The 71,601-nt window shown below is 32.7% G+C and overlaps 5 protein-coding genes across 8 annotated transcripts; 1 reads left to right on the forward strand and 4 right to left on the reverse strand.

Annotated features, from left to right (window-relative positions):
• Positions 1-6,838: 6,838 nt before the first annotated feature.
• Positions 6,839-12,226, reverse strand: LOC137835024 (kinesin-like protein KIN-14Q). 2 transcript variants are annotated; one of them, XM_068643316.1, is made up of 18 exons: positions 12,122-12,226; positions 11,809-11,930; positions 11,550-11,627; positions 11,353-11,430; positions 10,873-11,205; positions 10,678-10,739; positions 10,377-10,587; positions 10,220-10,296; positions 10,031-10,130; positions 9,834-9,932; positions 9,573-9,749; positions 9,193-9,478; positions 8,893-9,054; positions 8,576-8,791; positions 8,448-8,485; positions 8,184-8,347; positions 7,959-8,084; positions 6,839-7,850 (listed from the first exon to the last, which is right to left on the reverse strand). In XM_068643316.1, exons 2-18 carry the CDS (start codon positions 11,912-11,914, stop codon positions 7,029-7,031), a joined length of 3,135 nt encoding a protein of 1,044 aa, XP_068499417.1. In that variant the 5' UTR covers positions 11,915-11,930; positions 12,122-12,226; the 3' UTR covers positions 6,839-7,028. The 2 variants fall into 2 exon arrangements, with proteins under 2 accessions (XP_068499417.1, XP_068499416.1); XM_068643315.1 differs by lacking the exon at positions 12,122-12,226 and having other exon boundaries at positions 11,809-12,098.
• Positions 12,227-14,983: 2,757 nt separating this feature from the next.
• Positions 14,984-23,654, reverse strand: LOC137835025 (translation initiation factor IF-2, chloroplastic). The gene is made up of 12 exons (XM_068643317.1): positions 21,725-23,654; positions 21,599-21,631; positions 20,928-21,041; positions 20,600-20,749; positions 20,397-20,495; positions 20,240-20,302; positions 19,610-19,765; positions 19,429-19,494; positions 17,628-17,864; positions 16,785-17,060; positions 16,371-16,559; positions 14,984-15,650 (listed from the first exon to the last, which is right to left on the reverse strand). The coding sequence occupies exons 1-12, from the start codon at positions 23,237-23,239 to the stop codon at positions 15,489-15,491; spliced, it is 3,060 nt and encodes a 1,019-aa protein (XP_068499418.1). The 5' UTR covers positions 23,240-23,654; the 3' UTR covers positions 14,984-15,488.
• A 17,165-nt stretch (positions 23,655-40,819) lies between these two features.
• LOC137835026 (uncharacterized) lies at positions 40,820-50,768 on the forward strand. Its single transcript, XM_068643318.1, has 7 exons — positions 40,820-41,035; positions 41,182-41,374; positions 41,480-41,600; positions 42,569-42,915; positions 43,034-44,792; positions 46,605-46,855; positions 50,483-50,768. The coding sequence occupies exons 1-7, from the start codon at positions 40,953-40,955 to the stop codon at positions 50,552-50,554; spliced, it is 2,826 nt and encodes a 941-aa protein (XP_068499419.1). The 5' UTR covers positions 40,820-40,952; the 3' UTR covers positions 50,555-50,768.
• Positions 50,769-54,099: 3,331 nt separating this feature from the next.
• Positions 54,100-58,057, reverse strand: LOC137835027 (uncharacterized). The gene is made up of 7 exons (XM_068643319.1): positions 57,892-58,057; positions 56,305-56,418; positions 56,094-56,156; positions 55,916-55,963; positions 55,778-55,831; positions 54,438-54,492; positions 54,100-54,309 (listed from the first exon to the last, which is right to left on the reverse strand). The coding sequence occupies exons 2-7, from the start codon at positions 56,395-56,397 to the stop codon at positions 54,266-54,268; spliced, it is 357 nt and encodes a 118-aa protein (XP_068499420.1). The 5' UTR covers positions 56,398-56,418; positions 57,892-58,057; the 3' UTR covers positions 54,100-54,265.
• A 5,173-nt stretch (positions 58,058-63,230) lies between these two features.
• LOC137835028 (uncharacterized) lies at positions 63,231-69,435 on the reverse strand. 3 transcript variants are annotated; one of them, XR_011084995.1, is made up of 10 exons: positions 68,173-69,435; positions 66,933-67,062; positions 66,074-66,570; positions 65,607-65,687; positions 65,361-65,465; positions 64,604-64,717; positions 64,421-64,504; positions 64,261-64,332; positions 63,510-63,911; positions 63,231-63,360 (listed from the first exon to the last, which is right to left on the reverse strand). XR_011084995.1 is itself a non-coding variant. In XM_068643321.1 (10 exons), exons 2-10 carry the CDS (start codon positions 68,491-68,493, stop codon positions 63,642-63,644), a joined length of 1,674 nt encoding a protein of 557 aa, XP_068499422.1. In that variant the 5' UTR covers positions 68,494-68,696; positions 69,312-69,413; the 3' UTR covers positions 63,231-63,641. The 3 variants fall into 3 exon arrangements, 2 of the variants coding, with proteins under 2 accessions (XP_068499422.1, XP_068499421.1); XM_068643321.1 differs by having other exon boundaries at positions 63,231-63,911; positions 68,173-68,696; positions 69,312-69,413; XM_068643320.1 differs by having other exon boundaries at positions 63,231-63,911; positions 68,173-68,696; positions 68,828-69,381.
• Between the last annotated feature and the right edge of the window lie 2,166 nt (positions 69,436-71,601).

Consider the following 71,601-nt stretch of genomic DNA (forward strand, 5'->3'; position numbering starts at 1 on the left):
TATCTAAGATCCTACGTCTGAACACTGGTTTGTTATGTTACATGGAAAAAAGCAATATAATGACCCAGAAGATACAAACAATGACATTTGTGAGATTGAATCACTTACAAGAACAACGATCAATAAAGAGTACAAGGATGTTGTTGATGTTGTACATGCAACTCAAAATGATCATGACAAAGGAATATATATATCTATGTGCATGTGTTTCACGTGTAGGTTTACAATATATAATTTTTATTATATTTCATATTCTTGATGCATATCATATTTGTTTGATAACAGGTGTTAAAATTATAGGCCTTAAGCAAAAGGGGGTGAATTGTTTATAAAAGATTTTCGCAAATATTGAAGGTAGATTAAAAGACAATGAAGAAGAAATCAATTAGAAATCAGTTCAGCCAATTAGAAAACTCTTTTTAATTTGATTGTAGAAAATCAACCGCCTTTTTTTGCGAAACAATCGGTTGTTTATACCAACAGTGTTGAAAAACAAAGCAAAAGCAGTTTTAAAGGGAGTAAGGACAGAGAGATTAACACAAAATGTTTATACTGGTTCACTCTTTACCAAGAGCTACATCCAGTCCTCAACAACCATTGAGAATTCACTAAGTAATCAAACCTTGATTACAAACAACACACCAAAGTGATGATCTTGAACCCTTCAAGAGCACACACCACCTTTGACAAACAACACACAGTTTTCAGAACAACCTCTGAAACTGCGCAACATCAATTCACACAGAATTACAGTGATCAAGAAAGAAAGGAATAGAATACACCTGGGTGCAAACAAAGATTAAAGCACAGTAAATACAGGACAATCCTATTCCACACTTGAGAATGATCCAAAGCTCTTTGAAATCTTGAAAAACTAATTTTTTGGAATGATTTCTCTTAGTTCGTTTTTTTCAACCAGGAGTGTAAAACAACTTATTTAAACTCCAATCAGATGGTCAAAGCATTTAACTCAAGAACCCAAATCAGTTTTAATCATTTAAAACAGATTAAAGCCACTTAACAGAATTCTGTTAAGGTTTTCATAAAATCAATCTATTGAAAACACAAATCAATCAATTGAATTGGTTTGACAACAAAGTCAAACAAAGTCAAGCTTTTTCAAATCCTTTTCAAAATACACTAAGTGTAAAACAACCGGTTGAATCGACATTTCAACAGGTTGAATTTTCACCTTCTTTAGAAAACATATCTTTTTCAAAAGGATTAAGATTCATTAAACCTTGGATCATCACAAGAAGTGGATTAACAAATTTAACTACTCTAGACATACACACACAACTAGCAGCAAGGATCTTCATGCATTCCACTTGGATTTGGAGACATCAAAGCACCTTTTTCAACAACAGGAAACATGGCATATGATAAAGTTCCTCGTTCAAGAACTGATAGAGGACCTACAAGATTAAAGAGTGTGTAAGAAGATAAATGAAGGTAAAAAAATATCATTGTCTACTGATGTCAACACTGGTGTGGCCATTGGGCCATATGCAAAGAATTATAGTAGTTATCTTGGAGTAGTTGCTCGTGAAAGGATCTCTATCTTAACTGATTCCAAGGATCATGTGACCGAGCATGAGAGAAACATGATTTGGCAATATATTCTAGTATGTAGTTGTTTTTACTTTGTTCAATATGAAATTCTTTTATACTTTGTTCAATATGAAGCTTGTTTATGAGCTAATTATCCCAAATAATGTAGACGCATTACGAGATCCCGAATGTGGAAACCTTGAGAGCGAAGGTTCTTTCTAATGTGAGTGTCAAGTTTTGTCAGTTTTAATCAAAATTGACAACAAATTATATATATGGTGAAAGGAAAGGAGAAAATCCTTATACAAAATATGCATCCCTTGATGAAGAAACTTGGTAGCAGTTTGTGAAGATTCAAGAAACTGAGAAATGGCAGGTTAATATCACTTGTTATATTTGGATGTAGTTTATATTAACATATTATTAACTTTTGAATGTTAATGATAGGATGTTCGGAAGAAAGCAAAAGCCAATCAGACACATAATGAGACCTCACACTTATTATCTCGTGGTGGTTATAAGATGTTAGAGCACAAGATGCTTGAGAAAAGATTAAAGCACGTTCTACTTCTATTGAGGAAGGGAATAGCGTAGATTCTTTGAGGCCTCCATCTCCACCAGCCTGACATGAGATGTGGAAGGGTGCTCGTATAAAGTCATCAGAGACATGGAGTTCTAAGGAATCACAACAAACAGTTGAACAAATTGTAAGAAATATGTTCTTTATGTGTTATTTTAAATTCAATGTGTTGAAGCTTGACAATTTCTTTTCATTTGTTGTAGGATTCTCTTGTTGAGCAATCAACACAGGGGACTTTTAATCCATATGGTCGCGAAAGATATCCTTAATGTTGCTATCAGACGACCTGAGCACCCTGGACTTGTTCGTGTAGTTGGATATGGGATTGGGATTTGGTCATACTTTGGACCCTCGTCACGTAGCAAGGAACAATCGTCCAATCAACCTAGCCAGGAGTATTTGCTACAGTTAGAACAACAGATAAAGGTTGAGGTTACTCAAAATATTAGAGAAAACTTAATGGAGGAGTCAAATAAGCGGATGGATATGGAGTTTGAAAAGCAGAGGTAGGGTTTAAGACTCTTGCAACAACCACCTACTATGGTACAAGATGACCCGCCTCCTATTAAGACAGTCAACACTAAAGGGAGTTGTTCGGCAGTTGATCTGTCGGGGGATGACTTTGGCTTAACTAGCCAATGCGAGTTATATGTTGAGTATAGTTCTTTTAACCAATTCGTTGCCCTAGGTAAGTTTTATGAAGAGGTCACAATGTTACACAATGTGCCTCTTCCTTCTAATTTGATAAAGGTCACAGTGGAGAAGGTCCTTTATGGTGATGTTGCAGTTCTTGTGCCGACATCAGAGGTGACAATTGTCACAGAGGCATTACATACTTTTGTTGTCTGGCCTAGACATCTCGTCAGACCTACATACTCTACAGTATATATTTGCACTAATAGGATTATATATTAAATATATTACATTCTAAATAATTTAATTATTTGTTTGTTTCTTCATAAGTAGCAGGAACCTAAGACAAAATTGTCACTGCAAAAGAAGAAAAATTCTCCATTGATGATCCTATGGCATCATTCGTGGAAGTTGTTATAGCTTTAGATACAACCTTCATAGAGATTCCACGGGATGTCATTGTTTTTGGAAGGCATAGTGTTGTACTTTCACATGTTTGATTTGTTTGACCTTGCATCCGGAAATCAAGAGGTTAACATAACAGTTCTACAATTATGGATGATGTAAGTTCAATTATTAAAATCTTTATACTTTTGATTTATTATATATATTAATACTAAATTATTGAAATTTAGGTATATTTGTGGATTTTGCATGAGGGGAAACAAGATATATATGGGTTTTTAGACCCTCAACTCATTCAATCACTTGGAAACACAAACATACATCACCACTGCCTTAAAGAATGGAGAAAAACAAATTTATTTTTCTCCATACATCCATGAATAAGTCCATATTTATTAAATAAGTTATACTAAATTATTGAAGTAAGAGAAACTAACTGATTTGTTATATAGGCGTTATTGGCAATTATAGATCATATTTGTTCAAGATCATATCGTTGCATGGTTTTGCTCCTTGCATAAGAAACCCCCTAACTATTTTAAACACATTATAGATAGGTACGACAATTTCATTTAACATTTATTATTACTCATACATTATATAATGTTATGTATTCTAACGTGAAATCTTATTATTTCAGTGTTTACTCTGTATATAACAGGTTGAGTGAGAGGGAAAGTGCAAATGTAAAAAGACTCACTTGGATGCACGTTAAGGTATTCAAAATATTTTTTTCACTCACTTTAATGTGTCTCATTCATTCATTTGATACATTTATTTTCACATGTAATGCAATAGGCAATCTAGAAGTTATGAGTGCAGTTATTATGTTATGCAGTGGATGTCGACTATTATGCGAGTTGGAATTGCTAGAAGTTGGGATTAGGTAATACCTCAATACAAAAAACATTTTAAAATTTGGGGTTTATTATTCATGCACAAATTCACAGTTTTTCAATGACCTACCGCCGCTAGATTCGGAAGCATTGGAGTATGTGACGACAAAATGGCCAAAATATTTTGTAACAATGTATAACACCTTAGGATAGATAAATTATTAGAATGACAGAACTTTTTCATATATTAGCAAAAAAATTTGTAGAATGTTATATATACTTAATTTGTAGTATGCATTTTTCATATTTAAATTATGATATTAAATGCTTTTATTTTCAAGAAATTGAATATTTTATACAGATTTAAAGTGTATATATATAAAAAAATAAAACATTTTTTAAAAAAAAACAACATTTAATGATGGTTCCATTTGGAACTGTCTTTATAAATCCATTTCCTTTTAAAAAAATTAACACTCCACACACTTATAACGACGGTTGGATACATGTGTCGTTACAATTCATTTATAACGACGGTTGGGGAACCATTGTTATAAATGACTTACTTATAACGACACACAGAATAACGACGGTTCGAAGACCGTCTTTATATGCTCCTTTTTAACCATTGTTAATGTACCTTTTATCTACTAGTGTGGAATGCATTTCTTATATGTCTTTCGTATCTATATAGTTTCAAAGTTCTCAATGTAGTGAAATAAAGTTGAAAAACACGAAAATATTGGTTTCCTCATATGTGGGTGAATACTGTCCGTAAGAACTTATCTGCAGTGTTAAGAGTCCTTTTTCCAAATGAACCTATAATCAATATACTCAGACAATGTCACTTATTCCAAGGAGTTCTTAGCTTGGTAAAGAATAACCTTTTCTTTAAAAAACATTTGACGCAAGTAGAATTTTTCTTAAGTCATTAATCACCAAAAAAAAATTATTGATACATTGTCATATACGTTAGTAAATTTTTAATTACTGACAAATTTTACTCATATGAAATTATCGACGGATGTTATTGACATATATGAAAAAATAAAAAATTAATAATATTTTTCATATTCGTGAGTAAAATTTGTCAATAATTGAGCTCAAATCAATATTCGTCGATAATATTTGTCAATAGCTAGACGCTAATATTTGATGACTATTTTACGGCAAGTGTACCGAGTTGGAAGTAATAATGTGTCCCTAATGATGAATATTGAACCTACAAGGAACAATTATTTAAAATTCTAATAGTAACATTCACTAAGTATAAGAATATGTGCAATAATTTGATTTGATATTGACAATAGTTTGCATGAAAATTAAATAGAAGCAAAGTAAATGAGTAAAGGATACTCGATAGGTTAGTCAGGAGTGTGTATGTTCCAAAACAATACTAGGGTATTTAGTCAGAAGTGACTAAGTGTTTAAAGAACACTTGACGGTTTAGTTAGGATTGACTATATCACTACTCTCTTATGGTGATTCTAAGATGTTCTTATTCAAATAGATGTAGATAACAATTCCTTAAGTTAAAAGAGATGGTATATTTGTAAAAGGTACTCTAATGTTAAGTTAGTCTATGTGTATTTATGAATAATAAATATTATTAAATGTAATTCATATTTATAAAACGTTAACCTATTACTATCATCCATGTTTTCTAATGAATGATTATTCATTAATTTATTGATTAAGAATATAATCCTATGTAAACTTGTTTGATATTCTAAATTTTCAAAATGTATCTGTCTTTTGGACCATTTAAGGAACTTTTCAAGTCATGTAAAGTCCGAAATTGGAGTTCTCATGCTTTAGTTTGAGATTTTTAAATATCTTATAACGTGCGCAATTAATTAGATTAGAGAATTAGTTTAACTCAACTTATTAAAAGTTATTTATACTTCAAAATATTATGTTAAATAAATGATGTCATAAATACATATAACATAATTAATTTAGTGTTTGGATAACTCCTAAGAAATAATTCTACTCCACAAAATTATGATGGTAGGGTGAAAAATAAATAAATATACATTGTTTTGTTTTTACTGTAAAAATAATTAATTGATTATTTCACCATCAAACTAATTCAAGCGTACTATTTGTAGTTGTAAAAACCATTATTAATACTTAAATGCGGTTGGAATTAAAATAAAAGTATACTCCATTCGTCCTTAAGTATAACAAGTAGTTTTTATTGTTTTTAATATAAGATTTGCAATTTTAGTTTACATTAATTGTTTTTTCATCAAAATGTTTTTAATTATTTTATTTCATAAATAATAAATGTTATGAATTATTTCTTTCTCTCTTTTTGAAGATTGAAAATTTTAGTTTCAAATATTAAAACTCTACTACTATGATTCTTTATATACTATTCATTTAAAATAATTTTAAAAAACAATATAATTATAATTAAATTAATGTTACTATTTAAATTAACCTAATTTGAATGAATATAAATTAGTTGTCAATCTCTTACTTTTAAGGAGTAAGAAAAATTAACTAAATAGGAATAGAAAACCCATCCAAAAATAATACTTAATAGAAATTCCACAACAACCATACACTACATGTTGATTGCATTAAGCCCGAAAGTTTAACATGCAAAAAAAATTATTAAAATTAAAATAAATTTCTTCTAAAGTTAAGACTAGATTTTACAAGTTAAAAAAAAATGTAGAGAAACTAATATAAAATAATTTTAATTTATAAAAAAACTCATATTTTCTTCCAAAACTCTTTGGAAGGAAATTACTGTTTAATATTATAATTATTGTGTTGTTAAACCTCCAAGGTCAAATGTTATTTATAAATGAAGATAAGTATGTGAAGACTCAACTAGTATATTTGTAGATTGGTGCTTCCATCAAGTAAGTCATGGATGAGATAACTTTTTCACAAAGATGGACATTAACTTTCCATATTCCTTGAAAGGTACACACAAGAAATCAACTTCATCTATCCACACATCACAAAAGAATAAAATTAAATTAAAAAAATCTAAATCAACACATCTTTCAGATCCATCCTCTTTCCTTTTCCTTTTGACTGTTCTTTTGTTGAATATCTTTAGCTCCTCCTTTTTTCCCTGCTTGCCCCCTTGGAGCCAATCTCCCCCTACTTCCAATAGAAACTCTAACTTTCTCCATCCCTACATTTACACCAACCTTCCTCATGTGCTGCTGAAGTGGAGACTTCACTTGGATTTTCTTATGAAGGCTTCTTCTTAGTATGCTACCTATTCTCTTAGCACCACTTCTAACTTCTTTTGGACTCTCACAATGAGTCTGTGCAGGCACATAGTTGGTTTCTACTTCCCCAATGACATCTTTCTGGTCAGCTTGGTTTGTCAGATTTGGTAATAGTGGTGATTGGAACTGTGTTAAGCTAGGAATACTTGGGAGTGGAATCAGGGAGTTTCTCCTTGAAGCAATGGCTGAAGGAACACGTGGTGCCATCATGCAGATGGAAGAAGCCCTTGCAAGCCTCTTTGGCAGTAGGGCTTTGTCAGCCATGTCAGGATTGTTTTCTTTCTCAGCATGGTCAATGCACTTCATGGAGCTCTCCATTGTAGCAAAGGGTATAAAAGGTTTAAAGAGGTTGTTGTTCTCTGTGAGTGGTTTAGCTGAATTCATTTGTTGGTCCTTGCACCATCCACCACTCACTGGATCATTGAAATTCTTGATGCTTCCTAGTGGTCGATTTGCAAGTGCTGATCTCATAAGTGCATTATTTTGCTCTTCTTGATGTTTCATTTGGTGCTGCTCGGCTATCTTTGAGTCTACATGTTGACGCGCCAGCTTTCTCTCAATCAGAAGCTGTGATTCCAGTTCCTTGACCTTTCCATGTGAAAACAGACAATGATGAGATTCCCACAAGTGAAGTGCCAAACAAAGGAAGACTATTTTATAAGCATAATTTTTCAAATTTGTGCTTTGATGTGATACCTTCTCTTGCAGATTTTTGTTTTTGCTGTCTCTTTCCTTCATCTTGGACTCTAATCCATGGATTGTTTCCTCCATCTTCTTGATTTGCAAATCCTTCAGCTTTACCTCTTGTTTGACTTTATCAGCCTAAAAAGGAGAGTAAACTTGTTGAAAAAGAAAGACTATCACAGTTAAGCACTGAAATACTAATACTTTATAAATGCAACAGCATTTCATCAACCATACCATTTGTTTGTGTCGCAAAAGCTCAACAGTGTCCAACTGTCTCCTTGCGGGCCCCAATTCTATTCCTCTTACTCTACTGGCAAAGTTAAGAGAACAAATTGTCTCACTCAAATCGTTTTCATTAGGACTGATCTGTACAAACATGAGTGCCTTTGAATCTCCTCCTACAAAAACAAAAAAAAATCATCAAATTTTATAATATTTGCATACATGCCGAGGATAGAAACTAGGCATGGAGATTCTTTAAGATGTATTGATAAGTACCTAATGAGTCTTGCAACAAGTGTGTAAGCTTGGAGTTCCTGCATCATGAAGATAAACACTTCAATACCAACCAATAGAAAAAAGTTCAAAGCTGCAAGATGGGCCAATATTTATATTTCCATAATAACCTGAAAGGGATGTGTGAACTTTTCGTTGCAAGAGCTGATATGACATCACCAAGTGCAGACAGAGACCTGTTAATATTCTGTGTCTCCTTCAATCTATCACCATGAACTTCTGTCTTTGCCACTCGCTCACTGCCTGCTAGATCCACCAACCATAGCTTGCTTCTCGTGCATTCTCCATTCAACAAATTCTCTCCCTTAACCATAACACAGTGAATGCTGTATAGATAGAGAAAGAACATCTCACCATAATTAGTGTTTCTCCAACCATTATATTCAAATATGGATTAGGAATCTAATGAAAAAGAGCTGAAGCTGACCAGTGTGATCGACTGCTATGCTCATTGGAATTGGTTGAGCTTACTGCCCTTGCATTGCTTCCAGTTTGTAGAACTTCCCAGACTTCAGTCATATTGTTCACATGTGCCTCAACCAATCCTGGAATGTGATGTATTCCTTCACCAGCTTGCCTTATTTCAAGTCTACAATTAACCATATTTTAGTGAACTAAGTCAATCACTATTCTAAAAAACTTATAGAATAAGCTAAACTAAGTTTTTGAAAGTGCTATTAGGTTGAAAATAGCAGGAAAATCAGCCAATTGGTTTGTAGTCGTCTACCTTTTTGCAGCTGCTCCTTGATGATTTCCTGCAACCAGCAAATCTCTTATTTGCTCATTGTACACTTCTAAGACACTTACAGAAACATCATAACAATAAAACTTCTGTCTCTCCTTGATTATGTCGAACATTTTTTCGAGAGTCCTAAAGTTTACACCTCGAGCCTCTTCACTGCCCTCCATTGTGAAAGTTTTTCCTGTCCCAGTCTGTCCATATGCAAAAATGCATACGTTGAATCCATCTAGAACTGACGTTGCAAACGGTGCTGTGTCTTCAAAAATATCAGCTGTAAAAGAAAACAATACAAATCTGTCAAAATGAGCACTTTTATTAAACTCGGAACCATCGCAAACAAATTCACGGTACTAACTTAGAGTTACCTTGTTCAGCTTGGGGATCAAAGACAGTATCGAACTTGAAAGTCTTTTTAGGAGCTCCATTTGACATTACAGTTAGCTCACCATCTTTCGCAGCTTCAAAATCTAAGGCCATGGTTGCTCCTGCGGCTATCTCTTCAGTGTTGAGAGGCCTACAACGGCAAAAGACCCTTATGTTTCCTGTGAAGAAGAATAGTGAGTGAATCATCCTGCATATTATTTTTATCCATCAAACTCTAACAAAACTACATCTGCACAGCTTACCTCTCAACTCCAAAACCTTGTTGTAAAGCTCTTTCCTTTCCTTAACCCCTTCGGCATATTTGGACTTGAGATCTCCAAGGGACTCCAGTTGTTCATTTACTATAACATAAATTTAGGAATTAGATTACGCACAAATGCAAACCACAAACTGTAACGTGTATAAGATTGAAAGCTGTATTGCAGCAACATCTACTTACTTTTGGAGTTGATAATAAGCCCCATTTCTTGCATATCTGCTTGATATTTTTTGCTCTCCTCAGCTTCTTCTAATAGCTTGATGTGTTCCATTTTCATAATCTATCCAATCAAATTGTTTAACGCATTTTAAATATATCCTTGCCCTTTACAATTTGTTCGGTCACTCAATTTAGTTAGCATATCAGTACCTTCAATTTCCTTGTTAAATCTCTCAGTGACGAAAACCACCTGCTTTTCTCTTTCACTTGCCCCTCAATGGCAAATGCTGCATAGCCAAAATATTGGTTCAATAAAACCAAGTTATATAATATATAACTACAGAAAGGGAGAAAGGGATATCCATACCTAAAGATCCTACGTGCATGGACTTGCGCATTAGCTCATTCTGAAGCTCTTTCAAGGAGTTACAAGCTTCTTGACATTCTCTACTCTTCTGTTGATTCTCCCTCTTGATCTCCCTTAACTCCCTCCTTGCTTCTACCAGCTCCTTTTTCTGACCCTCAAAGTCTCTTTTCAACCTTTTAAATTTCTCTTCTACCCCAGTATCATCGGCATCCTACAAAAACATCGTTGATTAAGGCACATTATCACTCGCTTTTTTCCTGCTCAAAACAACAAATCTACCACTATTCACAAAGAAGCATACTTCTGAGGACTCCAATTCTGCCTCCCCAGACACTCCATCATCTTCTAGCATCTCAATATCTCCTGAATTTATGGCAAAATTTAGTTAAACCACAACCAGGAGTTTGAACTACAACCAGCAGCAGCGCATAATGCACAACCATGTTCAAATTTCAAAACATTTATTCACAATTAGAGATAACAAGTTTGAACTTACTTGGAGGGGAATCATGGGGTGACTCATCCTTGGTTAGAAGGGGTGGAAGAAGCTCAAAGGAGGCTTCAGGGCTCAGAAGCTCTTCCTCTTGCTCAAACGTTTGACAGAAGTTGGAGAATTTAACAGTTGGCATCTTATGGCCATTGTCAACTTCAACTTCAGACCCCTTGATTCCATACTCTAGAGAAAGCTCCATGGATGACTCCACATTCTTGCAATATTGGTTCTTCAAAAACTCAGGGGAATCACAACAGCTAATTCCAGCAATATCTGGTGATCCAGCACAAATGACCAAATCTGGGGATGCCAGAGAATACCCCAAAATAGATCTTCCTGAAACAATATTAGCACATCATATTCTATCAAATTATCACATCCTGAAAGACACTCACTCAACAACAAAAAACTTAAAATTAAAAAAAAAATAAACAAAACAAAGAGAGACACTTGAATTGTGCTAGAAAATCCTAAGCCCATTACCATCAAACACATCTTTCACAATTGGGTCATCGAACTTCACGCTGTTCCCTTCAAAACCTCCATTTTCCCGAGAAAACCCTGCAGCAGCAATTCACAACCCTCATCAAAAATCACAAAATGGGGTTCATCCAAGACGAGTAAATATTCATCATTAGAACGAAAAAATTCATATTTTGTTCTGAGTTCAGTGCCCTAACCGATACTAGGGCCGTCACCACACACGGGCTCATCCTCCATAGCTAAACTCCGAGAGCTCAGTGATGTTTGCGAAAGAGCTATCACGTAAAAAAGAAGACAAAAAGTGACAAACAAACCAAAAGGGTGGACGAGGAGATCATCAAATTCAAAATTTGGCAGTTGAAATTGCAATCACTTTTTTTTTTTTTTGGCTGTTTCCACAAGAGAGAGAAAGGAAGAAAGAAAATGAATGAGAAAAGTTGAAGGGTTCTTTCTTACAATTGGAGCCGCGAGTATAAGAAAAGGATTCTTGTTGCAAAGAAACGTCAGTAAGAAGAAGTGGGTCATGGTCATAGCGACTCCATTGATTAGTAGTATCCTCCATTGATAGAAAGACCAAACTGTTTGAACTTTGAATTCAGCAAGAATGATATATTAAAGATAAAAACAAATCGCAGAATATATTAAAAAAGGGGGTTATGTAATGGTGATGATGACGATGATTGATGGTAAAAAGAGAGGAATTTTTTTTTTCTGAAATGGAAATTTGATTTGGTTACAAGGAAAGTATGTGTATGAAGATTGAACTTGCCTAAATCAAAAATTCGACCGTTGGGGTTTAAATTTGAAATGGTGCAAGCGGGGCAGAATTTACAGAAATCAGTTTCAAAACGTGGATTTGGATTCTGCTTTCTACTTTAGATTATGATTTTGGATTCTTTGAAATACACCAATGTTATTGGAACATAGGACACGTAGTACCTTTTTTTACTTTGGATTGAAAAGTGAGAAACTATGATGATGATTCTTAACTAAATATTATAACAATATTTAATGTGTCTTTTCGTTGACAAGAGTTGGAATGACTTTTAGTTAATTCTTTTTGCATTTTCATCTCTATTAAAAAAAATTATTTTGAGTTTAAAATTAAATTTCGAGTTGAAATAATGTGTTTAAATCAAATACTTATATTGATTTTTATGTTTTTTTTTCTTATGTATCTATGATAACTTATCAAAATAATCAGAATGTAAAAAAATAGAATTGTGATTATAATTAGCCGTTTAAAATAGGTTTTCATAAAATCAATTACTTCTTTTAAAAAAAATCTTAAACAAATATGAATTTTGACACTTACTTATTTTAATCTTAAAAATAGTCAGTAAATTGTTTGTACCAAGATTTTTTATTTATTTTAAAGACAATAGTTCTTATTCTTTTGCTTTTTATAAAAAAAAAAGAAGGGGAGTTTTTTTTTTTTCCTTTTCTTTAGAGATATCCAATTGTCTAGTAGGAAATGTTTAGTTTAAATACAGTTATATTTATTTAATTAAAAGAAATATATCTTAAATAAGAATAAAAGTTTAGATTAGTGATTTTGGATGTAAAAATTAAGTTTTTATCAAAAAAAAGTTGGTGAGTAAAGTAAACTTGGTTAATTTTTATATGCAAAGTTATTTTATTAACCACTATCATGATAATTACATTACCAACTCATCTATTGGTTATAATAACACTCTCATAAAAAAGGAAATAAAAATCATCTAAAATGAATGTGTAGATTCTTGAGATATTTTCCTAATAACTATAGATATATTAGGATATTTGTATTTCAATAATTCCCAATTTACAACAATTACCAAAGTAAAAATGGAGACTACCAAAGAGGGAGTGTTTATGGAAAAAAAGGAATTGGAATCAAAATATAAGGTTAGAGAAACGTTAAGGAAATGAAAAGATCTAAACATGAATCTTTGTGGTTTGTGGAGGGAGTTACAACTAAGGTCATGATGAGAGGACAAAAATATTTGGAAAAAAAAAAGTAGTCACCATCATAGGTTATTATAAAAAAAAACTATAGCAAAAGCTTCTAAAAATATAATAGTCTTTCAAACCAAATTTGGGTTCAAGAGTTTATTACATGTAATGTAATGAAGGTATCAGCATTTGTCCTAAAAGGGTTAAATTTAATTAAATTGGTACTTGTAAGGCATAGGTGCTAGGGTGGTTGGGATAGTGTTAATGGAAGGGTAGAAATTTCAAGCACTGAAAGATCTAGTGTCAAAAAAGGTAAAGCTCAAAATTGGAATATTAGGAGAACTCAAATTACACCCAAAAACTTGTAAAAATTGCATATGTGCAACTCAGTTGTGTACCAAAATACAGTGAGGCTGATTGCTGAATTACTATCCTACTGGCTAGCAATATCTTGCCATTGGTAGTCCAGTTACAGGTAGCATCAAATGGTAAGGAAGAATTAACAAGTAAGATTGTGGCAGAGAGGTTTTTGAGAGATTTATAAATACACAATAGAGCATAGAACCTAAAATTTTGATATCTTCGTAATACAGAGTTCCATGGTCTAACAATTTAGGTAGGTGTCACATTTGTTAGACCATAGAACCTGTATTTTGAATATATCAAAATTCATTCAAAATGCAACTAGTAATTGGTCAAAGAAGATGAGGGGATATTAGACTTGAGGAACAATGATACTCAAGGAACACTTTCTTACATAAAACAACATGCTGAAGTTGTATTTCTAGATTTGAGAAATCAGGAAAATATAAAAAGAGTAATCACAAACATTTTATTTATTGTTGTGAAAATATATCACTATAATCAAATCATTAAATAGAAAATAATTAATCATTAAATTCATTATTAGAAATTAAAAAAATTATTGATATATAAAGTAATTCCTGTTATTAATAAATAATTTTTAAATTAGAAATAATTTTTAAATTAGTATCTAATTAGCTATCAAAATTTTAGTTATCAATAAAAATAAATTAGTATCTACGTTGATAACTAAAACATTGATAATTAATTAAATACCAATTTAAAAATTATTTATTAATAGTAATAAAAAATTAGTTTTAAAAATAATATTTAGTTTAATTAATTTAGTGATTAATTATTTTTTACCTCTAAATTTAATTTTTATTTAATAATTTTATTGTAGTATATAAGTAAAATATTAACATTTCCTTTTTCAAATGCGTATTTCAGAATTTCAAAAAAAATCTATACTTGAAAGTTTATTGAAACTATATTTCATTTCCATCTCCCACTCTGGTTACCATTCCATACTCCTCCTCCTTTTTCTTATTCTTTTACTTTTACAACATACAAGAGTTCCATCTTTTTTTTTTTTTTATTACCTTATCTCCCTCTTTTCTTTTCAAATTACTTTTACCAAACAAAATATATCAAAACTAATCTACTTTCTCATCAATAACATTTTTTCTGATTTAAAATTTAAATTTAAGATTGGACTACAAATAAGAATGAAATATATGAAGACTTACACATACACTTCAGATCCAAAAAATTTAAAATGAATAATCTATGTGTAGATAAGGTCAACATTAACCAATATGTTTTTTTCGTAATTTTATGTAATCCAGTCATTAGGGAATAAAACAAAAGCAGAAAAGAATTAACCAAAGTATTTACATTGTTGCACAACGTTGGATCATCTAAATATATTTCATGTAAGAGCGAAACACAGTAGAAATACAAATTTTCAGACCTCAGTGTCACATGATGCATCTATTTTTTTTTTCTCCTTTTATCAAAAAATAAGATGATGCATCCATTATATAGCATCATACAAAAAATGAAGAAAAAAACTGCAATTCTTCCGTTATCTTATGTGGTATTTTTGGGTCAAGGCATTGAAACTTTTTCCATCTACAAGGAGCTGAAACTGATATGCTTTGTTATATACACTTTTACATCCAACAATGCAACAAATCATTTTGAACTCAGATCTTCAGCAGGGCCAACCTCAATATCAATATAATGAATGATGAGGGAATTGTTACCTCTCTCCAATGTCACAACATCAATTGGAGAGAAATACAACGTATTTTCAACTGGAACCTGGAATGCATTTGGACTGTGTCAAACACAAGATAGGAAACCAATCCATAGTGGCACACACAGTCTTCATTCTACATTGCAACTCCTACTCCCTCCACAGCAGCTGCCATTGATGCTGAGGCCTCTTCAAGGGTCCTCTTCTTCTCAATTGTGTTGAAGGCCTCAATTATGTCACCCTCTTCCCAATCATCAAAGTCTTCCAACCCAAGTCCACACTCAAGACCAGCATTTACCTGTTTACAAGGGAGAATGTGTATTCAGTCAGTAGCTACAGTGACATGGAGACAACACAGATATTCAACACAAAGAAACCATAGTTGAATTATACAATACACTGGCAAAATGTTGTTCAACCATTCTAAAAAGGAAGCATGAGAAAGCTATTACACAGTCGAAAAAGGCAGCATCTGAATAAGCTTTACATGAAACATGTCATGCAACAGAAATAGAGGTGGCAAAACAGGTTACCCAACCCAATGCAGGTTGTAGGCTATAGGGAATCAGACAAAAAAATATCCAAGTTCAATTTGTGCCCATAAAAGGAACTCCAAGCCTATCTTTTGGACAACTGCGGAGACAATGAAGAAGACAGAGTGGAATCGTACCCGCTCTAATACCAACTTGAACAAATGAGAGGACTGAAAACACAGTGTATTCAACCTACAATGTTGGACATATTGATGTATATATAGGACACACAGAAGAGGCAAGACACTTGCCTAAAACTCTAACCCTAAAGAAGGCTACACACAAGAAAAATAATCAAAAGTAACATTACACTTCAACAATAGCTGATGCCTATTTGTCATAGCCAAATCGGGTTCACAATTGATAAGTTTCTATTAAGGAACATTTGTCCAACCGTCTTCATACTTGTAGCATGCAAATGTTGCAGTGTTATTCTTGTGTGTGAATTCTAAAAATGGGAATTAACACTGGAAGCAGAGTCATACCTCTTTAACAATTTCCTTCACTCGTCTCAAAGAATCAATAATACCAACATGAACTATTTTTCCCTTCCGCTTGACTCGAATACCACAATCTTTTAGCACCTTTCCCTCTGTAACCATGCATCCAGCAACACGACCACTACCACTGCTGAATACAGCTCGTACTACTGCTGAACCAATTGTTAATTGTTCCTACCAAAAGATAGCAATAAGTCTCAGCTAAACAGAAACTATAATATAAACCTCTAAGTACCCTTTAGAAACAGTATAAAACAAATTTATAAGTCCGTGAGATATTTTTACAAGTTTGATTGGATTTAAATGTCATGTAATAATCAATTTTCTGTGTACTCAAACAAAAGTGTGCATATGCATAATCTACACTAAGGTTACAAATCTGAAGATATGTTGATTTACCTCAACTGGTTCTAGGAGCCCTTCCATTGCCTTTCGTACGTCATCAATTAATTCATAAATAACTCTGTATAATCTAATCTCAACCGCTTTGTTATCAGCATAGCTTTTCACAGAGCCTGGTGCTTTCGCATTAAAGCCCACAATGATGGCCTTGCTTGCAACTGCAAGGTCCACATCACTAGTGTTTACATCACCTGTTGCTTCCAACAAAAACTTTAGTGTGACATTTTCTTGTGGTAGCACCTGCAGAGCTTTTCTTACAGCTTCAATAGATCCCTAGCCATGAGCAAGAACAATGACATTAATTACATGTGAAGCAATAACCACAGTAATGACTAATGATAAACGAAACATATTGCAGTTTTAGCTATTTAATACAATACAGAAAATGCCACCTTCATTGTATGTTACCTATTGTGGACATTTGACAAGGCATACAACAGATTTCCGTACAGGCTAGGTTATTGATAGCAAATAGGATAAGGTTGGTATTGACACTTCCATACAGGCAACACTAAAAATTACATAATACACTCGTGTTTAACACTTAAACAGGCAATGTTGTTTCCTGACAGATATATAAGCATGTCTTGGTAATTCTATTGAAGGCGAGAAAAAGCACCCAAAGCCCTCTTAGGATAGTTCGTAAAGGAAAATTGGTAAGATACATGCTACGTAAGTTATGCTCTCATTTCAATGTTTCGATACAATATATAATCTGCATGAAAAATTATATCTCTGATAAAGTCATTAATAGGTTCAATCAGCCAAGCAGTTCCAAATTAAAAGTCAACCAGAAACTGTACAGATTCAAGCAACACTAGCAAAAAGAAGTGATCATACCTGAAGATCAACCTTCAAAATAATATTTAGTTGATGCAAGTCGAGTCCAGACAGCTTTCCTGAGGAAACTGCCGAAGCTAAGGAAGAAAGGGTGATCTTGCCATCTCCTGCCTTAGCTGAAATACGCTCATTTCGCAATGACTCAGCACGAGTCTCTGCCCTTTCGCGTGCAGCATCAAGGGATTCAACAACCTCAAATACATCACCGGCAATAGGAACATTATTCAATCCAATAACCTGTATAAATCAGAAAATTTTGAATTAGGTGAAATTTTAGCATCTATAAAGAGCCTCACAATTCTTCTTGTGGCTCTTAAAAAGTACCTGAAGAAGGTAACTACGAAATTCAAAATCTATGGGTGATATATTCTTTATTCTCCACCTTATGCTACTAAGAGCAACATTGATGCCACCAACATATTTTTGTCTTTTGATTCTTTATGAGGATTGGAAATAATGACACTTAATGAAGTCATGAAATACTATGTTCATGTATCTCAATTTGTATGCATTCAGTGCTCATGGATATTAATTTGTAGGAAGTTGCATCAGTTATTATAACCCAGGGGAATAGTCTCCACAAAGTCTATAAGGGTCTACATAAGGAGCAGAATCTATGCACTACAACTGAATAAGAAGCTGTTTCATTCTCTAAGCTGCTCTCTCTTAATTCTACCCCTACCACTGAATTCGACTGAAAACATTTCCTCTAATCAATACGTTTGTAATATGAAACATCAATTAGTTGGAGGAATGAAATCTACCTGATAGAATGAGACCAATGACTTTTTGTAGTAATTAATAATGCAACAGCTATGAAGTTCTACTTATTCTTCCCAGGCAAATCCCCCCAAAGCCCCAAAGGAGGAGTGCAGGATCAATACAGAAAAAGACAGATGAAAGAAGCATTTGTTGTAAAAAAACACATTGCAAAATCTTCTAACCACAATCTTTTATAGGATTGCTTCACCCCACACCTTAACCAGACACAAAAGTGTAGCTCATCCATTCACATCGAAGAGACAAAACCATTCTTGAATACAAAGAAAGAACCTCAAATTTGTGTTCTCCATATTAATTGGTTTGTTCTTGGTTGGTTATAGAAATATTTGTTTTGTTCAGCAATCATATATGGATGTAAATGCACATACAATAAATATAACAGACAATAATTATGTAATTTAAATGGAAATTACAGAAATTTCATGTCAACAATGAATTCTCACCAATAAATAAAAGATGATAGAATCTGGATTAGAAACTACAAATAAAATTAATTTTATAAAATATTCAGGGTATTTGAGAGATCATGTTCTCTTCCCTCCCTTGAGTAAAATTCTTTTTATTAAATGATAAAGTGTAGCTCTGTCTCTAATCTCCTTGTTTATTTATAGGCAACATGCCTCATTCAAACTATTTCATTCCACTAACCTAGCTACCTAACTCACTAACGTAACCATCTAGCGGGTACCAAACAGAAGATGAGTGAACTTAATGAGCATCCAGTATTTATATTGATTAGCAAACTCATATTTGATACATGCAGATATAGTGATCCAGTCCATGTACATGTCAAAGGAAACCACATTATTAATGTGAATCATGTAATCAAATGACTCACAAACCTGATATAGAACACTAGTTGTCCAATTTAGCTTAAGATGCTTAATGGGAAATGGTGTGTTAACTACATCACAATCCCCCCTAGTTCTTTTGTACTGTGTTATCCAATTTTTTAAGCAAATTCTCAAAGAAAAGTAGTGTTAATTATATGCCTCTTCTTTACTACGACTTTACAAACCTGTACAGGTATAGAAGGTGTAGCTTCATCAACACGCTTTCCACCATCATCAAATAATGCCCGCACCTGAGAGAAAGAAATTAAATATATTTACAGAGGGAAACAAAGTAGGAAAGCAGAATTCAATAACCAGGTGTTAAGGTCATATAGTATTGAATTTTAAGTTTACGCATCTACCAACCTTTCCAAAAGCTTCTCCACAAACTACTATGTCACCCCGTCTAAGGGAGCCATTCTGCACAATAAATGTAGCCAATGGTCCCTTTGATTTATCTAGCCCAGCCTCGATGACTGTTCCCTTTGCACTTCTATCAGGATTAGCTTTCAGCTCTTGCAACTAAACCATTAATGCTTAGATCAGAATGAACGCCAGAAAGATAAAAGAAAGCCCAAACAAGTGTATGTTTTAACTGAACAATGATGCAATGTCAATTAGTCAATAGTCTTCAGTCCCATAAAAGCATCAAAAAAATAATCAAGGTATCTCCAATATGGAGGAAACTTAAGAATGCTAGGACACAAAAACATAATAGTATTTTCTCATACCATATGCATATGATTAAATAAAAAATGGAAAGTGAGTATTAAACTCCATGTATTTTTGAGAAAAATATAGATGTGCTGAATGTGTAAACTTACTCTCATAGTGGAATTATTTCCATCTATTGATCACAACTCACAAGTATATGCCAAAAACAAGATTTTCAACCAATACACATTTATAACATTAAAATTTATAAATTAATCAGATAAAGAGATAGAATAGTTATAAAGTGGCTTAAGCTAGTCATGACACCAACAGTAAAAATACCTCAGCAACAAGCATAACAGTTTCTAAGAGATCATCCACATTCTTCCCTTTAAGAGCACTTATCTGTTCACATAAAAAACAGGAGAAAAATATAACTTCTTTAAAAGTCAAAGAAACAAAAACATGGTATGAAAAGCGTCAAATAAGAAACACAAACCGGAACCATTGGGGTGTTGCCACCCCAATCTTCTGGCATTAAACCAATTGAAGAAAGCTCCTGCATGACTCGTTCTGGATTTGCTCCATCTTTATCTATCTGTTTAAGAGAAGTAAATAATAACTTGACAACAATTTCTCAAGCCATCATCAGGTAAAGCATAAGAATTTATAAATAAGGTTGCACCCATCATGTTGACATGCCTTGTTTATAGCAATGACTATGGGTACTCCCGCTGCTTTGGCATGAGCAATAGCTTCATTTGTTTGAGGACGAATTCCATCATCGGCAGCCACAACAATAACAGCAATGTCTGTTACACTTGCTCCACGAGCTCTCATCGCTCCAAATGCCTACAGGGGCACATATATGTATTTCTTATTGAAGGGAAAGAAAGTGAAAAATTGAGTTATAGTTAAAAACTACATGTCAGCATAAGAATTAAAGGATTTGACAATGATCCAGCAGAAGGAATTGCATACTTATAAGGAAAAACTTAGAAGTGGATAATTTTATTAAAACTGTGTATACCTCATGTCCAGGAGTGTCAAGGAAAACACAGGGCAACGTTTTGCCATCAAAAGGTACTTGCACTTTATAGGCCCCAATTCCTTGTGTGATCCCACCAGCTTCAGAAGCAGCTACCTGTTAACAATTTGTGCATCAGGCTAAAACTGAATGAGTGTAATATGAGATTTGGCAGGAGAAGCTCCAGAAATAACATAATTCCTGTAAATTCTTATGCTATGAAAAGAACAAGATGCAGTCAGCAAAGAAGCACCCAGAAAAGGGAGCAGACTACGGCATAGCATTTCACTGACACAAACAACAATTATTACTAATTTCTAAGCAACTATCTCTTATTGTATATAACAACTCACAATCCAGCAATCCTTTTAATTTTCTCAGCTCAGTATCTCTTTCCATAAGGGCCATCGAAATGCTTGTGTTTTGAAAGTTATATTAACCCCTAATCCTTTACATTGAAATCCATGGATTGCATATTTAGGACCATATCCTTCCTGGAAACCATAGTACAACCAGCATTGGGAACAATTGTATGCATATGTAAACTACTGTACCTAATCATAATACATAAAAGTCGAATGGTCGTAATCATTGACATAACATAACCTTTATATGTTCATGATTCCTAAAAGAAGCTGAAAGAATCATAATGATTTGATTAATTTTCACCATACCTTGCTCTTCCGTATATAATCCAAAAGAGTTGTCTGCCAATTGAAAACACCAAAATGTGTCAGCAAATGTAGGAATTCAGGGTAAATAAAACAGAGAAAAATGAAAGATACAGTGGTATCACTAACCTTGCCATGATCTACATGGCCCATAATAGTAATAACAGGAGGCCTATCTTTGAGTTTATCAAGGTCATCTTCGTCAAGAATTTCTCTTTTCTTCACTAAACCTTCCACTTTGACTGGGTCTGCATCTATGACTTCAACATCATACTCTTTACAAATCATCTTTACCATATCTTTGTCTATAGTTTGTACCCCATCTGGTTTAATCCCCTTGGAGTACAGATAACCAAGGATTTCACCTTCACTGGTGGCCAAACAGTATGCCAATTCCTCCACCAGCATACCACTGTCACCAACCTCCAAAATTTCTACTTTGACAGGAGCTGCATCCCTAGCAGCCTGAAGCCGTGCTGCCTTTCGACTTGCTTTACTCCATTTCCTTCCTTTTCTTGCTGTTGCAGCACCAGGAATAGAGACATTAAGTTCTGATGCGTCCTGAATCACATCTTCATCATCCAAAATTCGTCTTCTTCGTCCTCCCCCAGCCAGAGCACCTTTCTTCCGGAAATCATCTTTAAATTTTCCCGGGGAAGGTGCCTTCCCTGGTTTTGGAGGGGCTAGAACTGCTTGAGCAATTAGAGGATCAACAACTGGTTTCTTGGAAGCAAACTTGTCAATCAAGATGGGTGACTTCTTTTCTTTTGATTTAACCGATGTTTCAGCTGCTCCTTTGTCCCTCAAGACAACGGGTTTTTTGACAGGCGGGGGAGCTATAGAAGGTTTCGATAGTAACGCAGGTTGTGGTTTTGAAGGTTGTTGAGGTTTCAAAGGCTGAGGTTTCGAAGGTGGTTGGGGAGCACGAGTTTGAGAAACCACCTTCTCCCCTCCTCTAGTTTGAGACTTCTCCTCTTCATTCTTGTTATAACTAGGCTTTGGTACTTCCTTCACAACCTTCTGCACTGATGCAACAGAGTCCCCTTTACGCCATACACTCTTCAAGGTTTTAGACTTCAGAGATGCTGCTGAATTCACCGGTCTCTCAGTCCTAGGACTAGCACCAGCATTATTCCTTACTGGTTTATTCACTGAACCATTATTCTTATCACCATTCACCTTAGAACTCCCCAGCTTTTCCGCCTTCTCCAACACCTCCCCAAGTGATTCAATCACTTTATTCCTCTCTTCCACATCCCCAGTAGTCCTTGAGGGCCCCAAGATGGGGTCATCCCTATTGTCCGGTGCCTTCAACACAGGCTTTGGAGGAGGCTTAAGCACAAAACCAGTACCATCATCTCCACCACCCTTACTACTACTACTACTACTATTACTGTTAGAATCAAGGGACACTGAATTTCCTTGGTCAGCAATAAAATCAGTTGTGGTCACTGAATATCTACACACAGACAATGATAAACAATGCCATCTCTTTCTCCCCTTACAATTCCCTCTGGAAAAAGAGACCCTCCTCACCCCAGAATGAGACCTTCCAGAGGAACTCACACCCATAAGGCTCCCCAAACTCACTGGAGAAGCAAGAGAACTCATTGTTCCCTGCTTGCTCCCCACTAAAATTAACATGCTGAGTCCCACCCCACAACACTAACACACAAAAATGTTCCAAAACAAAAACACCTTCTAAAACCCCATCATATCACACACCTCAATCAACTATCCAACCTACCCGGATACCAAATTTCAACCAAGAGTGACAAACTAAGAGTAATACCAACACTTCTGGCCCAATAGAACAAAAATGGTATGGTACCTCGGTTCAAAGACAGAAGAAACTTTGGGTGTCAAATTGAGGTGGAACATGCAACTGGGAGCTTGTGAGAGAAGAAGAAGAAGAAGAAGATGAAGATGATGATGATGACGATGATGATGAAAGAAAGAAGTGAAGGGTGATTCTGTGGCTATGGAACGTTGTGAGTGATAGGTTTATGGCATTTTCCTTGAAGGGTATGTGTGGATGGTTTTGTGCCTGCGGAATTGTGTATGTGATAAGGCTTTTTCTTTTTTTTCTTTTTTTACTTTTTTATTTTTTATTTTTTTGTTTTTTTATGTACTTCCTTGTACTAGGAAAATTAAAAATAGGTTCGAAAAATCCTCTTAAAACATAAAAAAATATAAGGTGGAATCTAACTTCGTAAGTTTATGAAAGGTGTACCGAGGAACACGTCGTGATTAAAAATATAATTTCTATTATTAATAATAATAATTATTATTATTATTATTATTATTTTATGTAACTTGAGTAAAGTAGAAATAAATAAATAAAACATGGATATTTTTGGACAAAATTGGCTATATGATTTTTTTTTCAAGAACGAGAATTTACACGTGGCTTATGTTGTTTCTGGTTACAATGACTTACACGTAGTTTGGTCCTAATATATAAAAAAATAATAGTAGTTCTTGCAATTAGGAATGTTTGAAGATTGTATTTAATGAAGAATAATATTCTGATCTTATTATAAATTTAAGTTTTCTTCATTTCTTTTTTAATATTTAAATTTATAAAGCGGAAGGATCTTATCCAACTTTAAAGGGTTGTTTGCTTCCAGAGGTGGTACTGTTGTCGACGACGGAAGTCACAACACTACCCCATTTGGATCCATGTATTGTTGCGGGTGAGGGTGGAAGGAAAGAGAAAGGGGAGTGAATTTCGGTTCTCCCCAAAGATGAAGAGAAAGTTGAGCTAAGGAGAGCGAGTGTCACGTCATTCATAGCAAGTTACTTAGGTGCCCTTGCTTTTGTGCTTAACAGTGCCCCTGCATGCATGCCACATGAAAGCATCAGATTCCTGACTTGGCTCAGGAATCGTTTGACCGTGTGAAAGAGTGTGAAAGGTGAGTGAATGAAGTGGGTGAGGTAGGTGGGTGTGGAATGAAGCTGGCTATATAAAACGAAGCATGAAGGTGCTTCCTCCATTCACAAAAAAGCAAAGAAAATGAAGCCATTAGAGTGTGTAGTGTAGTGTGGTTGGAGAGATTCGTAAGCCATCATAGTTTGTGGTAGGGGCTTGAGTTACGTATAGCTTATTCATCTCACGTCCTGGGTTCATCTTTGTGGTTCATCTGTGGGTTCCTCTGAGTTGAGACAATGTCTCTGAAGGGTGCATAATCGATTATGGTGAAGATAATCGATTAAGCAAAGCTAGTAATCGATTATCTGTAAAAATTTCAACCCATAATCGATTATGTGAAGTGTGAAAAAAGGGTGATAATCGATTATGCTTGTTTTTTGCCTACTAACATAATCGATTATCCATGGATAATCGATTATCCTATGTATATAACTGAAGGGATAATCGATTATGTTCTAAATTTTGTGAAATTTGTTTCTTAATTTGTTTTATGTGATTTTCAGGCACTCGTGGTGGTGTGTTCTTCATCATATCAGTGATCCTATTATGTTGTTTTTGCTTATCTTCAGGTTTTTAAATTTTTTATGTAAAGTTATTTTTTTTATTTCTGTTTTATATTTATGTTTGGATGATTATGGTTTTGTAATATAATTTGTTTAGAATTTATTTTAGTTAATTATGTTAAGGAGTTAGTAAATTAATGTTGGTTGTAATATAATTTGTTTAGACTTTAGTTTAGTTAATTATGTTAAGGAGTTAGTAAATTAATTCCTTTATTTGATTTATTGTTTTAATTTTTGTAGATAGTTATAATTTTTATAAGATTTAAGAAAAATATTTATTTGTATGAAATGAATGATTTACAGAATGGAAAAAAAAATTGTAAAGTTTAGATTTTTGATTATAGTAAACATAAATTATTAATGTTATAATTAAATCAAATAAAAAAATGTTGTGGTGATTAAAGAAAACTGAAAAAGTTTAGATAAATATTGTTTATAAGAGAATAAATTTATTTAAAATTAATAAGAAAAAAATTAATGTTTTTAAAATGAATATTTTTACAATTGGAAATAGAAATTTGTAATTTGTAAGTTTTTTAAAAAGTAATTGATATTTTAGAAGTGGTATTTTGAATTGATATTTTAATAATAAATGTAGGAAGTAATTATTTATTTAAAAATAATTGTTTATAAAAAAGATTTAAAAAATTTAATTTAGACAGAATGGAATTCAAGATTTAATAAATATTTTTATAGGGTTTTATTTTTGTACATTTAACATAATTTATTAATGTTATAATTAAAAACATTATAAAAATGTTGTAGTAATTAAAAAAAACAGTAAAAGTTTATTAATGTTATAATTAAATCAAATAAAAAAATGTTGTAGTGATTAAAGAAAACTGAAAAAGTTTAGATAAATATTGTTTATAAGAGAATAAATTTATTTAAAATTAATTAGAAAAAAATTAATGTTTTTAAAATGAATATTTTTACAATTGGAAATAGAAATTTGTAATTTGTAGGTTTTTAAAATTATGTAAGTAAATTAACTTAAATAAAAAATAATTTTTAATTAATAAAATGTTAAATAATAAAATTATACTTTAATTTTAAATTATAATTAACTAAAATATGAAATAGGATTAATCATTATTTATTCTTTTTTTTATATAAAGGGTAAAATTATAATCTTACAAACTTTACTATTCAAAATAATTTATAATATTCTTACAACTATCACATCACTCACAAATTTCAATAAACTTTCCTCACATGTCCACTCTAACATACTCCAATCCAAACAACCTCAATTTTCTTCACACTTCCACTCTCACTCACCCTCAACTTTCCACTCCCCCACACTCTCTAATCCAAACACACCCTAAGTGAATCCGAAAAAATTTATTTGTTTTTTTAATTTTAATTTTTTTTAAGCATAAATCATTTAATAGTAATGTGAACTGATCTATCCATTTTAAAGTTGGTTATTTTGACAAAACAAACTTTTAGCTATCGAATGAAATTAAAATTAACTAAATAAAACATAAGATTTTTTTTGCAAGGCAAAGAGAAAGACGGACTCCTAGTTTACAAGTGATTTTAATCATATTCACAAACACAATACTTAGTTGATCCACTCAATGTTTAACTTAGGAAAAAGTCATAAAACACTCTTAAGGATCATCGTACCTCATTACCTATTAAACCCTCTATTAATAACATATATATCTTATTAAAGTTTAAAACTATACTTTCACTATTTGTATATAAAAAGATTTAAGTTATGGGGTTAGTTCATAATACCCATTTTTTCAAGTTAAGCATATTAATTCTTAATTAACTAATGAGATTGTGAATAACATAAGGGGTCAATTTCTAAATCAATACTTTGAAACTCTATAAACATGTCTACAATTAATTTGTGGCCATGATTTGAAAGCAAGTTTCTGAATATTATGTGTGGGAAAAAATTAATCATTTAACACATATTTTATATTTATCATGTTTTTAAGTATTCGAAATTGTTCATCTTAACTTTGTTTCTTATTATTCTTTGAAGATTAATTTTCATACGTAACTATAATGTTTTTATATTGCAAATTAATTAGGAAATTACTATGAACATGACTTTTAAATCACCAAGGTCAATAATCTAAAGGCTTATAATTGTTAGACAGAAATAGTTATGAAGAGTTTATTTTGATGTTAACATATAGTTAAACATATTTAAAACATAAAACAAAAGATTTAGGTATAAAAAATGTTTTAGTCTATTGGTTTTTACGTGCTTTGCCTTTTTACGAATACTAAATTGTTTGTAATATGTTTATGATATTATTCAAATATATTATGTAACTTTTCGGTTAGTTTAAAAGTTTTATGCAATGTGCACTTAAAAAAATATATATATATATTCTTTATCAAATTACTTTAAAAAAAAAAATTGTCTTCTGTATTAAAGTAAAAAAAGTGAGAAAGCTAATAAGGTACATTGACATGAGTTTAACTATATTTGTCTCTCTAATAATATATAACAGATATAATATATCACATCCATGTTGTATTCGTCCAACTTTTCATTGAAAAAATTTTACAAAAAAACAAAAGAAAAAATATCTTATCAAAGAATTTAGTGTAAAAAATATTATCTTTTTATCTTCTATATTAACTAGTAAAAAAAATATAATTACATGAATTTCAAAATAAAATTTCAAATAAAATAAAAAGAATATTTTAATAATTTAAAAATATAATGAATATGTGGATGCACTTAAAAAAAATTATTTAACGGAGATTATCAAAGAATGAAGAACATGTGAAAATACATACAGGTCAATGCAAACTAAACTAAAGAAGAAGTTCAAGCCAAATAGAGAGTATAAAAAACTCTTATACCTTTGAGCAAACTCTATTGGTCAAGTTGGATAAAGTGTATATTACCACTAATTTCAAGAAAGAATATAAAGAAGAATATGATTTCTCTCATGCATATTTCACTTGCTTTTATTTTGTATTCATGCTTAAAAACTGTAATATTAAAAGTAAAGATTGAATAAGCAATTAAGCACAAAATAACCATGCTCTTATACCACATGATGTGAGTTGATTTTAGATTGACACATTTTAGAGGTTTCACTTTTAATTAAGCTTTTTGAGATTAAGAATTATGATAAGAACCCCAAGAAGATCCACATTGGACACGAACTTAACCAAGTGGTTACTTAAGTGTGAAGGTTCACTTCTAGAGGGTAAAGAGAAAAAACACAATATGGTGAGTATTATGAGATGGCTTGCAGAATTAAATGAAAACAATGATGAATATGCTAAGTTAAAGACCGAAGTTAAAGGACATAAAAATTTAAAGAAGATGTGGAAGGTGGTGCAAGCAAAGAACATAAAAGAGAAAAAAATGAAAGGATAAGAAAGCTTGTGGAGAAATGGACAAAGAATCACACCACTTGGAGGATGGGCTACTCCAAGATGAGTCGTGAAAAGCCGTCACTTGAAGTATGCACACACTAAAGATAAGACCCACAAGGAGAGCACTCAAGTCTCACTAAACACTCTTGTTGAGTTTCTTTACTATTTCCAAATTCAGTGTGTTATTACATGGGGAAGACACCCTTTATACATGGAGGAGTCACTTGGAGAACAAGATGAGGGGAGGGTAGAAAATGTATTGAAGATGGGTGGCCTTAGGGTTTGACCAAGTTCAATGTCGCCCCCCTAGACCTAATTTTTAGAAGCTAGGGTTGCCCTTCCTAAACCTAGATGATCATGAAGAGAAAACGAGCTTGGCACAAGCCCAAGTTGCTAAGTACACTCCTATTTATGCTATATGAAACTTAATCTACTGAAATTAAAAACAAAGAAACCAGTTGGTGCTCAGCTCCCATCACATGGGCTCTGCTTCTAGTGATCCTCTGAATAATGATAGGCTCTGAGGCACTGGCTAGTGGATGGTCCTGACCTAGCCCTAGATCCTGTGTCATGCTTTGGGTCATTCTTTTGGAAGGTTGGGCCTGGTTAGAGAATGTTCTATCTCTCAAGTCTTCATCAGAGCATCGTTAGTTACGATAACCCATACTTTGGAGGTGGAATCACAACTTCATGTTGAATCAAGTGTGTTCAAGCTTTGAAGAATCCAAATCCTTTGAGTTTGATGGAAGGTTGGATGTGCTTGTTGTTGCTGAGGTGTTTTAGAATAGGATATGGGGTAGATTATCTGTGTTAATCCACTCTTGATTGAATCCAAAGCTTAAGTATTCTCAAACCTTTTTAATTAAAAGTGTTTTTCAAACTAAGTGAAAAACAACCTGTTGTTTTGTCGAAACAACCGATTGTGTTCATACTTAGGTGTTTTAAGAAAGGTTGAAAACTGTTTTTGGTGGTTGACTTGCTGTCAAACCAAAACAACCGACTGATTCGAGCATTCAATCGATTGTTTGTTTTGGAACCATAACGGAAAATTGTTTTGTGCTTTGACTAAGCTTTAAATGATTTTATAACTGAATACGCTTCAGTTTTAAATGCTTTGACCAGTCTTTGAAAGCAATAAATAGTTTGTTCAAATTAGTAACAAACAAGAATTGAGATTTAATCATAAAAAAAACAGATTTGAGTTTTTCACTAATTTTTCTTTTCAAGAGTTGAAGATTGCTTTGATCAAGAGAGAGTGGATTAGGATTTTCATTTGTATTGATTTCATATCATTCTGTAACAAGTGTAATCCTTCTGTACTTTGTGTAAACTCTGGTGTGTGAAGCCGAGAAGTGTTGTGTGCTATTGAGGTTGTCAAGATCAACATTCTTGGTGGTGTTTGTGCTGAGCCAAAAAGTATGTGTCTTAAGGGGATCAAGGTCACTTCTTTGGTAGTGTATGTAAGTAATCTAGGTTTGGTTACTTAGTGGATTCTCCAGTGGTTTCTGGGAAGACTCGATGTAGCTCTTGGTTTAAGAGTGAACCAGTATAAACATGTGTGTGCAATCTCTCTATCCCTTAAACTCTTTAATTTCAGTTTATATTTGTTAACTGGTATAAACAACCGATTGTTTCTACGAAACAACCGATTATTTCTACGAAACAACCGATTGTTTTTCTGGTGCTGTGCTAAATTGCTTTGTGTTTTTGGCAAACTGAATTCTGAATCAAGTTTTCTCCAAGGAATTTCATTCTAGACTAAAAAGTTTGTGAAAACCCTCTTTAAACCATTCATCCCCCCTCTAGTTTAAAGCCATACATTCTAACACTTCATACATCGATGGAGAGTCAGTTGACACTAGAGGATATATAGATATGCATAAAGTTTGAGGAGGGAATACTATGAAGTAAAACCATCAAAATATGATACCTCCAAGTTGATGCTAGCACGTCATACAACATCGTCATGGGGAGGTCATCCCTTAAATAGTTAGGGGCGATAGTCTATACCCCACATTTGGCGATGAAATTCCCTTTCACATCAAACAACATCATCATTATACATGTAAACCAAAGAACAACAAGATAATGTTACATTGTTAGCTTGAAAATTGGATCAGCACAACCTAGTCATGATCATTTGGCCTATTGAGATCAACCAAGTCTAAGAAGGGACCATAAGCTTTAACTGACCTGAATCCAATGATAAATGATGTCCGAGTAAAACCTAAAGAGGACATTACCCTGTTGCAATTACATGATGAGAACCATTACACCTAAATTGGGACTTCACAAAACACGAAATACATTTAGAAGATACATCAGAGTCCTTACACAAAACATCAACATGTTCACCTAATTTGTGGTTGATACGCCAAAAGTGAGCCTTGACATCATCACACATAAGCTTTCAATCTACAAAGAAGCTAGGCCTCAAGAACGCTAGAGTCACTTACTATAGACTAATGGATAAGGTCTTCAAAGGCTTTATTAAGCAAGATGTCAAAGTATATGTAGACGACATGGTTGTTAAGTATGTATCAAATGAGTGACATGTGGAGGGTCTTAGTGAAATCTTGTTGTGCTTATACTAAACAACATGAGATTAAACCCTGAGAAACGTGTCTTGAAGGTGAAAGGTGGAAAGGTCATTGACTTCATGATCACTCATAGAGGCATAGAGGTCAATTCCCACAAATGTGGAGCCATCATCGAGATGAGAAGCCCCAAAAACTTGAAAGATATACAAAGACTTGTGGGAAGACTCATTGCACTATCTTGGTTTTTGTCGAAGCTTGTGGAGAAGACAAAATTGGTCATCCAGTTGCTAAAGAAGGGCTTTAGGTTCGATTGAAGCCCTCAGTGCAAAGATATATTCACACAAGTAAAATACTTTTTAGCCTCTCCCCTGATTATCCAAAAAACTACCACGTTATAGCCCATCATATATATCTTAGTCTCGGAAGAAGCCATTTGCGCAACACTTGTATAAGAGGTGAACAAAAAGCATAAACTGATGCATTTCATTAGTCAAACTCTACAAGAGGCTTAAACTCAATATCAAATGATTGAGAAAATTGCCCTAGTGCTCAAAGAACGAGATCATACTTTCATAATCATCCCATAATTGTTAGAACCGATTACCAGATCATCAAGATCCTCTCCAAATTGAATCTTGTTGGTCGAATTATCTGAATATGGCATCAAGTAAAAATCGAGAGGACCCATAAAGTTACAATGTTTAGGCAACTTCATAGCCACATTGAGACCATAACCAGAACCAAAACAGGAGCAATGGACTCTTCATGTAGATGGATCTTCTAACATACAAGGATGTGGAATTGGGATAGTCCTCGAAGGGCCTAAAAGACTCCTTCTTGAACAATTACTTCACTTCGAATTCAAAACATCGAATAATTAGGGCTAGTATGAAGCTCTCTTTTCCGGATTAACCCTCGCCCAAGACATGGGTGCGCCAAGTATAGTTTGCAAAAGTGACTCTCAAAAGACTGTCAACCATATAATGAGAGAGTTATATGTTAAAGACCATTTGCTATTATGATATTATCATAAAATATTTGGTATGCTTGCTAAGTTCAAATCAACCAAAATCAAACATATCCAAAGAGAGACAATGATTGCACCGACTTATTATCCAAATTGGTTAGCACAAAAAAGAAGAGACAACACCACTCGGTCATCTAGAAAATGATTGTGATACCAAGCATAAACTAAGTCAAGTATTTCTCGACCTTTGGAGATGAATCTTGGAAGATTACACATGTAACGAAGAGAAAAAAATCGATGAGACAGAAACGTGTGACAAAGGGTCAAGTTGAGTACATTATGGATGAACTACATCGAGGAGTATGAAGCTTGCATTCCAGAGAAGAAGTATGCCAACCATGGTTCTTAGAGCAAGCTATTACTGACTCACTATTCATAACAATTGAATTGAATATGTGAAGAAGTGCATGAAGTGTCAAGAACACATATTATTCTTGTACAAACTCGAAATGTGTATTCTACTCTACGTTAATTGGGTAATCCTCTTTGTCTATTTCTTCTTAGGTCTCGATTAGAATGAAAGGGTATTTTCAAAATGTTCTTTGATGTTAAAGTCAGTATTCAGTAGTTGGAGTATTTAATGTTATAGAAATGTACCTTTCACTAGGTGGCGTCAACCTATTTATTGAGGTGAGTGAGAGCATTATTCAACGTGGATTTGGATTATCATGAATTTTTAGGTTAATCTTGTTTAGTTCGATAGTACATATTTATTAGAGTATTTAATTTATTTTAATCATTGTTTACTTATTTATCATTTTAAGTTCCGGATAAGTTATTGATAAAGTTTCCCGAGATGTTCTCGACCCACATATTACCTCGATCGGTCATCTTGGTTGTGTACAGTACATTAGCTCCCAAGCTTAATAGGCTTGACCTTGAGAGTCTAAGTTTTTTTTAAAGAAATTTTATCTTTTTCTTTGATTGTAACTTGGACGACTAAGATGTTTTGGGTCATCTCACCTAATCCCCAAAGCTCGAGGTCGTAGGTCAAAGAATCTCAAGTATGGATTAGCGCTTTAGTTTGATCCCTTACATGATAGCCATTGAGGGGGAGAGCTCAACCTCTAGGGTTGGGAAGTGTTGAGTAGACGCTTCTGGTAGAGCCAAGAATTTAGCTGATAAACAAGCCAAGAATGATCTCCCTCTTTGGTTGGGTTATGAGTCAGTTACCTAATATTTTTTTCAAAATATTGATGGTTGTCAACGATAGAGTCTTATGCCACGAGCATCTCATATCAACTGAAAGGTTTGCAATGAGGCATACGAGTTCTGATGCAGTTGAGTAAGGTCAACATTAAGGATACATTAAAAACCCATGGTAAACTTGTGGAAAGGATGTCAGACATGGACATTTAAGAATAAGTAACTATACATATAAAAGAACTCAGATGAGCTACCCTCCCGGTCATGACATACATTGCAAATGGAGACACATCACTTGAGAGAAACTATACCCACCTCGCCATCCATTTGAATATGTGACGCTCAAGGCATAAGACTCTATCATCGAGGACCATTGATATTTTGAAAAAATATTGAGTAACCCTAGTATCTACCCATTCATAGCCCGCCCGAAGAGAGAGATCACTCTCGACTTGTTCATCGACTAAATATTTGACTATACCAGGAATGTCTATCTAACACTCCCCCACCAAGAGGTTGAGTTCTACCCCATAATGGCTACTGAGAGATCAAAATCCCTTGAGGATCACCCACCCCAAGATATTGATGCAGTAAAGGAGGATGACATCACTTTCCTTTAGGTGTACTAGAATTCTATACACCTAGCCACTACTCGGATCAATAAAAAATCAAAGTGTCCTATTAATAAGGACCCACCTTTATTTGTAAATGATGAAATGAAGGACCCAATCGACACACTCTTTGGCCTCCCAACCGTTAGATCCTTTCAAAACAAAGATCAAGATCACATCGGGCATGAATCATAAAAGGGGATAAACTAAAACCCTAATCCTTACCTAGGGCTCTTCGGCCTATGATCTCGAGCGAGGGGGCTAGGTTAGATAACCTAGAACTTCTTAGTCGTCTAAGTTACAATCAAAGAAAAATGTAAAATTTTCTTTCAAAAAGCTTAGACTCTCAAGACCAAGCCTATCGAGCCAGAGAGGCTAATGTATTGTACATGACCAAGACGACCAATCAAAGTCATACATGGGTCGACACTATCTTGGGAAACTTTGTCAAGAACTTATTGGAACCTAAAATGACAAATAAGTAAAGAATTATTAAAATCGATTATATGCTCTAATCAATTTGTATTATTATACTAAACAAGATTAACCTAAAAAGTCGCGGTAATCCAGGATCACTTTCAATAGTGTCCTCACTCACTTGTATAGATTCAAACCTGCTTTTGGTTTGTGGTATGGTATTTGAGTCTCCATGATCAAGTATAAAATCATTGAGACCATTAATTCTCATAAAAAAATGTTAATTATCATATTTTAAAGAATGTTAATTATGATCGTCGAAACCATAAAGAATTTATAAGGATTGTGCACCTCAAACCTTGACCTTCAATCAACAAATCCAAATCTTTTGATCTAAGCCTCGAGTCTAAATTCAAAAAACCCAGCATAAGACCAAAGTTTATAGGCAAGTGTGAAGAATATGGAAAACACTTGCAAAATGAACACAACCGCTTATACTCCATTACATTCAAGGTAACAATCGCTTTTGTTAATTACTTCTATATCATTTGTTGACTCTAGTTATGTGCAATTTATTATATCGCAGTGTTTCCAGTGGAGACTAAAACCAAAGTGCTAGAGGCATGATCACTCCAAAATATGAAGGCACTAACTTCATAATGAATGATAACCATAACTCGGAATGGGAGTCATATATCTTTGAAGTTGAGCCATATAGTTGGGTTGAAGTTGTGAATTTTAGAAAACATCCAAGGAAAAGTACCCCTTAGAGGCTTGTCTTCATTTTCACTTTGTATTTTCTTCATTCTTGTCATATTTGTTTTTAATTTTCCCCTTTTGAAGAATAATATTGCATTAGAGAAGTCTTATAAAATTAATGGTGTGTCTTTGCTTAATAGCTTAATGTTTTATGATAGTCAAGTTATGATTGGTTTTTAATTTGAAAAATTGTTTCTAGTTTTCAAAATAGGTTTAAAAGTTATTATAGATGTTGGACGAGAGATTGATCAGTAAGCGCTGGAAAGTTATTTTAGAGGACAATTTTCAAAATCGAGGAGTGAGAATAGAGTCAAACCTTCTCTTGGTTTGTGGTATGGTATTTGAGTCCCCCATGATCAAGTATAAAATCATTCTTATGTATTTACATGATAATTTTAAGCTCTTCAGATAGTTGGTTTATGACAATTTGCATTATGCTAACTTGTTGGTCTGTTGCTTTCAGATTGTTGCTTGCAAGGTAAAAGCCTATTTAAAACTGCATCAACTTAAGGATGATGAATTCAGTCTCTTAAACATCTAGTTGGAAGTTCTTTGGTATGGTTAGTGAAGCCTATGTTCCTTTTGTGTCTACTAAAGTTGAGATGGCCTTGAGGAGGTAAACACTAAACACCTTAAAGTTGAAATCCAAAGCTAAATAACACTTTTTGAGTCAGGAATAAATGATTGATTATTGCAGGTTTGAGAATGTTGTTGTGGCAGTTGAAAATGATAGCACGTTGGATTACAATATGTTGAAGTTGGTCAGATTGTAGATGTTGTGAAAATGGTTGCAAGAGCTTGTTCAAATGGCATTGATCTTTGCATCTCTGGCAAGTTTTCTTAAGCTTGTTCTAAATTTGATCATTTTAGCTATAGTATAATAACATTAACTTCAAGTTTAATTATTTATAGTTTAAGTTTTACCAAGTAAGAGGGTTTTGAGAAGGCAATGGCTACAATTATACCAAGTTTAAACAAAAGTAAGTGAGAAAAGCTTGAGCTGGAATGAGGAATTGAAGTCATGATATTAAACACCATGTGTGTGAAATTTTAAGAAGGTAAACCGATTTAGTGTGTACATAACTAAAATTAGACAAGACGAAGACTTCAAGGTTAATGACTATGAACTAGGTGCTGCTCATTTTGTAAATGGCTATCCTAAAATCCAACTTAGTTGTTAGCCTTGAGACCACAATTTCCAAAATAGAAACATTGAAATGGCTACCATAATCATTTTAACTTATATTCTTTGAACATCTTTAAGATTACATATTTACTTTCTCCCTTGTAGTTTTTTTGTTGCATGTAAATTATTTGTATAGTTTCTTGTTGCATGTAAATTATTTGTATCATCTCTTTGTTGCTAGCAATTTGAAAATGGGGATATTATTACTTTTATTATTCATTATTTTGATGTCTGTAGGTTATGCATATGTGATCAACTATGGAATGATGTTTGATTGTGGCCCCAAGTTAGAATACATGGCCATCAAAAAAATTAAGGTATCACTATCCAATGTATTTCATTGTAAATTTATTATAGATATATACAATAAAGTACTATATTATAGGATTTATTTCCTTATTAAATTCTTCTTCTTACATACCTTTTAAAACAAATTATTTTCCTTTAATAGATTATTGACTAAAAGTTACGTGACCTATTAATATTTGCTTATATAACACACTGAACAGAGGATACTAGTCTTGAACATATAGGATTGAGGTAATTTGTAGTTTCGTATACTTTGACATGACATATAAATTTTGATATAATTCTTAACTTCAAATTATATATTATTTATTTCAGGCACTAGATGTTGGAAGTGGTGCTCCATCACCTAATCAAATAAAGTATTTGAAGCAAAACTGATTAAGGAAGATGGGAAAACAAAACTGAAGCAAAATCAATTAGGGATGAACATGTTGTAATAGTCTTAATGTTATGATGATATTTAAAAATATTTTGTGTGTCTTCTTTACTTTTGAACAATTATGTATCAACTTGTTCTCTCAATGAATGAATGAAGTCATCTTTTGATTATAAATTTGTTTATATTATTCAATTATTAATATTTATAAAGTTTAATTATATTATAAAATTAGTTCATGTTATGATTTAATTATATTATGAAATTTAATTATTTACTAAAATTTAATTATAATATGAAATTAAATTATAATATAATATAAAATTAAATTATATTATGAAATTAAATTATAAAACATAATTGAATAAATTATTAAAAATTATAGAAATAAAATTATATATTTAATACTCGAATTACAACAGTTGTAATGATTATTATAAATGTCATACTATTTTGTATTAAGTGGAGTTTAAAATTGTCGTTATTTACACTGAAATTGCTTACCTATTTTCAAAATTATGACATTTATAATTGACATAAAATACACGCTCAAAACTGCCACTTTATACAAGGTATTATATGACGTCTACTACAACAGTTCATAATTGACCGCCACATTATATTTTGTGGTAGCCAAATTTGTGGCGGTACGCGGTATCGCCACACACGTATATTGTGGCGATTAGAACTGCCACGATATACAAAAATAATTGTCACCACATACATGTTTTTTTGTAGTGTTTATTGAGAATCTAGAATCGTTTTCTTATGCTTTGTTTAGATTAGAGAGTGAAAATGAGGGAGTGGATTTAAGATGATTTGAAGAGAAAGTATAAAGAAAGTTAGGATGTTTGGATTAAGGTAAATAGAATGGAAAGTGTGAGGAAATTTTATGAAAGTTTGTGAGTGATGTGATGGATGTGATTGAAATTGTATTTTTTTTTAATTGATAAAAATATAACTTTACATATTTGCCCTTACATTTAAAAATTGTTAAAAAATTAATTTAATTTATTTATTTATAAATTATAATTATTTTTATTTAAAATATTATTAAATATTTATAATTATAAATATTTGATAAAAACTTATTTTTATATTAAATAAAATTATTATTTTTATTTTTAATTTTTTTAATTAATATAATTATTATATAAATTTATTTCTTTATTATTAAAAATTATTAATTATGTTATTTTAGAAGAATTATTTTTTTATAATCTTAATTATATTTTTATATTTAAATTATAATTCTATTTTAAATATTAAAATAATATTTTATTTAAAATAAAAAGGGTAAAATAGTAAATTATAATTATATATATATTCAACTTTCTTCGCAACTCGGCGAAGAAAGTTTAGAGTGTGGATTTTTTTGGGGTTTCGTACCTTTTTTACATTGATTTTCGGGCTTTCCTTTTGTGCAGTGAAACTTCGCTTTTCCTTGCCCAGAAACAAACAGGGTCTTAAGGAAGGATCTTTGAAGGAGAACTACGAGAATATTACTTTCATGTTTGACCTTAGGAACAAGAAGACAATCGATTTAGCTAAATATATTCTATGTACCAAAAGCAAAAGACTACAGGCCTTATTTATATATGCCTAAATACCTTGCACCTAATGACATAAAGGATGTGGGACTAAGAAGCTTCAAAAGTGATGTCCAAGTCTCCCACTTCGACGCCTCAAGTTAGCCTATTTTTGGTTTCTCCTATGTGATGTGAGACTTTCATGCTTCAAGTCTTCTTCTCCACGTCTTGGTTGAATTTCATCTGAGTTTTCTAGGATTTTTGGTTGATTTTTCAAGCCCAAATTATGCCCCAAAACAAATCCACTTATGTCCCTACAAAATACAAAGAAGAAAGTACAACTTATATAATTTGTTCAAGACTAAGAAAAGAAAGAAGAAAATCCCACTGTCTACTCTTTAAATGTAGAGTCTTCTTTCTTGAATCTTTATCTTCTTATTCTTTAAAAATTCATCTTCTTCTATCCTCTTAGCCAAATATTTTTTGGTTGAATGATTTTCATCACTCATCTTTTTGATAAATATACAATTGATGAGCATATATTTATTCACACACAATAGCCTTAATCATAGATTATTGGACTATAATAATAAATAAATCCATTGTTTTAATTAATATTCTTATAATTGGGTTTATTTGGGCCTTAACTATTATTATTGTTAATTTTGTGTTTTTAGAGTAAATTATCCGGAGGAAGCATCTACCTTTGTGAATGGGCCAAATATGCAAAAGTCCAAGTTGCTTCTTGAACCAAAACAGAAAAAATATTCTGAGGAGAAGAAAGAGAAAATAAAAGCTACAAGATTCCAGAAACAGAATTGGAAGCAAATCTTCTGCAAAATAAAAAGAATTATGGAAAGTGGAAACTGTTTACAAAATCTAAATTGCAATATTTTCCCAAGATCCTTGGAGCAGAAAAGCCTATAAAAGGACACAAGCATCAAGGAGAAAAAGAGGGAGCTTCATAGGGTTTTCTTAGTTTATTTTTTTCTTTGTAATTCTTTTGTTTTGCCTTTGCATGGAAGGCTAAACCATTTTGGTTGATTCCTCTGTAATTTCCCATTTAGCTCTGAGGTTTCGTTCAATAAAAGTTTCTATTTTTAATTCTCTATAGCAGTTGTTTTTATTGTCTAATCTCCTGGAAAACTAGTTTTTGTGAGACGTTGTACTTGAACGCATGATTGAGAGTCTTCCTTATCTTAAACTTTGGTTTCTTAGTTAGTTCGCATCGTTCTAATTAATTTCTTGGGCGCATGATTCAAGAGAGAGGAGGTAAGCATTCCCATGGAGTATACGCATGGAACAAAGTGTGTATTGATTAAACTAGTAGACGCATGCTTTACTGGTGAGTTTCAGTTGAATCAGATCGGCGCATGTTCAATCTGGTTTAGCTCTGTTGGAGGATTGAGAAAAGATTAATCCTTAGAGAACCTGTGAAGAATTCAATGGTGGAAGAACTTGGGATCAACCGCTTTTTATTTGCTATTTTAATCTCTTTTATATTTTATGCACAACTATCTCAAACCCCCTTTTTCTCTTTATTGTTATTGCTAACTTTTATTGCTTGCAGATAGATTCTAAACCGTGATCAGCTAATTTTACTATTGGATTCGTTGGGAGACGACTTGGGGACATTTGTCCACGATTATACTATAATCTCTCTAGTGTTAGACAAGTCTACGCTAGAATCATATTAATTTGACAGCAAAACGACAGCTATCAACAATCCTTAACTAAACACAAAAAATAATTAATTTAAGAACAAAATTAGGAAATTTGATGATGAACATCATTTTAATGTTTATCAACAACCTTGAATTGGAAATAAAATAATTATGATATGAATCTTTCTCTTGATTCGAGTGTGTTTTACCTTAATGGATATTGATGATAATGAATGATCCCATGATATCAACTAAAGTAAGATAATATCTTCATTTATACTTTATTTTTTAAATAATTAATGTAAAGGTATTAAATGTCATTTTCATTTTTATATCATAATTCCAAATATAATAACTTGCTTATATTTTTGAAACCTTAATATACTTAAAATATAGTTTCACTTGATTGTGAGGTTTAAACTCCAAAGGAAATGACCAATTTAGCTTGTTATTGGTGCCATTTGTTGCCAAATTAAAAAAAAAAACTATTTATAGGTTTGAAACTTTAAAGAATATGTTTTTCTTATAATGTTGATAGTTTTTTAGAAATATTTGGTTGTACTTGTTATCAAAAACTCATTGTTTTTCATTATATCCCCAATTGTATTACAATATACATATATTTGATATGTTTTCTATTTTTTTTATTTAACTATGATATTTTTAAAAGAACATATTTTTTTACTTGATTTCTTTATAATTGTTTGGAAGAAAGGGAGAAAATATATTTTATTTATTTATTTTTACTAATAAAAAAATGGAAAAGAAGGAATAAGTTGAAATGGGATCCATCACACAACCCACCCTCAAGTGGAAGAGTGGAAGGAATTTATTTGTTACGTTAAGAACGTGTGTCCAAACTCCAACCCAAAGGGGACTTAGAAGAAGCACAACACAAAACGCGAGAGAGAAAAGAAAACACATCGAATTGAAAGATGAACGAAGATGGCGTAACCTCTGCCAATCCCAATCTCTCTCTTCCCAAACCACCCTCTTCTCCTCCCACACCTGCTGCAAGGTCTCTCTCTAGGGTTTCTCACTCTACCTCCTCCTTTTATTTGCATAATTATTCTTCACCATAACTTCATTTACCACTCTCCATTTTCTAGGGTTTTGCCTTTTCCTTTCAATTTTCCCTAATATTCCTTCTTTTCTTCCTCTCAGCTCTGCAGGGGCCTCGTCGCCGGCGTTTCCGGCCAACGGGGATGCTCGCCGCCGCCACAAATCCAGTGCGGATTCGGGCGAGGTTGTCGGTTCGGTGCTGCAACGCTCTTCGGTTCCCTCCTGCCGGCCCTGGGAGCGCGGCGATTTGCTTCGCCGCCTTTCGACCTTCAAGCTCGTCGGGAAATTGCCCAAGGTTGGCTTCGATACGGTTGAATTGCGATGGAAGCGATTAGGTTGAGATAATTGGGGGCGGGGGGGTAATTGAACTGATGTTTGTTTTTTTTTTTTCATTTTGCAGGTTTCTGGGTCGTTGGCTTGTGCGAAGAGAGGATGGGTGAATGTGGGTGTTGCTAAGATTGAGTGTGAGATATGTCGTGCTCAGTTAGATTTTGCTGTGCCTTCAGCCTCATCTTTTGAAGGTGAGTCTATAATTGTAATGGATGTAGTTTTTTGTTTGTTTGTTTTTTAATGATGTGAGATGGGGATTGTTGATTCTGCTAGATTTCCAACTTAAAGCTCTGTTCAAAGTGTATGTAGATTATTGTATGTGTTTTTCCTGGATTTCGCCAGGTGGTGAAGTTTTTGTGTAAGTTTTGTAGGAAATGTGATGCAATTTATGTATGCTTATTTTGTGTCTGGGGGTGGGGTGATTTCGGCAGCTAGTCGCAGTGAATTATTTTTGGTTGTTGGCTCAAGTGTGGCTTATCTCTTCCAAAAGTTAATTTTCCATTATAACTGATAATGCTTAATTTGCATAACTACATGGAAGAGTTCACAATAATTTATCAATTTTTTATTTTTCTCAGAGAAGTTACTTAGAGATATTTGAATGGAAAAATGCTGATTCATAATGACACATAATAAAGGGTTCTCTATTCAAATATAATACCAATGAGAAAGAGGAAAGCCCAATTTTTTTTTTGCTTGGTTCTTTTGAACAAAAGGTGAATGTGATTTATTTGTACCTCTCGCTTAATGAATGAGAGAACGGATCACTAGATATGTGGTTTAAATAGAGCTTGTAAAGCTTGGACAATCCTTACCTTTCAATTTGATTTTGTAAGGTTGAAAGCCCGAAACCCAAATTCTAGGACTTCTATGGGGTTGCAGGGTTATATGGAAGTTTGTTGGACATTAGAACTTCCACTAGATAAATTGTATTAGAGATTGTTATTTTACCATTTTTGTGTTAGAGTAGGATATAGATGTATTTGCACTGTGTAGTTTGAATCTTTTTGTTGTGTCAATTGTAATTAATATTCAATAAACTAATCTCGTACTTCCTTTTTTTTAATCTTCTGGGTTATACAAAACAAGCACTTTTATACCACTTGATTCAATGCTTCTTTCTGAGCCTTGCTTATTGTTTCTCCTTTATTTGATGAAGCTGATGGCTCCAGTGAAGAGTTTTCTGAACAGCTTGATAGAGGCCACAAAGTCACCTGTCCTTGGAGAGGCAATAGCTGTCCAGAAAGCTTGGTGCAGTTTCCTCCTACTTCACCTTCAGCTCTAATTGGAGGTTTTAAGGATAGGTGTGATGGACTCTTGCAGTTTTATTCCCTCCCAATTGTATCTTCATCTGCAATTGAGCTTATGCGGGTTACACATAGCCCTCAAATTGATCGCTTACTTGCTCAATTGCAAATTCAGACAGCTGGAGAATTGGGCTGTAAAGCAGAAAATACATCTGGAACAGGCTTAACTGGCGAACAGGCCTGTCACCCATATTCTTATGTAAGAATTTTTTTAAGATATGTTGTTTTGTCTTAATTATTTATTGAAGTGTATTTTATGCCAATTTGTCCAATTTTGTTTATTTGTGCATCCTTTTATTAATTTTCCTATTCAATAGGCTCAGAAGCTCATAAGTCTTTGTGGATGGGAGCCACGATGGCTTCCTAACGTACTTGACTGTGAAGAACAATCAGCTGAATCTGCAAAAAATGGGTATAGCTCTGGTCCAGCCAAAGGCTCTGCACCAGATCCTGCTCCAAGCAAGAAGGAGTTTTCAACTTCTTCAAGGAAAGATACTGGGGATAATGATGTACTGGGTTCAGAGTTTAATTGTGAGTCTAGATCACCTTTGTTAGATTGTAGTTTATGTGGGGCTACAGTTAGAGTATGGGATTTCTTGACAGCTCCACGACCAGTTCATTTGGCTCCCTGTGGGATTGATACTCCTCAAACAAGCAAGAAAATAGCATCAACTCGAGGAATAAGTGCAGCCAGTGGTATCAATGAATGGGCTGCTGCTGATGGTGTTGAAAAAGAGAGGACTGGAGACCGTGATGAGGCTACAACATCTGATAAAAGACAACTTGTATCAAATAAAAGTTTAGACTTAAGTCTTAGGATGTCTAGTGGGCCATCCTGTTCACCAATAAACTTGACGTCAACCTCAGGTCATGTGCAAGATGCTGGAGAAGGAAAATATCTAATGATTGGACGGCCTTCTGGAAGTGAGGCAGGTGACCAGACAGCTTCTTATGAATCACAAGGCCCCAATGCTCGCAAACGCAAGTTGGATGATGGTGGAACCACTGCCGACAGGCCACATCTAAATGTGCAACAGGTGGACAGTGTTGAAAGAACTGTAACTGACCGTGATAATAATGAAGTCATTGGTAGTCAACAGTATTCTGCTGGCCCTTCAAAGCGTGTCCGTGATACTAATCTATTGGAAACATTCCAGTTTCCATTAAGAAATTCTCCGGACGTTGTACCTAGCCATTCATTGGGTATTCAAATAGAACTGGATGCAAATATTGCTAACCAGTCAGTCCCAGAAAGGGATCATGCCATTGGTGTTATGTCTACCAGAGATTCTGCTCAAGCATCTTCTATTATTGCAATGAATACAGTTTATCACAGTTCAGATGATGAATCAATGGAAAGTGTTGAAAATTTTCCTGTAAATGCTAATGATGCCAATTTCCCTTCTGTTGATTTGAATGAAGCATCAGAGCTAAATAGCAGCTATCAAGCACAGCAGAGTGCTTGTTTCCAACCACTTTTAGAAAGGGCAGGAGGGGAGGCAGGTGTTAGCAGTTCAAATGCTTGTGGGGAAGTTTTGAACACAGAGATACTGACTGCACATGCTAGAGATGGACCTAGTTTTGGTATTAGTGGGGGAAGTGTGGGCATGGGTGCAAGTCATGAGGCTGAAATCCATGGGACTGATGTCTCAGTTCATAGAGGTGATAGTTTAGGTGATGTTGAACCAATTGCTGAAGTGATTGAAAATCATGGTCCACCTGGTGAATTTGAGCCTTATCATGGACTTACTGGGGATTTTGTGCCTGAGGAATTGAGTCGGGAAGATCCTCAAGGGGATAGTCAAGCTGTGGTGTCTCAATCTATAGCAAGGGCTGATAGTGGCTCAAAAATTATAGCTTCAAACAAGGTTGAATCTGTTGAAAGTGGTGAGAAGACCAGTTGTAGCATGCAGATGATAGGCCCTGACAATGGTGCCCATCCGTCTCTTTCTTGTAATGCTGTTGTATGTTCTGCCTATGAAGTATCCAAGGAAGAAGTTAATCAGACTGGGAAGGCATCTCACATTGATGATGGTGCATATCATGAATCAGGCCATTTAAATGCTGATGTTATGGGTATGTCTGATTATTTATTTATTTTATTTGGTGTTTTTTTTTTTAACCTTAGATATGCTTTCCCTCTGATGCTGAATGGGACTGGTAAAATCCAATGTTATTGAAAATAGCCATGGCGGCTCATAGCAGTTACCTTGGGTGTCGTGGAATGGTGGTTTGGAGCTGCATAAGCCTCGGGTCAGGGCAACCCAACCTGACTCTAGCCATTTAAAACCCTGATTTTTCTCTCTGTCTATTCCTATTTTTGGGCTAATGCATATTGGGCCAGCCCAATAGTTATTTTTTTAAAAACAAAGGGTTGGGCTGAACAACCTGGCCCAAACCCAAACAACTACATCAGAAAATAAACCTAATGCGCCCAAACTAGCCTCAAGCACCCCTTTGCATTATATTTCTGCATTTTTTAATTATCTATATGGTATATATTGCATTTTTTGTTTGCAATGCTTCTGCCAAAACCTATTGTGACTTCCAATATTTTCTTCTTAAAAGGGTTTTCTGTTATGGTAAAATCTGTTACCTTTTGAATTTTGAATAGTCTCATTGTACTACTAATGTATTTATCACTTTGTCTTCTAGTTATGTTTTATTTTATACTCAATTGTGGCAAGTTATTTGGAAATTGAACTATCCCGGAGGTCAAAAACAAACTTATAAATATCAGAATGCTTTATCTGAAATGTCTGATTATTTTACTGGGAGTAATAACTTTTAGATAGAGCTTGGGGGGAAGGGGTGAGGGGCTGTGGTGAAATGGTAATGGAGGGGATTTTACCTTCACAAGGAAAGAGGACGTATGCGTGTGTTCTTTGTTTTGGAATCAAATCTATGGCCCTAATTGTTTTCCTCCAGCTAAATGGTTATAACTAAGTGAGAACATAGAGGAGTTATTACAAGAGATATTTATGTTTTGAAAAATATTGTTAGTATTTTTGGATGTTTTCCCTCCAAAAGCTTTTTTTGGTTGGAAGCCCTTGGAACTGGGAAGTTGCATTGAGCGTACCTAATCTGAGTTAAGTGAACCTGTTGCAGGGAGCAATGTTCTCCCAAAATTTATATTCTTTATTCACAGGATTCAAATACGAGATTTTACTTAAAAGGAACTAATCCTTGCCACTTGAACAACCAAAAGGTGCCGAGAACAATAAGATTTGATCCCCCTGACTCTTGAAAGGAAGTCTAAGATACATACAGTTGTAATAGTTAATTTTTATTAATTTGGCTTCTGTTTCCTACCCCCAATTTAGGTGTTGGAATCTCTTAACCCCACTCCCTCCTTTTAGAGCAGACCTCCTTTCTCTTCCTACTTCCTCTCCCATCCCATTTGTCCAAAATCCAAACACACCCAAATTTTATACTTACAATGTCTGCTAAAACTGTTATTAGTGATCATAGTAGACATGTAGACTTGATGGAGTTACAAATTCACAGCCATGGGGTACTTTCATTAATAATTTTCTTCTCTTACTATATATACTCAAGTTGCTTATTCAGATAATATTTTCAACTTTATAATGTGTAACAGGTCTCATGGTGGTTACTCAATCAGTAACTATCAAATCTCTTATTGAGTAGTTTTTAGATGGCTTTACCCAATTTATTCAAACAATTTCTAATAATTTTCTGAATTAAATTACTGCTGATAAGTTCTACCCAAAATTTCTACTCCTTTATACTCAGTTCTTTCATAATAATGTTTTTATTTTACTGATTACTGAATAATTTTTCTGAACATTACATCATTGCCTTCTCCATGCTGTCCTGACCGCTCTTCTTTTTTCATTAACTAATGCACTTGGCTCTAATGATCAGGAATTCCTTACAAAGACAACAGTAATGGAGGTGTTGAATTTGATCCAATCAAATTACATAATGATCACTGTCCTTGGGTGAATGGGGATGTTGCTGCTGCTGGTTGTGATAATCCCTGCTCCAGTTCTGGTGTGGGTAGTGTGGCTCTTTGTGGCTGGCAGCTGACCTTAGATGCCCTGGATTCTTTCCAGTCTCTTGGACATCTTCCCCTCCAAACTCTTGAATCAGAATCGGCGGCATCCATGTGCAAGGTTTGTTCTGGTTTGTAATTGATATCATTGAGAACAGTATATTTAGATGTTCATTTTTTACTAGAGTGTTTCCCATTTTAAAAAATATATCAGTCCTTGGATTTATGTTAAAAACATGACACTAGAAGTTATGAATTTAATTCTATTCTATTTATAAGTATGAAATTTTAGCTAATCAGAGACAAGAAATGTGCCCTATGCTAGAGTCAGCAGAGAAAATTTTTGCATGGTGAAATTCTTTGTTGTTTGATGAAGTGAAAGTGATGTGAAATAAGAGAGATAAAGAAACACATTTCAAAATTTCTGCCAAGAATCGAGTTGTGAGCTTTCTGAGAAATCTAGAATTTTCAGATCTCATGTCATAAGGTAGAGAGCCAAGACAAGTTCTTGGCCTAAGAATCTGAAGTGGGATTTAATGCTGATCAAAGTCTCGCACCATATGCATGTTTTTTTAATAAAAGTGAGAGTGCTAACTATGTTGGCACCACAAACAACATCAATCATATGCAGTACCTCAGAATATCATAAAAAAAAGTACAAGAAAAAAGAGCATAGATAACACACATGACCCACAACCAAGGTTATCAAACTTGTGAGTCTATGTAGACTCGTGGGAGCTCCATAAACTAGTAGAAGTACTTAAAGTACTTAAAACAAAAGTCCACAATACTAATAAAATAACTACATTTAATAGTGAATGAGAATTATATAAGTTCAAAGTATCCCAAATAAATAAATACAAATATTAGAAAACATTATGGGTCCTAGAGAAACATTATGTCCTGAAGCATCTTTACTTATTTTTAATAGATGAGGATGCACTTGGGTTGTCCCCAGCTGAATTTGATCCACTCCTAGACATACCTTAAAAAGCATGAATTTAAAAAATGGAATTGTCTGAAATTAAAAATAGAATTGAATTGAAAAAAAAAACTGCCCAACATTTTCAATTCAAATAAAAAACTCTGCAGATGCACTCACAATGTTCTCTCACATGTATGGCCAAGCTTAAAAGTAACTCTGCAGTGCACTCCCTAATTACCAATGTTCACTTGGCCAAGCAAACCCTAAACCCAAATAGAACAGAGATGCACCAGATGACACAACACACCACCACTACCAGAACAGAGACGATGATGATCGGAACAGAGACACAAAAATAGGTGACCACGAAACAGAAAATGCGATCACGAACGTAATCACCAACACCACCACCAATGCCAACACAATCGGAATAGAGACACACAACAACAAAGAATGCAAACAAACCCTAATGTTAGCAGGGTGAGTTTGTTTGACTTTGGGTTCAGAAATGGGTCATTTTTGGTTTAAAGAAAAAATCCTCTGAACTCGCCAACTCGGTTGCTGACTTGCGAGTTCAACTGAGTTTAATGAGTTCCGTGCGAGTTTACCGAGTTTGCTTCGAAAACGAGTTTGTTTTTGAGTCAACTTGCCTAGGGTGAGTGAGAACGTAAAAACTCGCAAGTTTGATAATCATGTTCACAACTAATCTCTAACCGTGTAAAAGGATAAATCAAACCTATCCCTGAAGATCTCTCAACAAGTGAAGCTAGAAACATTATCCCACCATGTATAATCCTGAGATCTAATGCCAAACTCAACAAGTTATCGAAATATTGATGATTACCCTTTAAAATGTGAAAAATGAATACAAATAATATTACTACTTACAAAACAATCCAGCCATCTATTACCAAGATCTCAAGGAATAATAGAGGTATTGAACACATCTATCATCTCTGCATATATAGGCATTATGAACACAAAGATATGAAAAACAACCCACAATAGAAATATGATGATCTCTAAATATTCCCCCACAATCCAAAGATTAGTATAGCCTTTGAAGATTACAACTTCCATGTAAAAAAATACACCCATCACCTCTGCATATAAATGCATTAAGAACACAAAGATATGAAAAACAACCCACAATTGAAGCATGATGATTTCTAAATATTCCCCCCACAATCCAAAGATAGTATAGCCTTTGGAGATTACAAATTCCATGTAAAAAATCACACCCATCACCTCTGATATAAAGGCATTATGAACACCAAAATATGGCAAACAATCCACATAGAAGCATGATGATCTCTAAATATTCCACCACAACCAGATTCACCAGGATAGTCTTTGGCTACCCAATCAGTATTACATTTGAACTGATGACTGGGAGGAGGAGGCCAAAAAACAGGAACATGTGATGCAGTCCTCCTAGGATCTATATCTACTACAAAACTTTTAAGAATAATGAATTCTTGCACGTTGGATTACATACAACCAGTACAACAATTGCCAGCCCGATTGACCTCAATAAATCATGCTTTTAATTCTGTCATGGATGGTACGTGGGTTAACAAAGCTTCCATATATTTGTGGCACCAAAGAGACCTGTATTACTGTCTGGCTTGAGCACTCCAGGATCTTTGCAAGAAACAAAGAATGGAAGAGATGGAATAAGAAAAGTAGTATTGGAAAGAGCTGCCAGGCCAAGCCTAGAGACGTTTTAAAAATGTGCATTAAAAGAACTAGTGTTGAACAGTTTCCGCAGCACCACCCCCACAGATAACAGCAAGAAACAATGACCATACCAAGCTATCATCTGTAGGCAACCTATTATGATAAATATGCCAAACAAGAAAAGGGAAAGGAGGAATAAATTTGCTCCAAACCAGTACTGTACCCTTCTGTGTTAGTTGAATCAAAGAAAATTATATGTAGTTTTTGGAGGCTGAGAATACCATCAGCAGAACCATTCCATTTAAGACCGCCCTCAATATCAAAGGAGGTAAGATTTAAGCAGAGATTGCAACAGTAGTGAGAGGCAGGGTATTGTGTAAGTGATTAGAAATCCCACCTTAGCATCAGGTATAGACCAGGATCCGTTGGATATAAAGTGTGCGACCTTAGCTTCCAGCTTATTGTGCAAGTGATTAGGAATCCTAAGCCAATCCACTATAGGAATAGTTGACCATTTATCCAGCCAGAAGTTAACCTCGTTTTCACAATGTGGCTTTTTATACTCAATCTCATTGTAAAATGTCATATACATCCGTACCTTTATCTGTGTTTTAATGTATTTAGTTATTTATTATTTATGGTATATTAATATATATATATATATATTATTTTTTTTTAATGTGGCATCTGACTTGAGATTGCAGTTTCTTCTTTTATCTATTAATAAATTTGAATGTCATCATACTTTATTTTCAAAAGCCACTAGATAATAGATATGATGCAAAAGGGTTTGCAATTGAAATATTCAACTTATTGATTAAGACGTCATTTTATATTTATGTTTGGATATTATTTTCAGTGCAAGCACTAAGCAGCTCATTCAAAATCAATCACATTCTCGCGGTGCCACCTTTGAGAGCTTTTTCTACTGTATTTATTTGTTGGCTTTGAGTATTTTTTTATTTTTTTTAAATGGCCAACACAAGATCAAAGTTTCGTCTGATAAAGAGCTCTCAATTTCATCATAAAGGAAATCATTTTAATTCTGTCGTAAGGCTTGCAATATATAATATTGCAACATGGTAGATTGTAGTGTTTTGTTGGATGTGGAAGATTCATCTGCTTGACGTATGCTTTTTGCAGGGTGATCGGTTCACTTCCGGCCAGAAATTGTTAGCACGCAACTCCTATGTTAGAAACCATGGGAGAAACTGACGACCTGGAGGAAGTTGTGTAACGTTTGGTTGAGTTGTTTTTCGGAGAATGAGTATTGTTCCTACATCCAAATTTAAGTTATGTTTTTAATGAATCGGATGCTTCTCCATTCTGGTTTTTCTTATGTCAGTTTTGATGCTATAAATTTCACTATTATATTGGATTTTGGATTGGTATTGTCATGCAGTTTAATAAAAATGTGATTGCATCAAAAGCATCTTTGAACTAGAGAAAATGGATGTTGGTTAAATAGAGAATGTGAGCTATTGATTTCTAACTCAAAATAGCATAAATCGAATTGTGGGAATGGTTTGAATATCTTCTCAAGCTGGTTAATCCCCTTATTTTTATTATGGTTAGCATATAATTATTAAGACCTCATTTTAGATTAGAATAGATCCAACCAGCTTCAAATCTGTAATTTGATTTCTCAATTGCTTAATCTTCAAGACTAAAATCATAATGGCAATCTCACTCCCAGTTTTGCACTCCTGAGTGCACTATTATAATTTTAGTTCCCATGTATGTTTTTCCATTTTTATCTTTTGAAAATAAATAAATATTACATTCGTTACAAGAAAAAGCTGTATAGTAATGTTTTAATTTCTTAAAATGTGTTTTTCTTAATGTTTTAGCAATAGTAGATGAAATTTTATTTGTTCCACACATTATTCGACCAAAAATTATAATCTCTCAAATAAAATCTTAATGTGTGTTGTACTTCTAGGTTGAGAAGTTTATTAGAAAGTATATACACAAAACCAAACTAAGGTGTGTCAGAGGCAAAACTACAGCGATAGTTGCAGGACCCTTTGACCCCTTCTTTTAGTATATCTAGTTTTTTATTTCTTAATTTTGATGAAATATTTTATTTTTTTATAATTTTTATGGAGATAATAATGTTTTTTATTCGATAAAGATTTGAGTCCGATTTATTTGTTAATAACTTTTTAATTTTATAGTAATTATTATTTTAACAGCTACATATAATTATATTTACACTTATATTTATTAAATATGATTTTAGTCTTGAACTAAATAATTCAAAATATATCAATTACTATCTACTAAAATACAGTATAGTAACATTCATTTTATTTGGTAGAGTTTTATGACTTAGTTAATATGATTCTCCATAAAAAAATCAAAATTAAATAGATGTTATTTTATTATAATTTTTGAAAATTTGTAGTAACATGTAAATTTGATTATTCACTTATGTCAATATTGTTCCGGAAAGAAGTATTTTTTCATAAAAAAATGAATTAAGTGCAGAACTCATAAATACGTAAAACTTTGTTTCAAAAATACTTATCTTGTTTTTTTTACTTAATTATAATTATAATTATATATTTTTATCATTTAAAAAAATATATTTATAAATACTAATAGTAATTAATGTGACTCCACCACTCATTCATTTTTCAAAAGTCAAATTCTCCTTCCCTCCATTTCCATATTAATTTTAAAACATCAGTTTTAACCTTTTTAAATTTTTTAAATAATTTTTTAAAAATTAATTATAACCTTATTTTTAAAAATAACTTAACCTGTGTTCCATCAAACTTGAAAATAAGAAGAAAACATTACACCATGTATCATTCTTAAAAATGTATTTTTGAAAAAAAAAATTTAAAAATGTATTTTTGAAACTAAAAAAAATTAAATACAGAGATGGTGGGAGAAGGAATGAAGATGCAGGGATTTGCCTTTTCAAAATTCAGAGAGCCGAACCCAACACCCATCACCATTTAAAATTTAGTTCCAATACTTCATAACTACTCAATTTTTTTCCTGTAACTTTAGTTTCTTAATTTTTATTTATTTGTAGTTTTAGATTCTGAATTTATTTATGCGATATTTATTCTTTTATATTTAATTGTCGGTAACTTTATTCAATTTTTACTTTAATTATCTAACTGAGAAATTAAAATTATATGAAAATAATTTAGAAAAACAATTTGGGAATTTTACAAAATATAAGGATTAAAATTGTAACTAAGCATAAATTTTAAAATAACTTTTTAATCATTACAGTGCATAGCTTCTTATAAAGTGATTATCTTAATTTTGTATATTTTATGTTATATAGAACTTAGTACGCTCTAAAAACTATTTTAATAACAAGGCTAATAAAATTAATGTTTAACTTATTTTTTAGCTTCTTATTTTTAATATAAGTTATTATTTAAAATATAATCCCTATTAATTTAATCCAATCAAATTGGAAAACACATCAAACTATTGTCGGAGAAAACATCAACGTACAATTTTATTTATTATTTTAAATATATTTTTAGCTTTTCAAATAGAAGTTTATTTTAGTACTCTAATCATTTTTATTTTGTTTTTAGTCTTTTAATATTGTGAATTTAATTTATTAACAAGTTATTTATTTTTTAATGTTTACTAAAGATTTAGATATGTTTTAGTTCTCCAAAATGGGGACATTCTATTTTTACTCTCCAATTAATAGTTTTCATTTGTTATTCTTTTAATTTTGTAAAATGTCATTATTAGTTGCATTTTCAGTGAACTTATTGAAAAATACCAACCTTTCACACTTCATTTTCATATTTCAAAATTTCAATCAAAAGTTCAATAACTCCAAATGGTCCTTATTGCTAGAGAGTGGTGACAAGTGTCATGTAAAACTCTTATATTTCAAAATTTTCAAAGAAAACTCTTATAAAAAGAGAGTCAAAGTAACAAATGAACACTACAACCTTCCAAAGATTAAAGTCAGCTGTGATAGATTGTTGTTGATCACATTTGTGTGAAGATGACCAAAATAATTTTAAACAATGTGGAGTTAACAAAAATGTAATAATTTTTTTAAAAATTATATCAACCAATTAAATTCAAGTGACAAATATTGACTAATACACCTTTTATCACATCATGAGGGTCTAAAATAACATTTTCCACCTAGACATGGAAACCTTTTAATGAAAAGGTAAAAAAGAAATAGTACCCCAAAATTGAAAAACTCAAAAACATGTTAATCTAGATATAATAAAAATTACTTTACTTTGTCACTGATGGTTTCAGAGAATGTTTCATGTACAGATCAAAAGGAGAATATTTGTCATGGGTAGGCACCATATATTGGAGAACTTCTCATGTAGGAATCAAAATGAAAAACAATGTGGAAGGATCTAGAGTGTTTTACATGGAGGGACCCAAATGAAATGCAAATGTTTTAGTATAAGGATTAAACCAGAAAACAATGAGTAAAAGAACCAAAATTAACATGACATTAATAAATGAAAAGGATTGGTTCATGAATAGGTTTATAAATAGGGACTAATTGTATGCACAATATTTGTATCATTGTTGAAATTGCAGTAGTTCAATGCATGTAGTTACAAAAAGAGATCTTTAGGTAGCCTCTGAACTGCAACACAAACATGTGCAAGTTTTTCATGTAGGGCTGAAACTAAACCAAGTTTAAATTAAATCTTTCACACCTTTTATATTAAAGAATCAAATAAAGAGAGAAAGGTGGGGTTGTATGGGAGGGGAGAGAGCAAAACACAAAATCATAATCCCAAGTAAATGTCTATTGCTTACATTCATGTCAAATATTCTGTCTTGTGCTAATATGAATACATGATAAACTTCCTTTATTGTTGAAACAACAAATAGTGAAAACTACTCACTCAGGTATTAGAACAATAGTCAGCACATCATCAAAAGACTGATTGCTGCTTACTCGCTGGAAGGTGCATCCTCAGCTGGAACACTTCCCCCTTCTTTGAAAAGGACATAACATCACAATTTAGTTAGTTCATTTTCATGATGCTGAGAGACACAAGGGAGAAGGGACATACAAGTTTAGCCATCTCAACTGAACAAAGCAAGCTATCAAAGCACAACATACCTTCTCCTGAAGGAGCGTAAGGAGATTTCCGGTAACGTGTTTGCTGCTGTGTCGGCTGAAAAACAGAAGCACCAAGTAGAAATTTGTCATGAACATCACATGAAAATAGCTGGCGCATTTAAGGTGCATTAGGATAAGATTTGAAAGAAAGCGCCTTCAGTTTGATCTTATTTATAAGACCCTTTTCAGAAAGTTTATTGTCCCTTCTTATAAAACCCCTCTGTACCCTTTGTAGTTGAATCATGCATTAATTACTCTTTTTCTAAAATGCCCTTTTATTCATGTTTTGGTTTTTGATCTTATTTAAAAAAAAACTAATACCCCCTGGGGATAGAGGTTCATACTGGTGTATCAATGAGTTGCCCCTTGGTTGCCAAGGTCTAACACAACTTTACCCAGGCATGGGACTGACTATGAAATTATATGTGGAGTTTTTATTCTTCTCAAAAAACTAAATTAAAAATTACTTTTTCTAAGAAAAACTTGAATAAACAAGCCATAATTTTGTTCTGTTAAAATTGGAGGATGATTACAGATTTGGTTCATTTCACTTTTAAACCATTGGTAGAGAAAGGGAATAGTAAAGGACAAGGGAGGCTATGGAGCAGCACCCTTTATGTTATTGTTAAAAATAAGAGACCATGATCTTGTTTGAATAAACATGTCTATAAGAACTTGTGTGAAAATAAAATAAAAAGGTGAAATTCATTGACCATTCAATAAGCTAAGATCAACATAATTTTTTTGAAACTAAAAAAGGGTTGAGTTGATTTTAACTTCTATGTGAAGCTCAATTGATTTTACCTACATATTTTCTCCTATTGATAAAAGTTTGTTTAAACAAGAGCGAGGATATTATCAACTTGATTTTTTAATCTTAAACTTATTATCCATTTATTTTGATTGTAATCCAAAACAGTTAAAGTTACTAAAGCTTTTTTATATAGCAAGTACAGGTCCAAATCTCAGAGTCATAACTAAATGGCAGAATAAAAATTTAATCGTCTAAAATGCATAGCATATTATTCTGCTTCAATTTATACTAAATCTATAATTTTTACCAACCAATTTGTTAACACAATCATATCACTACAAATCACAAGTTATAACTAAGCTTGTTACCATAGAAAAATGAACATTATCAGTGAGTTTAATTTTTTTGAGACAATTGATCATTTTTCTCTCTTTGTACTATAAATATAAATTATACAACAATTTCAAGAAACAGACTAAGAACATCAGGCAGCAAGCCATTCACACATCAGAAGAACAACTACTATTAAGCCATAGAAAGCAGTGTCACTATATCCAAATCTGGTATCAGAAAATTGCTTGAGTACCTGTAACTTAGGCCGAAGAGCCTCAAGTGGTCCCTTAGGCTTCTCACCGCCTTGCTGTTTCATGCAATGGCACAGAAGAGCATCAGAAATGAAAAGAAAGATTCAATGAAGTTATAGAGGTGTATTTTCCAGAAATACCTTTCCAAGTGCCCAGTCCGCAGAATCAAAGTACGCACGCTCATGGTCCTACCATAAAGTTGAGTTTTAGATGAAAAATCAAATGAGCATTGATCGCTGTATATGGGCACGAGCACCTTGATTTCATAATTTAAGTGACAAACAAAGTTTACACACAGAAACATCCACATGCACACACCTTAGATATGAGTGGCGGCTTTTTGGGCAGCATTCCTCCATATTTTTTCTTTACAACTTCCTCCTACAAGGTTCACAAATTGTTCATCACAAAATAAGAAATTCTTACAAACTTACCATTGTGTCAAGAGGCTCATCCTCAGTAAAGAGATTACTAATCTGAAGTCAAAATTTTAATTTAAGAATGCTAAAAGGCAAAATCTGAATAGTACCTGCTTCTGGGATGATGGCATGGTGTTAGCTGACTCATTAGATGCATCCACGTCCATCTGTCTGAGATCTTTGTTATCCTCTATGTTAGACATGAAGTCCTTTTGAGTGTAAAGCTGCAGTTACAACAATAGACCATGTTAATGAAAAAATTTCAGCTTATGAATAATGATTCAGAAATCAGAGAGAAAAAAAACATCAATCTAACATTGAAAACAAAATTGTTTATTCAAAAAGGGAATTTTTCCAAGAGGCATAAATTGTCTACAAATATAAGATGATCGAACCACATAACTCAACAAGAGGAAAAACCTGTTTGGAAAGTACTTCAAACGTATCTCCTCCATTTAAAAAAATCGTACAACTAAGACTGGTTATACTTATAGAGTTATAGTACAGAGATTCAGTAAATCAGTTCAGTCTTCAAACCCTTGAGCTAAAGTAAGATAATTGTTCACAGGACACAAGTGGGACAGAAGAAATATTTGCCAGAAACTCCATTAAACTAAACCTACCTAGTCAACAAAATGAGAGCTGCTAACACTAAGAAGCTCAACCGGTAATAAATGCTTTGGATAACATGCAATCATCATCATTCAATTGTAATCATGTGATTTAAAAAAAAGAAGAGAAAACAATCAAAGTTTACAAGGAAAATAAAACTCAGTCTTTAGCAAGTGATACATACTCTAATGATACTACAAAACTTTCTTATAATTTTATTTTATCTAGCTTTACTTCTCCACGCTGATAACCACTCTTCAGGATGTAGAGACACACATCCTATGATCCTAATCAAAATAAAGGAGTTTCCAATGGACAATGCTTCATCAGAGAAAAGCTGTCTAGCTTACAAGGCATCTATTGTAACTACTTTACAATTAAACAAAGCTCAAAAAGAACATTATGTGGTCTTCCAACATGTCAAACTATTTAGGCGCAGCCGCACAGGTAAAAAAGTGGCAGGCCATTATATCGATACAAGGTAGCAAAATCCATTTGCAAACTTGCTATCAAAGACCACCCAACCCATCAAAACGAAGCAAGTCACAAGCTTTTTGTGCAAAGCAACAAACATCTGAGCATTAAATAAACTGCCAGAAAAAGTTTTTCTGATACTTTTATCAGAAGACCAATAGCTCTTAAATAGAATACATAAGGTCTAGTACAGGAAATTCATAATACATGCACACTTAATTCCTAAGGGTCAATGATTCTCCCGCAGTAAATACAAAATCACACAACTATCCCTAACCTAATAACTACTCTATTTACAACTATTTAAACTCTATTCAGGTCTATTCTCAGAGACTCCAGCATAAACATTGGTTTTTGAAGTTCTACAACTCGACCCACCAAAAATTCTGAAGTCTGCATCTTCCCTGAACAGTACCAGGGGTCTAAATCATTGATGGGTATTCAGCAAAAGCGAAAAAGATTAAAAATTTAAAAAGAAAAAACAAAAATTGATAATGGGGTGGAACAAACAAATGGAGCAGCTATGAAGTTAAAAAGGGGCAGAATATCAATATTATTTTGAAGATCAAGTTGGAGGAAATGGAAAGAAGAAGATCGAAGTAGTCACTCACCGGAGCGCAGGGGCCACAACAACCGTATTCAGCGGAGCACCGAACGGTGTCTCTGCTCTCTTTCTCTCTCTCTAACTCTCTCTCTCTCCCCTCTCTATGTCTGTTGTCTCAGTCTCAGATCCCATGCTTTTACATTCAATTATTTTTTTGTCTTCTTTTATTTGCTTCATTTCATCTTATTTTTTGTTCCATTATTGTTGTTATTGTTATTTAGTTACGCATGCAATTTTGTCACATTCGTGATTGTGTTTTGTGTTCTGTGTTCTGAGATTAAAGAATAATTTTAATTAAGTTGATTACGCAACATGCACTGCACGCAGTTTGATTTATATTCTTCATTAGAAGAAAATAAAATCTGAGAAAAGAAACAAAAATAAAGAAAGGTTAAACAGAATGAAAGATGTGTTTGATGATTTTAGAGAAAGTGACATCAAAAGATTTTTTTTTTCATTTTCAATAACAAATAATAAACTAAAATTAAATAACATATCATTATAAAATTATCCATATATATCTTAGTGAAAAATAAAATATGAAAGATACAATTATCACTTTCTTATAAATAAAGAAATGTGTTCTTTTCTTCATTTCTTTAAATTATTTTTAACTCTACATTTTCTTTCAAACAAATGGATCTAAGTGTTAAGTTTTTCAAAATTATACATTTTTAGTCCGCATTTATAAAGTTCAAGATCATATTGATAATTCCATTATCAAGTATATCTTTATTCTTTATATGATTTACATATGTGTATTTTTGTTGCTTGTGGGGTTGGAAAAGAAAGAGACCAAATATAAAACTATATCACTGTGAAAAGTTAAAATTTTAAATGAAAATTAAAGAACTTTTTATAAATAAAATTTAAAAAGAAAATACTTTTCTAAATAAATAAAGAAAGTGAATATCATTTATTAAAAATATGAGATAAATAAATCTTTGTTTAAAAATATAAAAAGAAAATATTATTTTGTAAAAAAAATGATATTTTTTATTATATCTTATGTATAGAAGTGCATACAATGACATTTATAGAAGCTATTCTTAAAAACAAAAGGATAAAAAACATCCTAGACCAATTTAACAAAGGAACAACTAGAAATACCAAATAAATAAATAAAATACAAAGAGAGAAAAGAAAATCTTATTTTCTTTTATTCAAATATATACTAATATATTCTAATAGCTTCTTCAAACTCAGTGGAAAGATATGAGAAATGTCTATTATATTGAGTTTGTCTTTGAGTAGAAGAAATTTGGTTGAAGAAAGAGGCTATATCACCAAATTCATCCATTGATGCAAGGTTGGAATATGATAGATTTGAAGTTATTTGGAGAGAACTTTGTCATGAAAAAAAATATCTAGTTTCATATGTTTTTTTGTGACCGTGAAAAACAAAAGTATGAGAAAATGGCTACTAACTCTTACTATCACAAAGTAGGAAAAAAAGTAGAAAAGGGAACATATTAATTGTGAGGTTTGCATCCACTTATATACAATGAAATGTCTTCATCTCTAGTCGATGTGGGATCTCCAACACACCTCGATACCATATTACCAAGTAGACTTTAAGCCTAACTCAACCCCATAAAACCGGCTCATAAGGTGAGGTTTGCACCCACTTATATACAATGAAATATCCTCATCTCTAGTCGATGTGGGATCTCCAACACATATAGTAGTGAGAGAGAGAGAGAGTTTTCCAACAACAACAAATTTCATAAGAAGACCGTGAGAGATAGTGCCTTTAAGGTACCGAAAAATTCTCTTGAGTTGTTATGAATTGATAAACTTTGATTGCAAAGCTAATTTCAGGTTTAACAAGAGTATTATATTTTAAAACACCAACCACACATCTATAAAATAGGATCGGAAAACAAATTCATGATTGTTTTAGACAACATGCAAGAAGAAGCCATAGGAAAAGAAATAGAGTGAGCTTGAGCCAGGTTGACCTTGTGAAGTTCACAAAATGTACTTACTTTAAGTCATGATAAAAGAATGATTAGGTAACTACTTGATTTTAATACCCAAGAAATAGTCTAAGTGCCTAAGTTGGTTAAAAGAAAATTAGAATTAAGGTGGTTAAAAGAAAAATTAGAATTAAAATGACTTGTAACTTGTTGAATAAGAGACAATAAACAATCAATAATGATAATATCATTCATGTATACTAGAATACAAATAATGTGAGATTAATGTCTATAGAGAAAAAAAAGATCACATTTGCTTGATGTAAACCCAAATCAAAGAGAAGTATATTTGATTTGAATATAAGGAGGAAATTCAAAGAATATATTTGTCTTAAGCAAAAGTACTAACAATTAATACATTTTTAGTAATAGAGAAAACATGAAGAATAATATTTAATCTAAAACAAATATATGAGTTAAAATGAGAGAAAAATGAGAAATAACCAAATCCACGAATTTGAAAACCTTGTTTATTTCTAATAAATTATTTATGTGGTTTCTAAAAATGATCAAGTTGTATATGACTTCCCTAGTAAAATGAAAAGCAGAATCAAGATTCCATGTGGAACTTACACCACCTTGAGAAGATGTGTTGATAATCATAGTGTTGGGAATATCTTGATTTAAATGAGGATTCACTCAAGTGTCGAGTGGATTGAGAAGAAGTGAACTAGACAAGTTACACTGTGGAAGGATCATAGAAAAGAAGAGACTCATGCAATTGATAAATGACATCAATTTGTAAAAGCAAATGTAGCTAGTGTGACCATATTTTAAACAAATTTAGCATTGGAAGTTTACAAAATATCCATTATGGCCTCAAGCACTATTGTGGCTACCATAAATGACGCCACCACAACCTCTTCCCCCACATTTGTTACCGATATGAGCACAACCATTAGTAGAAATTAGATCAAAGATTTGGAGAGGTCTGAATATAGTGAAGAGCAAGAAATAAGGTTTTCTATTAAATTAAAGAGCTTGAGACTCATGAGTAAGAAGCAGTGCCTCCATTTAAACATCTAAAAGGATTGGTGCATATTCAGGTGGTAAGCCTTCCATCAACATGCTCTTCAAGCATAACATGTTTACCCACACCTACAAGTTCATCAACAATGAATTTAATATGAGTAACAAAATATCGCATCATCTTATCGCTAAGCAACATAGAGCAAAAATTAGTGCAAAGATAATAAGTGTGCATTCTTATCTAAAAATGAAAATACTCATGAAATGTAGTGCCAAACTTAGGAGTGTTAAAGTGGATCGGTTGTCAACCTGTCGTTATTTAAGTGGGACAGGTCAATCTTTTCAACTTACCCATTCCTATTGGCCTAACCCGCCAACACCAAGACAATAGGTGAGGTGGGACGGGCCTGCCCTCCTTTATTTTTTTTATACTTTTAAATATGATTTTCATACTTTTGGAATCAAAATTGATAGTTATCAATATTTTATATAAATTTTTATTTACATTAATTTTTTTATATTATTATATTTATTAAATTATTATTAGTATTTACTTTATTTTGTTAAGCATTAAACCTTTTTCTATTAGAATATTAAAGATTTAATTCAATTTTATCGTTCTTTCTTATATTTTTATTGTTCAAAAAGTGATATTAATGACTATAACAAAATAAATAGACTAAAAAAAAATAAAATTAGAAAATAACATGTCAACTCATTTTATAATAAGGCAAATTATCAATTTCAATCCATATAAAAATAACTAAGTTCAATAATATCGATCCAATCCAAATAAAAATAATTCGATCTTGAACTTACCAAAAGTTGATATACAAAATTCACGTAATCTTAGTTAAAAAGGTATAGTGGAGGAATAATAAGATTAGTAACAAAATGCTAAAATCATGTGATTTAATAATATGTTGAACTTGTTGACGCCAACGAAGATAATTAGAGTCATAACTTTATTTTGAACACAAGTAAGAAAATAAGTCGGCATAGAAGTGTAGCCGTCTTAGAAAAATATATCTCATACTTTTTATTATTTCTTGTGTTCACAAATAAATACAAATTAAGTATTATAAAAGTTACCCTTGAAAACAAAAATTCCAAAAACACCCTAAACCAATTCATCACAAAGAACAGTTGAAAACAACAAAACAAAGAGATATGAAAAAGAAATGAAAGAGAAAAAAATCTTATCTTCTTTTATTCTGAAATATGCTAATATATTCTAATAATAAATAAAGTAAACAAGAGATGTAAATGTTGTTTTACTAAAAATAGATGGGAAGTAGTAGCCAGTTTTAAAAGTAAAAGAAGAGCTTTTGAATTAAGACTATTTGCATTATTTTATGTAAAAGATAAGTGTTTTTTTTTTAATTTTCTGATAATTAATTTAGTTTGACGATAACTATATAAAATAATTAAAAACTAAGTGAAAAATATAAAATGAATTAGCAAAAAAGTAATGTTATCTAACATTTAAAAAAGATAAATGTAGAAATGAATCCTTAAAAAAATGAAAGGAGTGGCTTACACGTGATATGTTTAATTTTACATGTGAGTATTAAATTTAGACAGTGTTATACAGATCCAATGCATCTTCAAACCGACACAAAAATTATTCATTTCGATTATATTTCCATTAAATAAAAAGTCACCTTCATCATGTAAATTAAGTTAGCTTAAAGTTTTATATCAATTAATCAAACTCAACCATCCAAGTAATATCTTATAAATCTTAAATAAGAAAATTATTATTGTTTAATCAAATATTCGAAAACCAATCTCCTAGAATAGTAGAAATCTTTATTATTATTATTATTATTATTACAATAGACACAACTAGAAATTAAAGTCAAATCAGTGCATTTTCATCCTCTTTCGGAGCTTGTAAATTTGAACTTTTGTTTTGGGAATGAGAAAATGAGAGGTCCCACACCACGTGAGTTCTATAATTCACTCAACTCGAGTCTGAATAAAGTTTAGTTCTTAAATCAGTCTCCAATTATTTAAAACATTTTAAGTGGGTCTCTAAATGAAACGAAATTAATTAAATTTAGATTATGCAGCTAATATAAATGATAATTTGGACCATTGTTGAACTTACTGTTTTAATCTATAAGAGTGGTCTGAATAAAAGAAACTGAGAATTTGAATAAGAAAAGCATCATACTACATCTTATGATCCATATTCTATGAATTTGAATCACCTAATAAGTAGATCATGAAAAAATGAATCCATCATTAACTTGTGTTTTAGGTCAAAGTCCAAGGATTAGATTTTTTGAAGAATAAATGTGATGAAATAGTACAGATGGAGGGTGAAATATTTAGAAATGAGGTTATTGATGATATGATACACAAGTCTAAAATGGATGGTGATGAAAAAGCATTTACCAAATGAGAAATTTTATTAGGTGTATTTACAAAGGAGCAAAAGTGAGTGTAGTAGTCCTTGGTAACCCTGAAAGAGAGCATCTTCAAATGTAAACAAGGATACACAGACACAGATCCATGTCAACCTGAAGGAGCAAATGAGCAATGAGGAAAAGGCCTAGAAATCAAGGATTTTTTGCACTTCTTAATACCTTACTACTACATATATGGAATGTGGTTAAGTAACTATGCTAACTTTGGTTAATTTAACCACCATCTTTCATTCACAAGGTACCTTTTTTCACTGTTGTTGCTAGCCAATCCTTCTTGCTACATCTCACCAATGGCATCACAATTTTCTTCAACATAATGTTTACTCCTTTCAATCCCTTGGGGACATGCAATGAACAATGAACTTTCTTGGGCTTCAGCATGATGTTCTTCGCCATTGCTTCTTCCCTTTCTTTTGATGCAATTTGAATGGACTCCAACTCTTCCTGCGTTTGGAGGACTCACAAAAGAGACCAGATGCCAGAGCCTGCTCAAGCCACAGGTCAAATGCCTCTTCATCTTCATCCATCATTTCGGCATCAAAATCCCTTGGGAATCTACTTGAGTTGCTTCTCTGGTTTTTCTCCAAGCCAACCATGTTTACATGGAAACTGGGTCTATGGGTATTTGGCCTGCAAGCCATTCCCTGCAAGACATAAAGTGGAGTAAAAATCAATTCTTTTCAACACGGAAAGGTTTTTGTTGCCACAAGTCCAACAAAGGGACCAAATACAAGGGACCCAATAAATCTTCATTGTCAAAAACTCAAGATAAGGGTTCTTAATAAGCTGATCTGGAATTCTGTAATTCAGTTACCAAAAATGCAATATCAGTTTGAATACATCAAAGAACTTAAGATGAAATCCTATATTGCACGTTTCACCTTTTTATTGCCAAGATGTTCTGAGTTTTGACTCTCTAATTTTGAAACTTTAGATTAACCACTAAATCGAGTAAATAATAATAAAAAATGCTGTCTTTAATGTTATACTGACCTGACATATAGCCCATTCTGACACATCAAAAATTTTGCTTTCAGCACAAACAAAAGCACGTGGAATCTCCACCTACGAAAACAATATCAATATCATGATTCAGAAAAATGCAAACAATCTAACATTAATTTAACATAATTATTTGCCATGACCAATCTACCTTTTGAGGCCTGTCAAAAACCAAAGACCCTTTATATTCAACCCATCCATCTCCATCCTTGGCTTGATGAAACTGACAGCAGTCCTGTTTCCAGAGAAGTGGCAAAATTTAGAAGACAGTAAGAATTCAATAGAGAGAAATAGAAAAACATGTAATTTTATAAATAAGGGAAAAAAATCTGACCTGACACCATCTCGCTTTGGCCTTACTCCTGTTGGTACATACCCAAATATGTGAATTCCCACACTTGGTGCACTGTATTCGTCTGGACTCTTCGGAACGATAATCAGCATTATCCTAAGGAGAACACAGCACATGTATCATCACTATTTTTATAAGAAACACTGCATTTATCATATATCTTATTTAATGTCTTCATTCTTTCCTATTTTATATCGCGAAATTGGTTACAGTCCTTAAGTGAACTCTTAACATTTGAAAAGTTGACAGCAGATAGAAGAAACTAGAATTTTCAACTTTAAAAAGCAGAAGCCACTGTCATAACATTATGGTTTACAATATTATAGGGGTAAAAATTCAAATTCTAAGAGATGTGAAAAACAAATGTTTATAAAACCAGGTCAGTTATGGAACTGGTCAAGAAACTGATTTAAAATTCAAACGTTAAAACATCATATCAAGTATTTTTCACTAACCCACTGTGAACAAGTTTTTTAAGGCCGATTCTGGGGTTTATTTAAGAACCAGATCATTAGTTTTCTGGTCAAAACAACCAGGCCTTTTATCAAAACAATGCAAAACATTAATTTCACTCAATAAGGTAGTAGATGTGAGAAGGTGGAGACTCTTGTCCAACAGAGATTCTTGATTTCAAAAATCAAAACAACAATTTATAAAATGTAGGGACTGTACATATATATACGCAGAACCTGAGAAGATAGGTTAGTCATTTACAAGAATATCATATTACCATATTTACCTGATATGAACTACTATGAGATCTCTGGCAGACACTTTTAGCCATGGTTTCTTCTTTTCTTAATTTCTCATCATAATCTCGCTTCTTCACGGAGTCAGAAAGAACCTGGAGTTTCAAATAACTAATTCATGAGAGGAACCAATGCGAGCAAAAGTTATATTTTCTACACATTATGAATCAACTAAGCATTAAATGTTTGTTTATATCAACTATAAGAGAAGCTCTGCAGTATACTTCAAACTTTACCTCATATGCACATTGAAGCTTCTTAAATGACTCACTTGCCAAAGAACTGCCCATATTTTTATCAGGATGCACAAGCATAGCCTACACATGGGAATATTCCATATGAAACATCAGATGATCAGCAGCACATAAGAGAGTCCTTTTAACCTTTCATTTACAAATGACGTTTTAACTACTAGTTACAAATAACCCTCATCATTTTGTTTCTGATTTCAAAATTTTGAGAAGTAAATGCTGAAAACAGAAAACAAAATGACGACAGTGACATTTTTTGTAATTAATAAATGAAAACAGAAGACAAACCAAGCACTTATAAAGTAAGCTAGTAAACACAATATAATTTATGTCCAAATGTGATTTCCTATACATAATAACACATACTGCTTCAACACATAACAGCAGCTTAAATAATTTTTTTGATAATTAATAAAAAAAATAGACAAAGAAAAATAAAACTAAACAAATACCTTTTTTCTGTATTCCTTTTTCAAAACTGCTGCATCAATCTTCTTGTGCCGGCTAAATCCAAGGGCATCATAATGATTCAGACTCTTCAATATCCTTTTCATTTCATCATTTGAGCTTGTTGTTTCTTGTTCTCTGACAATTTTGTTAACAGAAAGTTCTTTCTTGTTATCAACAACTGCTGTGGTAAGAGCAGGTTTACTGGATGATTTACATGAATGCAAATTCTCAGGTTCATCAGTAGGGATAGGATATTCACACTCTTCAGAGAAGTCATCTTCCACAACTGTTTCTGATTGCTTATGCTCTTCAGAATGCGAGCTTTCACTCACATTATCAAACCATTGGAGAAGAAAATTCAAAATGTCATTCGAGAGGAAGGCAAGGTTTAGAGCAAGAAAAACACCCAGCCATCCAACTCGTACTTGAACACAATATATAGCATATATAGTTCCGACTAATACCACCAAACGTGCATGATTCAGGGAGAATAAATAACCTGCAAGTGTATAATTGAAAACAAATTTTCAGGATTGCAAAGGTAAAATATTCAACAACAATGGAAGTCCTGCATTGCCCTTAAAAGAATGTCAACTGAAGTGAGTAATAATAGCCAACAACACAGTTCAGAGTCAAGCAGATGGTAAAAATAAGGCCAAGCCTTTTGAATAGGGGGAAATTAATCATTCGACTAAAGAAAATATGACAATTGATAGGGATCATAAACAGAACTAAAAGATACTTCCTTCAGTATGAAGAGATTGATAGCAGTGTATACATTACAAAAAAAGTGTTTTCCTCTTTTATTCAGGTTCTTAGGAGAATGTAAGTGCAATGCTAAAAGCAAGAAGAATACCATACCTCCAACTATGAGTAACGTTCCAGTTATCCAGAAGTTAGCATACATCCACAAAATAAGGATGGCAAAAAGGCCGACAATAAAAAGCCCAGGAGTATATCCTAAGTATTGGACAGCAACTCCAGCAACACCCTGAAGCATTCAATCGAACTATGAGAAGCAATGTATAAATTATTGGTTACTAAATTGAACCGAGCAAACCAAATACAGAACAACTACAACTCCAAATTTAAGGTGGCAAAACCAATGTCAATATGCTAACAGAACCAAGAGACTGAACAATGCCATTTACATACTTGCTATTAAAAGGCACCTTTTTGTATAAATAAATGTTTTTAAATGAATTCAAATAAAGGTAAAAAGGGTTAGTAATTGAGAAATATGATGTTAGATGGACACAATGATTGATCATCATGCTTAGCTCCTTATGCCAGGAAAATGTATAAACCCCTTTCATCCATAATAATGTTTCTATTTCTGTCATTATATGCAAGTTCTACAAAAGACTCAATATTGGTAAAAAGCAATGCCATCAATGCGTTCCTCCACAGAAGAAACTAAAATCAATGCAACCAAATAATTCTGAATTAGTTGACGTTAACATCTAGACAACCACCTGTAGTTCACTTTTTGAGAATATTGTTTTAATAAAAATCACCACCACCTAAAGCTTGAAACCTAATTCTATCATAAAATTCTTATAGAGCATTCCGACATTTTATGAATGACTACTAAAATACAATAGTGAGCTCCTTCTACCAAGCTATATTTTACAATACGACCAATAAGGCAAATGTAAAAAGCCATTCAATCATACCACTAAATGATAAGCTAACTGCCAGTACTCTAAAACTGCTATCCAACTGAAGTAGGTATAACAAAAACACAAAGAACAAATAAGGGCAAATTACACTTACACCCCCTAAGTTGTAGCAAAATTTCACTTGATATTCCACCCTCTTTTGACCTTACACAAGCCCCCTAAATTTATAAAAGAATGCAACTCCATATGCCTACTGCTAGTACAGAATCTCCCTTAACTTCTTATGCAGTTAGACAGATCAGGGAAGATCAAAGCACTGCTAAAAAATGAAAGGGGTATCAAGTATAATTTCATTAAACCTCAACATATGTTAGTGTAATTTGCCCCAAAAATAAATAGCTAGATAACAGACTGACGCGCAGATCAGAAACCCATAACTGAAAGAATGAAGATTTAGACAAGTTGAGACAAAGACATACCATACTAACAAGCACGTATACAAGGCAATACATCGAAGTCAGACTAAGAAAGCAGCTCCACATTATAAGCAGAAGCATCACAGGACCAAACCTAATGAAGGACTGAAAGCCTCTCAGAGCAGAGTCCTTCCAGAAAATCAATGACAACCTAAGTAAACTCCCAAATCTGCAGCAACCCCGGCACACCATAGGCCAATGCCGTTCAAAGAACATAGCAATCCTGTCACGGCAACAAGTCACCACGGTTCGAGCACGCCAGCCGGTGTCCTTCTGCGACCGAAACCATTGCCAACACTGCTTGAACAACCCTATATCCTCCATCACCAAGGCCTCTCAAAATCCCCAGAATCTTGGTGAAACCTTACTCCTACGACTACAACTGGTACCTCATCTCATCATTCCAAACAAAATAACAAATTGCTGATGCTACTGATTCCCATCACCATCGATCCAATGCCTCATATATCCAAACCTTTTTTACTCTAAATCATCAATGCCATCCATAAACAAACCACCACCTTGATCTACAAAAATTCAAATAAATAAAATAAATAAGGCTTGCTACTCCAACTCCCTACATAAATCCACCAAATTCACGGGTTTCACAAGACCAATGGCTCCTCATCCAAAAAGGGAAGGAAGAAAAAACACAAACCCCACTACTGATAAGATCAAAAGAGAACATTGTGCGTGTCCATGAGAGCACTAAATACAATCACGTTCAAAAGGGGGTAAATTGCTTCCGAAATAAGCTTCCCAAAAGCAACCACTGTTCACAGAAGCCCCACACAAACATAAAAACACAAAGTAATACACAGTCGAATAAGAAGATAAAACCCTCTCTTTTTGACAAACACAATGCGACCCCTTTCCCTTTTCCACGCCCCACTTGAACTCCAGCGCTATCAACCTCGACCCTTTTCCGGGTTCAAGACCTAGCGCTGCAGAATGGGGCGAAAACCGCTGAAAGAAAAGAACTTGAAAGTGACCCAGAAGCCAGGGTAGCCCTAAGAGAAAAGGGTATGAGCCATTCAAGGAGAAGATCCAAGTTGAGACTTTGTAACACCGACAGAGAATGAGGAAAAGGAGAAGAAGAAGAAGAAGGGGTTATTGGATATATTGCAGAAGGAGAAGAACACCTTGGCCTTTCTTTCTCTTTAGATTTTGTTTTAATTTTTATTCCTTTCAGGGATTGCTTGTGAAAAAGAGAGTGTGTTTAAAAGTTTCAAAAAGTTTTGTAAAGATGAGTGAGAGAGTTGTTTTGTTGCAGAAGAGGAGAGAGGGAGAGAGGGAGAGAGAATTTCACATCATTTTTTAAATTATTATTATTATTTGCTTTAATTTTTGTTCAGAAATATTAAATGGGTTGCTTTGTGAACTAGGGTTTGAGAGGTGTGTAATAATGAGGGAGTGGGGTCCATCACACACACACACTGCATTCAATCTTTTAATTCTCTAATGTTGCTTCTCATGAAATTTATCAATAACTTATATACAACTTCTTTCTCTTGATTTTTTTATTTAATTAGTTAATAAATTTATAATTAAAAGTACTTTTTTTTATAATATCAGTTGCAGATAGTGTTACTATCAGTTATAACCACTGGGGTTCACTGCTTCTTACATTTTCAAACAATTTGGTTATGCTAAAAAAAAAATATTTTTCAAAATTTGTGTTTGTTTGAATAAAATAATGTAATTTTATTATGAAAAAACAATGTGTCTGCCTTCTACAGAAGAAGTACATAGCATTGTAATGTAAATATGTATAAATTAAAAAGGAATTATGGAAGGTGAAAAAAGGAAAAGTGTATGAAGTATAATTAAATGAGTTGTCAATGTAATTTTTCCTTTAAAAAAGCATTAGACTAGCTTAATTATTTTGTAAATAACTTTAGTTTAAGATTGGCTTAATGTTGGTCAAACATCAAAGCCGCAAAGAATAATTCCATTCCTAAAGTTGTGATTATTTAAAAAAAAAAGTCTTCATAATATCCAAAGTTTGGATGTGATTTTTTTTATTTGTAAAATTTGGTTCATGTGCCATTTTAAAATTCTTTTTAAGTTGCATAGAAAACTCACATCTTCACCTAATGTGAAGTCAAAATTAAAAATAGGCATTTCTAAGCTTTGGTCATATGGCTAAAGATTTAAAGAAACAAGATGATGAGTAATAATGGTGAAAAAAAATATATGGTGATTTGTATGTGTTTGAACACATAATTAGGAGAGAGGAAGAGAAGGTGGTAGCTGAATTTAACTATTGGAGAGTAAGAATGACACAAATAATGAGTAACATGCACATATATTGGGTTAATATTGGGTTAGGTGAGTAATATTTCTTAAGAAGTAACTTTAAAAAAAATGGTTAAAATCAATTAATAAAATGAATTGTGTACTTATTAAAAACATTATCTAATGCAATGTTAATATGTGTGAGATTTCCAACACATTCATTCGCTTTCGCGTTTTGAAACGGTAAATTTGTATATGAAATTATATATTTATGGATGATTCGATAGTAGGTGTTTTACTAAGTAAAAAAAAAAACTCTTATTAAGATGTACTCTAAACGATATTGATATCATTTTTTTTATCGATTTTAAGTCTAATTCAACTTTATCAAACCGACTCATAAATGAGATTTACATCTAATTATATAATATTTAATATATAATATTATTTATAATACAAAAGATTTAATAAGAAGAATAAGATGGTTAAGAGACAATTTATGTTCATAATTATTTTTGTAACATATTGGCAATAAATAAATTATAAGAAATATGGTTAAAAAAGTTATTTGTTTATCAAGTTTTGATTACTTGTTATACCAAGAAAGATTAATATGGGAGGAAAGATTAAAAAATTGTTCGAGTCCCGTGTAATTCTTTGTTTTGAATAAAAAAAAGTATAATAATATTGTATTTAAGTTAAAGATCTTGTTTCCATCAAGTACGGTTTGAAGTCAACCTCTAGGTTATCCAACCTAATCTCCCTGGAATTGATTTTATATATTGCATTACTAATATTCAATTTTCTTATATAATTTTCTTATATGTATATTGTATTATAAACATCACAGATAAAACATAGCCTTTTACTTATGAAAATAATAATAATAATAATAATTTTATTTGAAGAAAATTAGTAAATATTTAGTACTAATAATATAATTATAAAAAATAAAGACTTTACTCATAATACGTAATATATGAAAACAATGGCAAATGTTATATTTTTTAAGGCAAAATAAATATGTGATTATGGATTTTGGATCTTAAGTTGTTAGATGAATCACAACTTTAAATTCAATGTCTTTTTATTGTATAATGTTTAGATTTTTTTCTTAAGAACTTTCTAGATATTTAGTTAGAAGTTTAGTATAATAATACATATATAATTAATTTGTAATGGATGTTGTGGGAA

This window comes from Phaseolus vulgaris, chromosome 5 (assembly GCF_000499845.2).
Source record: "Phaseolus vulgaris cultivar G19833 chromosome 5, P. vulgaris v2.0, whole genome shotgun sequence".
In the NCBI taxonomy this organism is placed as follows: domain Eukaryota; kingdom Viridiplantae; phylum Streptophyta; class Magnoliopsida; order Fabales; family Fabaceae; genus Phaseolus; species Phaseolus vulgaris.

What these genes read in the sequence shown, in the direction of transcription:
- LOC137835024 (XM_068643316.1), bottom strand. Translation starts at nt 11,914, where the DNA reads ATGGAGGATACTACTAATCAATGGAGTCGCTATGACCATGACCCACTT. An exon ending in GCTTATTATCAACTCCAAAA is followed by an intron (nt 9,933 to 10,030) that starts GTAAGTAGATGT and finishes TTTATGTTATAG; the next exon opens with TAAATGAACAACTGGAGTCC. An exon ending in ACAAAAATCTGCAAGAGAAG is followed by an intron (nt 7,851 to 7,958) that starts GTATCACATCAA and finishes TCACATGGAAAG; the next exon opens with GTCAAGGAACTGGAATCACA.
- LOC137835025 (XM_068643317.1), bottom strand. Translation starts at nt 23,239, where the DNA reads ATGTTAATTTTAGTGGGGAGCAAGCAGGGAACAATGAGTTCTCTTGCT. An exon ending in TTGACACTCCTGGACATGAG is followed by an intron (nt 20,750 to 20,927) that starts GTATACACAGTT and finishes GTGCCCCTGTAG; the next exon opens with GCATTTGGAGCGATGAGAGC. An exon ending in TTTTGAAGGTTGATCTTCAG is followed by an intron (nt 17,061 to 17,627) that starts GTATGATCACTT and finishes GCTCATGGCTAG; the next exon opens with GGATCTATTGAAGCTGTAAG.
- LOC137835026 (XM_068643318.1), top strand. Translation starts at nt 40,953, where the DNA reads ATGAACGAAGATGGCGTAACCTCTGCCAATCCCAATCTCTCTCTTCCC. An exon ending in TTCAGCCTCATCTTTTGAAG is followed by an intron (nt 41,601 to 42,568) that starts GTGAGTCTATAA and finishes TATTTGATGAAG; the next exon opens with CTGATGGCTCCAGTGAAGAG. An exon ending in CGGCGGCATCCATGTGCAAG is followed by an intron (nt 46,856 to 50,482) that starts GTTTGTTCTGGT and finishes TGCTTTTTGCAG; the next exon opens with GGTGATCGGTTCACTTCCGG.
- LOC137835027 (XM_068643319.1), bottom strand. Translation starts at nt 56,397, where the DNA reads ATGTCTAACATAGAGGATAACAAAGATCTCAGACAGATGGACGTGGAT. An exon ending in AGCCGCCACTCATATCTAAG is followed by an intron (nt 55,964 to 56,093) that starts GTGTGTGCATGT and finishes ACTTTATGGTAG; the next exon opens with GACCATGAGCGTGCGTACTT. An exon ending in CTCTTCGGCCTAAGTTACAG is followed by an intron (nt 54,493 to 55,777) that starts GTACTCAAGCAA and finishes TCTGTTTTTCAG; the next exon opens with CCGACACAGCAGCAAACACG.
- LOC137835028 (XM_068643321.1), bottom strand. Translation starts at nt 68,493, where the DNA reads ATGGAGGATATAGGGTTGTTCAAGCAGTGTTGGCAATGGTTTCGGTCG. An exon ending in TATACGTGCTTGTTAGTATG is followed by an intron (nt 67,063 to 68,172) that starts GTATGTCTTTGT and finishes TGAATGCTTCAG; the next exon opens with GGTGTTGCTGGAGTTGCTGT. An exon ending in CTCATAGTAGTTCATATCAG is followed by an intron (nt 64,718 to 65,360) that starts GTAAATATGGTA and finishes TGTTCTCCTTAG; the next exon opens with GATAATGCTGATTATCGTTC.